This window comes from Oryza sativa, chromosome 8 (assembly GCF_034140825.1).
Source record: "Oryza sativa Japonica Group chromosome 8, ASM3414082v1".
NCBI lineage: Eukaryota > Viridiplantae > Streptophyta > Magnoliopsida > Poales > Poaceae > Oryza > Oryza sativa.
Window position 1 is genome coordinate 6,066,483 of NC_089042.1, and position 58,653 is coordinate 6,125,135.

At 40.6% G+C, this 58,653-nt stretch overlaps 5 protein-coding genes across 8 annotated transcripts; 4 read left to right on the top strand and 1 right to left on the bottom strand.

The window, feature by feature from the left end:
* The first annotated feature begins 301 nt into the window (after positions 1 to 301).
* LOC4344914 (probable LRR receptor-like serine/threonine-protein kinase At1g56140) lies at positions 302 to 7,729 on the top strand. Of its 2 annotated transcripts, XM_015794475.3 has the most exons (24): positions 302 to 429; positions 562 to 751; positions 2,259 to 2,330; positions 2,491 to 2,562; positions 2,653 to 2,724; positions 3,130 to 3,201; positions 3,326 to 3,397; positions 3,481 to 3,552; positions 3,811 to 3,882; positions 3,959 to 4,030; positions 4,122 to 4,196; positions 4,300 to 4,371; positions 4,466 to 4,531; positions 4,599 to 4,664; positions 4,739 to 4,783; positions 4,870 to 4,934; positions 5,026 to 5,405; positions 5,489 to 5,687; positions 5,757 to 5,915; positions 6,003 to 6,121; positions 6,250 to 6,460; positions 6,589 to 6,820; positions 6,900 to 7,050; positions 7,153 to 7,729. In XM_015794475.3, the coding sequence occupies exons 1-24, from the start codon at positions 321 to 323 to the stop codon at positions 7,510 to 7,512; spliced, it is 3,075 nt and encodes a 1,024-aa protein (XP_015649961.1). In that variant the 5' UTR covers positions 302 to 320; the 3' UTR covers positions 7,513 to 7,729. The 2 variants fall into 2 exon arrangements, with proteins under 2 accessions (XP_015649961.1, XP_015649962.1); XM_015794476.2 differs by lacking the exons at positions 6,003 to 6,121; positions 6,250 to 6,460.
* A 9,062-nt stretch (positions 7,730 to 16,791) lies between these two features.
* LOC9271323 (probable LRR receptor-like serine/threonine-protein kinase At1g56130) lies at positions 16,792 to 23,558 on the top strand. Of its 2 annotated transcripts, none has more exons than XM_015794477.2 (24): positions 16,792 to 16,921; positions 17,015 to 17,204; positions 17,810 to 17,881; positions 18,034 to 18,105; positions 18,201 to 18,272; positions 18,631 to 18,702; positions 18,827 to 18,898; positions 18,981 to 19,052; positions 19,330 to 19,401; positions 19,478 to 19,549; positions 19,638 to 19,712; positions 19,817 to 19,888; positions 19,981 to 20,046; positions 20,114 to 20,179; positions 20,256 to 20,300; positions 20,389 to 20,453; positions 20,544 to 20,923; positions 21,302 to 21,500; positions 21,572 to 21,730; positions 21,813 to 21,931; positions 22,058 to 22,283; positions 22,407 to 22,638; positions 22,718 to 22,868; positions 22,964 to 23,558. In XM_015794477.2, the coding sequence occupies exons 1-24, from the start codon at positions 16,822 to 16,824 to the stop codon at positions 23,303 to 23,305; spliced, it is 3,063 nt and encodes a 1,020-aa protein (XP_015649963.1). In that variant the 5' UTR covers positions 16,792 to 16,821; the 3' UTR covers positions 23,306 to 23,558. The 2 variants fall into 2 exon arrangements, with proteins under 2 accessions (XP_015649963.1, XP_015649964.1); XM_015794478.2 differs by having other exon boundaries at positions 22,073 to 22,283.
* A 1,459-nt stretch (positions 23,559 to 25,017) lies between these two features.
* Positions 25,018 to 33,102, top strand: LOC4344916 (probable LRR receptor-like serine/threonine-protein kinase At1g56130). The gene is made up of 24 exons (XM_015792655.3): positions 25,018 to 25,217; positions 26,700 to 26,886; positions 27,136 to 27,207; positions 27,913 to 27,984; positions 28,099 to 28,170; positions 28,534 to 28,605; positions 28,714 to 28,785; positions 28,866 to 28,937; positions 29,185 to 29,256; positions 29,339 to 29,410; positions 29,498 to 29,572; positions 29,662 to 29,733; positions 29,835 to 29,900; positions 30,010 to 30,075; positions 30,195 to 30,239; positions 30,316 to 30,380; positions 30,462 to 30,841; positions 30,917 to 31,115; positions 31,201 to 31,359; positions 31,446 to 31,564; positions 31,652 to 31,862; positions 32,002 to 32,233; positions 32,316 to 32,466; positions 32,572 to 33,102. The coding sequence occupies exons 1-24, from the start codon at positions 25,109 to 25,111 to the stop codon at positions 32,929 to 32,931; spliced, it is 3,072 nt and encodes a 1,023-aa protein (XP_015648141.1). The 5' UTR covers positions 25,018 to 25,108; the 3' UTR covers positions 32,932 to 33,102.
* Positions 33,103 to 40,209: 7,107 nt separating this feature from the next.
* Positions 40,210 to 43,750, top strand: LOC4344917 (uncharacterized). Of its 2 annotated transcripts, none has more exons than XM_015793062.3 (2): positions 40,210 to 41,737; positions 43,159 to 43,750. In XM_015793062.3, exons 1-2 carry the CDS (start codon positions 40,242 to 40,244, stop codon positions 43,172 to 43,174), a joined length of 1,512 nt encoding a protein of 503 aa, XP_015648548.1. In that variant the 5' UTR covers positions 40,210 to 40,241; the 3' UTR covers positions 43,175 to 43,750. The 2 variants fall into 2 exon arrangements, with proteins under 2 accessions (XP_015648548.1, XP_066159773.1); XM_066303676.1 differs by having other exon boundaries at positions 40,389 to 41,087.
* Positions 43,751 to 47,273: 3,523 nt separating this feature from the next.
* Positions 47,274 to 49,898, bottom strand: LOC4344918 (GDP-fucose transporter 1). The gene is made up of 2 exons (XM_015792807.3): positions 49,546 to 49,898; positions 47,274 to 48,922 (listed from the first exon to the last, which is right to left on the bottom strand). Exon 2 carries the CDS (start codon positions 48,896 to 48,898, stop codon positions 47,870 to 47,872), a length of 1,029 nt encoding a protein of 342 aa, XP_015648293.1. The 5' UTR covers positions 48,899 to 48,922; positions 49,546 to 49,898; the 3' UTR covers positions 47,274 to 47,869.
* Between the last annotated feature and the right edge of the window lie 8,755 nt (positions 49,899 to 58,653).

Here is a 58,653-nt window from a genome sequence, read left to right on the forward strand (position 1 = left end):
TCCGTCCAAAAAATCCAACTTATAATGAGATGATACATAATCTAATTCAACGAATTTGGACATATTTTTACTCACTACGTTCCAAAATAAGTGTTGAACTATAGGGCTGTAATTATTTTCAGACAGAGAGAGTATCCAAATTCGTTGTACTAAATTATGTCTCGTCCTATTTTAGATTGGTGTTTTATGAGACGTAGAGAGTACGTATGAGCGCCCTAAAATACAGAGCCTCCCTTTGCATATAGTTGCATCGTACAAACACACCATCTATATATTTAACAAGCTTCCGTGTTGTTTCGGCAGCAGAAAGAGAGAGAGAGATGGGTGGTGTTAGTGGTAAGCTGGTGTGGGTGTTGCTCGTGATGTGCTCCTCATGGCTGATCGCCGCTGTTCATGCCCAGCAAGCGGCAACAACTGATCCAATCGAAGGTATAATCAAAGCACGTAATCAAATCATGCTGCTATATATATATATATACACGTAATTAGTCTTGATATCAATGCAATGCGAAGCTTAATTATTGTACTTATTATTACTCTGGTACTATACATTCGGTGCAGTGGCGGCGCTGGAGGCGATCCTGGGGAGATGGGGCAAGACGACGTCGCCGCTGTGGAGGATGAGCGGCGAGCCATGCCGCGGCGTCCCCGTCGACGGCAGCACCGACCTCGACGGCAACCCCAAGAACAACCCCGGCATCAAGTGCGACTGTTCCTACAACAGCGGCACCGTCTGCCATATTACCCAGCTGTACGTATACGCTCCCATCCTGCTTCCTTGGCTCTGTTCATCTGCACGCACACCAGGTGCTCGACGCAGTGCCTACGGGAACAGGAGGCCATTGGCGTCTGGATATATAAGTTCTAATGGAAACTTAACTTGAAATTGCAACTTTTGATCCTCGCAAAAAAAAAGAAAAAGAAAAGAAATTGCAACTTTTGCAAGACCACACCATTGAGCATATGCATAGGACCACAGGTTTCAGTTTCACTACTTAGGAATAGAGGAGCCTCATTTATGTCCCCCGAAATTCTGTTGTGGGTCCGAATTTCATTTAGGAGTAAAGCATGATGACTTGTATTTTATTTTTACTCCTCCAATCGGGAAACCAGGTTATTTCAACACCCCACCCCGCCTCATGGCCAGAAAAATCTGATCTCTTTGGCAGGGTTTACCATTTTATTTTAAATTGAAAACCGATCATCACAAGCTGAAACCCGGCAAAAACGGATGACTTTTGGTCAACGCCATACGAAAACCAGCTAAAACCGTTTGGCTTCCACAAATGACTGACCACGGGCAGTTTAAAAAAACCGATCGGTTTTTGTTAATACTGCTCTTTGGTCACTGGTCCAAGTACTGGAATCTGAGGTTCAGCTTCCTGCAAGATCTTTAGTTCTTAACCTTCCACAGCTGCCATCTGCCTTCCATTATAGTTGGATCTGGCTGGGATCCGGTTGAGTAAGTCCAGGCAGCCCTGGAGAGATCAAACTAATCAATCGTCAATTTTGTAATTCTACGCATGGTGCGCAACCATAGTAGAAATTAGACCCAACTCCCAAGCAGATTTTCTGTGACCAAACAATATTGTTGGGATGTGTGTGTGTATTTTTCCCATTTTTCTGTGGGGGACCAGGGCTGTCTATGTGTGCCTGGTCAAGAGTTAGCTCATATATTGGACTAAATAGTAAAAAGTATATATGATCTAATGGTGTAGATTGATTTAATTTTTTATTTAATTAGATTGCAATATAAAGTTTGAAAGGGTAATTTTGTCTTTTCTTGGTTATTCTATAATCAAATCGTGCTATCGTCACGTGCTTTGTCATCAAATGGCGCTCAGGATGCTCCTCCCCTAGTGCACGATAAGATCCAGGACCGGGTACTCTCAATTAGATTCAATTTAAACCAAAAATTACTAAAGTGTTGTTTTATTTTCTATCAAATTCCTAATATGCCCTTTTATATACTGCCAGTATATACTGGTAGTATATTGTACCGTAAAAGTTCTCTAGAAATTAGCTCTTATCACAGCCATTAAGGAGACAGGTAAAAGGACTTGTTGATTTGCCTTGGGGAGATGAGGCATGGGCATGATGATAATTAAACCAAGGGTTATTATGGGTAGTTCAATGGTAAAATAAGTACTAAATTGCTACTATATTAGAATAAAATTTGAAATCTAGATGCTATATTTTGGGATGAATGGAGTATTTTTCTCATGTGAATAATTTTCTTTTTTTGTTTATTTATTCAGGAGGGTATACGCATTGAACGTTGTCGGTCAGATACCTGCAGAATTGCAGAACCTCACCTACCTAACTTACTTGTATGGTATCTAGCTTTTCTCGGCTCTGCCTTGATGATGAACTACTGTTGGATATATACTACATATTCTTAATATCTTGCAGCAAGACATCAATTCAAAGTGAACCTCATGTTTGAAATTCATCGCTGCTAATTGACTTGATGTTTCTTGTTCTTTTCAGGAACCTGGATCAAAATTACTTGTCAGGCCCCATACCATCATTCATTGGGCAATTGACTGCCTTGACAGAATTGTAAGAGTTGTACTTTAAGTTTTCCTGCATTGTCCTTATTAGTTAGTGTTTTGTTTGAATCATCCTTCTTCCTTTTGTAATAAAAAAAAGGCACGTGGGATTCAATCCACTCTCAGGATCACTTCCAAAGGAACTTGGAAATCTCACGAACCTCAATTTGCTGTAAGTGTTCCCTTCTTGCACAGATTAATAATGGTCTAAAGTATTTCATTATATGGAAAAATCTAGATGCATAAGTTCTTTCTACAAATTTCTAGAAAATCACAAATAAAATTTAAGCACCAGTGTAATTTTACTTTTCAAATGGTGTCTTATAAATTTGTGTGAAATCCAAAATGTGAATATTGTGGATCAAAAGGCTCGTCAGCACATACAATGCTACTTTTCTCAACTAGTAGCATTGCATGCACGGAAATTATATCACTCTTGAGCTTTTTTTTTTTTCAGAGGCATTAGTCTGACCAATTTTACGGGTGAACTCCCTGAAGAATTGGGCAACTTGAGCAAACTTAAATATTTGTAAGTTTCTAAATTATATCACTCCTGAAATATTTCATTTTGTTTCAGAGGCATTAGTTTGACCAATTTTTCTGGTCAACTTCCTGAAGAATTGGGCAACTTGACCAAACTTCGACAATTGTAAGTTTGTAATCCCCCTCTTTCTAACTTGAAAGATGCTACTTCTAGAAGAACAAAGTTTAATTTGGACCAGCAAGATACTTACAGTTAAACATCAATGATTTCTGCATTGTTTTAATAACAGGTATACTGATAGTGCTGGGTTGAGTGGCCCATTCCCTTCTACGCTCTCAAGGCTTAAGAACCTAAAACTCCTGTAAGTTCAAGAAACAGAACCACAGTGGTCATGTTCATTTTGTTTTTATATGCTCAACACTAAACATGTTTTTATGCTTGTAGGCGGGCATCAGATAACAATTTTACTGGAACAATACCTGATTTTATTGGGAGCTTGTCTAATTTGGAAGATCTGTAAGATTTATTATTAGCTTTTTAACACATCATTGATTTTATCCTTACCACAAGACAAGTGGAATTGCAACAGAAATTTTCTGCAAATGTTCTATCTATTTTAATTCAAACTGTAGCATTTTTTTTTCTGTTTGGTCATCACTTTTAAGAAATGCGCATACCTCAACAGTGTCTTGATATGTAGATGTTACTTTTTCCTATATTCTAATGGACCTTAAATCTCCCAACTTTTGTCTTTCTTAAATTATGAACTCACAGGGCTTTCCAAGGTAATTCTTTTGAAGGACCGATCCCAGCAAGTTTGTCTAATCTAACCAAATTGACAACCTTGTAAGTACTTCGTTCAGTGGCAACATTGTCATCCCCTCTTGTCACGATAACTGGTGTACTAAACACAAATGAGCAGGCGGATTGGTGATATTGTAAATGGGAGCTCTTCATTGGCCTTTATCAGCAGTCTGACATCTCTGGATACCCTGTATGTGACACTTTTAAATTCTAACTATACATCTTACAATTTTATATATTGACAAAGATATAAGTTGTTAATACCAAATATTTTTTTACAGCGTACTGAGGAACTGCAAGATATCTGGAGACCTTGGAGCAGTAGATTTTTCGAAGTTCGCAAACTTAACTTTCCTGTACGTTTTTCATTATGGGTCATAGCACAGTCCATGAAACTTTTGGTAATTTTTCTTAAATTTCATGTAAGTGTCTGTTCAAGTATGCTGTCTTCTGGCGCAGGGACTTGAGTTTTAACAATATCTCAGGGAATGTTCCTAAATCAATTCTGAATCTACAAAAGCTTATATTCCTGTAAGGAATTCTTTCTGGGGGTTATTACTATCTACTGAAACACATGTTATAATTGATGACCACGTTTCATCATCTTGTCTTCTTTCCAACTCAGGTTTCTTGGCAACAACAGCCTAACAGGAGAATTGCCAGATGGGATAAGCCCTTCGCTAACGAACTTGTGAGTAAACAATTCATCCCTGTAATACAGCTAAAATTAGAATGATGCATTTATTTCATGTTTGCAGAGATTTCTCATACAACCAGCTCACTGGTAGCTTTCCCTCCTGGGTTACCCAGAACAATCTGCAATTGTAAGAAGAAAGTTCTCAAATTTGTGTTTCCAAGGGAAAAAATATGTTATACTCAACCTTTTATTTTTTACAAGGAATTTGGTGGCAAACAACTTTATTCTTGGCAGCACCAACATTGGGTACTTATGGCATTTATTTGTACATTCATAAGTTTTTACTAATTTCTCTCTCACCACTTTTAATTTCGAGTCAACTATCTCCACAGCATGCTACCTCCAGGGCTAAACTGCCTCCAGGAAGATACTCCATGTTTTCGTGGTTCTCCAAAATGTATATGTCTCACTTTTCCTCAACCATAGCAGCTGATATATTGGGTCTTGAAATTCTAATACTATTATAATTTTGCACGTCATGACTGCAGATTATTCCTTTGCGGTAGACTGTGGTAGTAATAGATCTATCAGAGTTTCGGATAATACTATGTACGAATTGGATTCCACAAACCTTGGGGACTCATCATATTATGTTACAAGTCAAACAAGATGGGGCGTTAGTAATGTAGGAAAATTATTCCAGGCCCCAAATGACAGTAAGATAATACATAGTGGTGAGAAGATCCAGAATGCAGTGGATTCAGAACTATTCCAAACTGCAAGGATGTCGCCGTCGTCTCTGAGATACTATGGCCTTGGACTTGAGAATGGAAATTACACCGTTCTGCTTAAATTTGCAGAGTTAGGTTTTCCAGACACGCCAACTTGGCAAAGCTTAGGAAGGAGATTTTTTGACATATATATCCAGGTATAAATTGAGTCCATTATATAGTAATTTGTTTACTGAATCTTTTTCTTATTTATATCAATGTATTATTGACATTTCTACAGGGTGAACTAAAAGAAAAGGACTTCAATATAAGAAAGATGGCTGGTGGAAAATCTTTCACTGCTGTTTACAAGAGTTACACAACAACTGTGTCAAAAAACTTTCTTGAAATCCATCTATTCTGGGCTGGAAAGGGCACTTGTTGTATTCCTATTCAAGGTTACTACGGACCATTGATCTCAGCATTAAGCATCACTCCAAGTAAGCGTAATAATTAAGTTAACATAAAAATGATTGCATTGGATTCCAATAAATGAAATCCTCTTTCAGATTTTAGTCCTACTGTGCGAAACGGTGTACCCAAAAAGAAAAGTAAAGCAGGTGCAATTGTTGGGATTGTGATTGCTGCCTCGGTTTTAGGATCAGCTATCTTATTCGGAATATTTATGGTCATAAAGAAGAGAAGAAGAATGGCAAAACAGCAAGAAGGTAATAGTTTTTAATAATACAATAATTCAGACATCAAAATTTTAATACGATTTATTGTTTCTGGTGTGCCCTGAAAAATAAATGTAGAATTATACAACCTAGTTGGACAGCCTGATGTCTTCAGTAATGCTGAACTCAAGTTAGCTACAGACAATTTCAGTTCTCAAAACATTCTTGGGGAAGGTGGATATGGTCCAGTCTATAAGGTTGTCTATTTCCACTAATTTAGTACTATGCAATTTCAATTGATTTGTTTTTAAATTTAACTTTATTGCAAACTTGTTGGTCTATGCTTCGAAATATACATATAACTTTAGCAATGTTCTTCTGGTAGGGTGTGCTACCTGATGGAAGAGTTATAGCTGTAAAACAACTTTCCCAATCATCCCATCAGGGCAAAAGTCAGTTTGTGACAGAGGTTGCAACTATTTCTGCTGTGCAACATCGGAATCTTGTAAAATTGCATGGTTGCTGCATTGATAGTAACACACCTTTATTAGTTTATGAGTATCTTAAGAATGGAAGCTTGGATAAAGCATTATTTGGTGAGTTCACTTTTGCTCAAAACCAACACCTACAAAATTGTATTTTTCTTCACATGCTCTTTGGGAGAACTCATCTCTTCATTTTGCCATCATTTAGTTCACAGAGCCTTAAAGTTATTTTTTTACAGGAAACGGTAGCATAAAACTGGACTGGGCAACACGCTTCGAGATCATTTTAGGAATTGCAAGAGGCCTAACTTATCTTCATGAGGAGTCGAGCGTGCGCATTGTTCATAGGGACATCAAAGCTAGCAATGTCCTACTTGACACAGACCTCACCCCAAAGATCTCTGACTTTGGACTCGCCAAGCTTTATGATGAGAAGAAGACTCATGTTAGTACAGGAATTGCGGGCACATTGTAAGAACATTTCACCATTTCTCTTATATTTGTACCTTACAAACAAAGCTAACTTAAACTTATCTAACCTTTTGTCAAGTGGTTATCTGGCTCCTGAGTATGCGATGAGACGACATTTGACTGAAAAGGTTGATGTTTTCGCATTCGGGGTGGTAGCACTAGAGATTGTTGCTGGTCGGTCGAACACCGACAATTCTCTTGAGGAAAGTAAGATCTATCTCTTTGAGTGGGTAAGCTGATTTAACGATCTTTCAATATAATCCAAGATCATATTAGTTCATTCATTCATATTATCTTCTAGTTACTAAAGATTTGCCTATGTTAATTTACAGGCTTGGAGCTTGTATGAAAAGGAGCAAGCACTCGGGATTGTTGACCCAAGACTTGAGGAATTCAGCAGGGATGAAGTGTATAGAGTCATCCATGTCGCACTCATCTGCACACAGGGCTCACCCTATCAGCGACCACCAATGTCAAAGGTTGTGGCAATGCTAACTGGAGATGTTGAGGTGGCAGAGGTAGTGACGAAGCCGAACTACATCACCGAGTGGCAGTTCAGGGGTGGGAATACCAGCTATGTTACCAGCCACTCAGGATCAACTACCCCTAAGCTCAGCAGGCAGAAAGAGATTGATCCTCTCACTCAATCACCAACAATCACCGGAGTTAGCCATGAGCATGAGGGAAGGTGAATGCAAAGTTGAATAGATGCAGGTGATCTTGGTTTGAAGTGACAATACTATATGCTATTCGTGCTTATGTGACTATATGTAAATGTGAATCAGAGCAAATAGCGGAACTTATTTATTCTGAAGTCTGAACTATGTGTCATGATGATAAAAGTATTGCTCCTTGTAATTTGTAATGGTGAAATATAGTGCTATATACTAGGATGTTTGGAGTTGATCACTGCGTTTGCATGTTTGTGAACACGTTCATTTAATCCAGTGAAGTTTAATTATAGGGTGCCTTTTTTGCTATAGTCTAGAGAGAATGGATCTTAATAATTACAGAGAATCGTTGTCCTTAACTCTGCTATTCATAAGCGATTTTGGATGGCCAAAGAAGCATAGAATTTACATTTCGCTAGTTATAACTTACAACGAATTAGTAACAATAAAAAGTCTTCGAACTTATTAAATTCTCCTGTCCTCACTTCTCACTATGATCTTTGACTAGCTACTTTTTCAGATCACGTTTAGATCAGTTTGTGGAGCCGTGCAGGTTGCTGGTAAGTGTGGATGATTATTCTAACTTTCCAAGGGATAATTGGTTTAGTGACACCAAAAGATTATGTGTTTAGAAATTAAATATACCGTCGAAAAGTTGCCGTTACACCTAAAATGCGTAATGCTTCGGTGTTATCAAACAAAATTTCCCCCTTTTTTTTCTAGATAACAGGGTTTTTATATGTACAAGTCGCAGTTGACATGCTTGCATGGATCTCTTCCAGCTATGTCACCATCAGTTCTTGATGGGGATGAATTAGTCCATATGTCGTACAAATTGTAACCTTAATTCTCCACTCCTCTCGCTATCTAGTTGGATACGGAAATGATACCTTAGCAACTTAGATTACAATATCTATACATCGATCATATGTTTATGGTCTTACCTCGTCTTGCGACTTGCAGTCTATGGCGAAGCAAGGAGTGGCGGCCAAATTGGACCACGTGCGAGCATCTACGGTGTCTGATGTTGATGTTTTATGATGGTCAACACAGACTCACCTAATAACGATTCGCAGTAAAAACAATAGAGTTGCCAAAATTAAAAGATCAAAACTAGTTAGTGGAGTCAATTTTAAGGTTAATTCACTTTCGTGGAATCACAAAACTAATTTACGAGTAAATCAGAAGAGAACCATATTCGTATTTAAATGACCACTAGCTTTTGAGCAAACTAGTAAAGGATAACCTCCTTGTTTTTCAACATAAAACGACAAAGATCAACTTAACTCTAGGGTTGCTAGAGCTTAACCATGAGAAAGAATAGACTCTCACGAGCTACCATCAGAGTTCACAAAACCTATTGGTTTTAATGAAACCGATAGGGAGAATAGCTACTTTAGTCACTAAAGTTTCTCTGTAGGATCAGTTTAGTCCCTAACCTTTTAAATGGTCCAAAGAAATCCTTAACCTTTATCATAAGGTCTAGAATAGTCCTTGGGTCCATCAAAAATCATCATATGGATATGCCATGTCATCATTCATGCAAAATCTATGATGAATTGACCAATTTACCCTTACGTATATCATAGAAAAATAAATATAAGGGTGAATTAGACATAACCATAGGAAAAAAATACTTCTTTTTATCACCCTTTTGAGGTATATTTTTGCTCTTACATATACCATATATTTTTTTAACTTATTCCTTTTTTCTCCTTTTCCTATGTGTAAGGATGAATTGGACAAATCATATAGATTTTGCATAGAAAGGTGACATGGCATGTCCATGTGGCGATTTTGGTGGGACCAAGGACTATATTAGCCCACATGACAAATTTAAAGGACTTGTTTGGACAATATGAAAGATTAAGGACTAAAATGACTCAGGAGTGAAACTTTAGGGACCATATTAGCTATTCTCCTAAACCGATATGGTTGTTGGTTTGGGAAAGCAATATTTGTACAATATTTACCGAAAGTTGTCGGTTTACCTTTTTTTATTTTGTTCAGTTTTCAGTAAACCGGTGGGAAGCGGTTTTCACTTCAAAAGGTAAACCCTGGCTACCATACATGCACTCGCAACAAATCTACGCAATACTCACATGAGCTGCATCTCACCATATAAGTGATCAGCACCAACACAAACCAAAAAAAAAAAAAGACTCAACTGATCAACACATCACCATATATATCAAATTAAACACGGCAGCCTCATCCCAACTAATTTCCTTTCCTCGGTGGATCACAAATTCCTACACGCACAAACTTAATTTGGTCCCTCAAAATGACGATTGTTCCAGCTATCACAAATAATTTGGCATTTCCATATAAAACTAATTACTAGCCAAATTATGCCACAAACATCTAGGGGAATTGGAGGGCCTGATGAAGGACGAGCCATATCCACCGTGAACTCCTCGCCGGCCGGAGCGGAAAAGCTCCGGCCGGCACGGCTACTTCTTCTAATTGAGTAGGCAAAAACATCTACTGGTTGAGATGAAGCTCAAGGCGCGCAAGGGATCACCGAGAAGATGCGATTGCGATACAGCTTAATTAGAATGTGCGGCCGGCGCCGACCAAGTGCTCAACGATATGTCGGGGCTCTGGCGTGGCCGCTGCGCTTCTCCTCCTCGGTGGCATGGAGATCCTAGACTCCGTGAACAAGATCTTCGTTACCGCCTCTGGCATCTTCAATGGCGGCGCGGCAGAATCGCACCCGCAGGTGGTGATCGACACCCCACGCCACGCACAGCCAGCTGCTGGGCTGCTCGGTTTGGGCTAGTCCCGGGTCGAACACCTAGATGGCAATGAACAGTGTGCTTTGAATTTTTGTGAGTAATAAAGAGGGAATTTAGATAGAGAGAAAGAAAGGGGATAAACTGCAAATGCAACAGCCAAGATTTGATTTGAATTACGAGATTGCAACTGTGAGTGCAAAATGCGCCGCTAGAAATTGGGTTTTGATATTTTATTTTTAATATTGATTTAAACACTCCAATGACACCACTATCGAATTTAATAATGACTTATTTGCACGACAACTTATTTTCATAGTTGGGTTTTTTGAATTTCATTTGGATTATTGCTATTTTGGTTTTAGTATTACGATGGAAACAAAATTAACTTTCCAAAATAGATTTAAATACTTAAATTTAACTTGTATTTTGTATGTTACAAATTGATAATTAGCTTTCCTTTAATTGGGTTGCTCTTGCTGTAGATATGGTCCAATTTACTCCCGTAAACTATTTTATTGAATCAATCATCTAAACTATTTTTCGACTCATTTTACCCCCTAGCTAAGTTCACTTTACTGGTTAATTACATTTTCCTTATTTGTTTCTCTTTATACAAATTATATTTTAAGCTTAAAATTTTTAAAGCCATAGATGACACCATTATTAAAGTTATAAAATAGTTTTAAAATTTTTCATGACTATTTACTTGAAATTTAAAACCTCTACGTTTAAATTAGTCTTAGTAGTTACAACCTATGTAAACACCGATTAAAAAGTTTCAAAATAAAATATTGAGAGATAAGTTATAATGTATATATCAATACCACCTAATTTCCCTAAATATTGAGAGATAAGTTATAATTTATATATCAATCCACCAAAATTTCATTGCAAAATATGACCTATACATAGATCAGAGACGAAAAAGACAAATATTGTTAGGGAGTAAGGTGAACCATTTTCAATATTTTGGGGTGTAAAATGAGCCAAGAAATTATTTAGGAGGTTAAGTGTTCCAGTGCAAAAGTTCGAGGGAGTAAAATTGACTTTTTTTTTCTCGATGTAATGAGTTAACATTAATATATATATATATATATATATATATATATATATATATATATATATAGTAAATTTGTTTGGTGCTCCATGGTGCCCGGGCATCATTGTTGAAATTGAGTATATACCCAATTCAAATGAGTATGAAACTTTTTCAATTACTTAGGTATTAACATTAACTACTTTACTAACTAGTTTAAAGCAAGTTTGAACTGAATTTGAACTTGTTTTTGTTAGATTTTGATTCTAGGTATATAGCATCCATACATATAATTAGTTAGGTATGTAATCATGGATTGTGAAATAAAGTTAAATTTGAGTTGTTTTGTTGATAAGTATAGGTATGAATCAAATTATTATAACTAGGTATATACTCACAATTTGAAAATTTTGAAAAATTTGAGTGATTTTGTGCATTAGATACCATGGTGCCCGGGCACCATGGTGCCCCATATGAGTGTCATATATATATATATATATATATATATATATATATATATATATATATATATATATATATATATATATATATATATATATAAAATGTGAATCTCCCACTGTAATCTTGTAGCGGGAGATTCACATTATATATATTCCTCAACTTTGATTTTGGACTTTTTACTTTCCATTTGGCTTGGAGATTTCTATTATTTGAGTTTTTCATTATTTTGAAAATATCACGCAATTATGCAAACATACATACTCAAAATTAACAAAAATGATTGTATAGTACTTTGTACGATATTAACGAAGATGCCTGCACGCGGATTGACATTCTAGTTAAACAGGTGTGATAAAATATGTGTATGTCCTATAAGCAATACGCATATCTAAGTTTGATCACACTTACAGAAAAAAAAAAGGTATATTTATATCTTATAGGAACTGTTCACTACTGAATTTTATCTTTTGTTTCTCCGAATGTACAATAAATCTAGTCTTTCATGTATGTATATAAACTTACTGCATTATATATATTCTACGTTACCAATTTCTTAAGACTTTTTTACATTATGTGAGCCACATGTAAGCTATATATAGATATACATATTCACCTAGATGTAAAAAATCGTGGTCCGGTATTTTACTGCAACCCTTCATTAGTATGAACACAGAGAGAGATGTCGTTGTTGTTGTTGCAGTAGTGTGCCCTTGGCCAACTTGTGTGACCGGTAGTTGGTACATGTGCGTCAAGTAGGATGAAAGAGGACAAATAATGGAGCAAGATGAATTGAAACATTGATATGATAAGTCGTAGAAAATAAATGAAGCATCTAATAATAACTTACGAGTAAAAATTTTATATACATGTCATAGCTATTTAAAAGCTAAAGCTGGAAAATAGATCATGATGAAAACCCTCAAATCAACTCTAGGTTAAGTTTTAAATTTACATTTTATCAGCAGTTGATAAACCAATAGTCATATATATTTATATTAATTGGACACTCCGAGAAAGCTCTCACATCAATAAAAAGATATGGCCATTAGTTAGTTGGCTCAAATTATTAGAACCCTATATCGTATTAAGAATTTATATTAAACACAATGTTTAATAGATTTTTAATTTTTACTACTGTATGGACTCTTTGGATTTCGCTATCCTACAACTTGTATATATGAAATTCCACCCATTTGAGCTCTCAATTTAGTAGATTATTTTTTAATTCTGAAATCCAAAATTAATAATTAGTAGGTTAATTGCAAATGCGCTATGCCCTAGGGCTACAGTTAACAATAGGTGCCGACAGGCAGTCATCGAAATTCGAAAGTGGGTAATTTAAAATAATGATTTCCATTCCTTCAAAAATAAATATTTTCTTTCTATAAAGCTATGTCCACAAATATAAGGATTTTTTAACAGATAAAACATAAGGATTTTTGTTATGTATCTAAGAGCACATTCTATAAATATAAATCCAAGTGCATGTATCCAGGTGCGTAGTAAAACATCCTATCCATGGACATGGACAGAGGTACTGCTTCATATTTTCAGCATATCTAGAGCGATCTTATTTTCAGTTGATTCATTGGATCGATGTCATGTCAAAAAGGTCATGTTGCATCTTTTTTTGATTATTTTTTCCACGGAAAATGATGTAATCTTGGACCACTCTCTGTGACCTGTGTTATGACTTATGACTGTGCTGCAAAGGGGAGTATGAATTATTGTTCTCAAAACTAGAGATCACTCATGCTCCAGGAAGCCTTGAATTTGTCTTGATTTATACTGAAAGTAACCTGGATTCATAAAATTCTTGTGTTCGAAGCGAATGGTTGAGGAATTATCGTTTCATTGAGAGAGAGATTTCATCTCAGCTAGAAAAGTTAATACATAAAAAAATGTTGCTAGATACCTCATTGAAGACAGTTTAACACCAATGGAAAAAAAATGTTGCAACATATACCTCATTTTATTTCAACATTGCAGTATTAAAAGAAATCTTTTATATATGCTCCTTTTAAAAAAGCATCAAGATGTACAAGTTTTTAGGGGTTTAACTTGGTCAGGAAGAGGATGTGCATCATTGTCAGGAAGACAACGGTGTGAAACCTGTCATGAATGGTAGCCTCCCGAGACTTGAGCTAGAGGACCTAGTAACACCGAGGCATCAACTAGCCAGGGATGCAAGTAGGCAATCAATCGACCATCTCTATGAGAGCACGCGTGCTAATTTAGTTTAACGAGTTTCAGATACTACCTATGTCCTAAAATAAGTTAATTTTTCATCCATCACACATATACCAATACAAACATCAAAAGATTAGAATACCAGTCACTAGATGAATAGAAGTCGGGGTACTCAAAATCGTTCATATGCTTGACAAGAGAGTCGAGATGATCCAAAGTAAAACAAATACAAGATTATTCGATTCAGATTGAAAACATTGGTTAAAAGATAGTTCAAAGCAAAACATCGGTAATAAAAGATGATTTAAAGTGAAATTTGCTCATTATTATGATAATAGCTCGTTTGATTTACGAGGTTGGCGACTAATTAAGGCTTATTTAGTTCCCAAAATAAAAAATTTCACGCAGTCATATTGAATGTTTGGACACATGCATGGATTATTAAATGTAGGAAAAAAAACAATTACACAGATTGCGTATAAATTACGAGACGAATCTTTTAAGTCTAATTGCGCTATGATTTGACAATGTGGTGCTACAATAAATATTTACTAATGATAGATTAATTAGGCTTAATAAATTCGTCTCGTAGTTTCCTAGCGGAATCTGTAATTTGTTTTATTATTAGACTACATTTAATATTTCAAATGTATGTTCGTATATCCAATATGGCAACAAAACCCAAAAATTTTCCCCAACTTGTTTAGGCCTAAGTAATGCATGGATAGCAAAGACCCTATCTCGCATGTGGTATGTATGATTAATTTGTCCCGGCCAAAATTTTGTTTTAACGCTTACAAGGTTAATATCATAAGTTGTAGTACAGTTTTAGCAAATCTTTTGGACAAAAGCATCGGCCAATAGGAAAATTGACATGCTTGACAGCAGGGAAATAAACTCATACTTTAACTGTTTAGTTGCAAATGCACTATGTATTGCGGCAACAATTAACAATGGTTGCAGAGAGGCCGTCCTGCAAAGCAGGTAATTTAGCACTAAAGGTTCCATGCCTCCAAAAATAAATATTTTCTTTCCAGAAGGTTATGGTGTCGACACAGTGTAAGAGCAAGTGCTGATTCATATTTCCTGCACATGCTGTTTTCACAGTTGATTCTTTGGATGTCATGTCAAAAGATCAAGTTGCCACTTTTCTGATTATTTTTCCTACAAAATGATGTAATTCACTCACTATGACGTGTTATGACCCATGACTGCACTGCAAAGGTATGAATTATTGTTCTCAAAAGACTACTTCCTCCGTTTGATAAAAATAAACCTAGGGGATATACAGTTTAGATTCGTAGTATTAGAATACGTCAAATCTTATATTAGATTTTTTAATGGGACAAATAGAGTAAAGACATGCTCCAAGAATAGTACTAGTATTAGAATACGTCAAAATTATCTTTTAAATCAATAAGAACATGTAACAAAAGTTTTATGTTGCTTTAATTTGTTGTAAACCTTTTATTACATGTTCTGTCAGTCAATAAGTCGTAAAAAATGAACAAATTAAAGCAACGTAAAACTTTTATTACATGTTCTTAGTGATTTAAAAGATAATTCTAAAAATAAACTATAAAAAATTAAAATTAAGTTTTGGCTACGGCTGATAACCTATAAGTCAATTAAATGATGGTTATCACCAATGCTATTTTTTTTTTTGCAATAAAGGACCAACTAAGGATAATTTCATTTCATTTCAACATATCATTATTATAAAATTATCTGTTATACTCTTTAAAAATGTATCAAGATGTACCATATATATAAGTGGATGTATCAAATTTCAGTACTTGTATAGTATCTCTTTGTATATATATTTCTGCTTTTTTTACACACTGCACTATATAATGTCAAATTCATTCATTTGCCAATAAAATCTGACAGAATATAAACACATGCATGCACAATGATGTAGGCTACCAATATATGTACCTATATATAATGTTGTGGAGTATGTACTGCGACTGGAGAGCTACATGCATATATATATACTCCCAACACAACTGCAGCCTTTGCAAGGCGTTTCAAAAAGCCTCCAAAAGTCATGGATAAAAACCTTAAATTCCTTTTCATGCAGTGATAAAAGTCGTTGTCTTCGTCACAGCATGAGGCAGATACTTGGGTGCTACTCCTTTGGCTCCTAGTTATTTGTTGTACCTACTGATAAGATAAGAAGTTCATATACATCCGTTTGAAAAAGGATGACGTCCTAATAAAAAAACATGTGAGTAAAACCTCAAAATCTTAAATTATTAATAGGTAAACTATATATGCTTTATATTAACAGATTTTTGATTGAAACACTCTTTCACTTGGTTATACTTTTAGTAATATTTATAAATGCATAATTTGAAAATTCAATGGTACACTACCAGACTGTCGATGTCGTCCAAAGCGCTAAGTAAAAAAAAGGAACGTGGGAAGTAATTATACTGATACTTTTTGTCACAGACAAGATATAGTCATTTTCACGCTATATATAAATCGTAGTAAGATTTGTGCATACATTGGCGACCGATGTACCTCTCCGCGATAGAATAAATCAACTTTTGTACACAAATCTACACATAGGGTCTACATCCATATATATTTAAAAGTTTGATGATATACTCGCATATACAGTACGACAAATCGACGATATATATCAACATAAATCGAACTATACGATTTTTCCGTATATCAGTGGTCGATATATTCCTCTGTCCCAAAATAAATTAACATTTATATACTAATCTAGATATATATGTGCTATATATATCCATATATTCGTGTATAAAAGTTTGTTTGATATTGTGCTCGCATAGTACGATGAATCAACAACATCGATCGATGTGCTATTTAACCAGCTAAGCTAGATAGATAGCCTCCGTGTTTGTTTCCGGTGAGAGAAATCAAGAGATGGGTGGCCACGTCATCGTGTGGATATTGCTCTCGGTGTGCTCATGGCGGATTTCAGCTGCTCAGGCTCAGCAACCACCAAGAACCGATCCTGTAGAAGGTATAGTAATCAATGTCGCCGCGATTGATTAATTTTACTTCTCTCGTTGCCTCAATCAATGCGAGTTTGATCATTTTTAATCGATCGATGCAGTGGCGGCGCTGGAGGCGATCCTGGGGAGATGGAACAAGACCAATTCGCCGGTGTGGAGCATGAGCGGCGAGCCATGCCGCGGCGTCCCCGTCGACGGCGTCACCGGCCTCGACGGCAACCCCAAGAACAACCCCGGCATCAAGTGCGACTGCTCCTACATCAACGGCACCGTCTGCCATATCACCCAGCTGTAAGTGTTACTATGTTTTTTCTGGTTCTTGTTTGCATGCACGCCAGGTGCTCGACGCAGTGCCTACAAGAGAGGCCATGGCGTCTGGAATCTGGATATATGAGTTCTTGTGGAAACTAACTTGGAAGTGCAACTTTGCAAGACCACCACTGCAACTATGCATAGGTTTCACTTGGGAGTAACTTTTTTTATGTCGCCAAATAACTGCTCTGCTGTTCAAATTTCACCATGATCACTACTTGGAGTAATTAGAGTAAATTATTTTTTGTTTTTACCCCTCGAACTTGCGAAACCAGGTTAATCTGGGACCTTGGTCACTGGTCAGTAGTGAAATCTGAGGTTGACAACACATCTGTACACAACTAGCTAACGCCCACTGTTTTCTGCCCTCTTCTCTCTACAAGCTACAATCACGAGTGAAAATTGGACCTAAGCAGAGTTTCAGTAACCAACCAGACATGGACATGCTTGTTGGGCTGTGTATGTGTGTTAGTGGCGCATGAGTATGGTAACATACTAACATATGTGCATGTATATTTGGAGTAAACAGCAAGAATTTTCGTACTTATTTCCAATTTTTCTTACTCCTTGTTTATGTAATTCAGGAAGGTATACGCCTTGAACGTTGTCGGTCAGATACCTGCAGAATTACAGAACCTCACCTACCTAAATTACCTGTATGGTATCTAACTCTTATCAGCTCTGCCTAGATGCTGAAACAACTGTAGGATATGTATTAATATCTTGCAGCAAGCCAGCAAATTCAAATTCAAACCCATGTTTGAAATTCTTTGCTGCTAATGACTGGATGTTTCTGGTGCTGTTTCAGGGACCTGGATCAAAATTACTTGTCAGGCCCCATACCATCATTCATAGGGCAATTGACTGCCTTGACAGAATTGTAGGAGTTATAGTTCAAGTTTTATGTTCTTGCAGTATTAATCAGTTGATGTGTTGTCTGAACCATCCTTCGTTCTTTTGTGTAAAAAAAAATAGGCATGTGGGATTCAATGCACTCTCAGGACCAATTCCGAAGGAACTTGGGAATCTCACGAACCTCAACTTGCTGTAAGAGATCTCTTCTTGTATACCTGGTCAGTTTTCAACTATAGATTAATGTTGGTACAAAGTATTTAATTATATAGAAAAATCCAAATCCAGAACATTTTAGAAAATTCTAAAATTCATAACTTACATATATAGGCACCTCAGTGTAATTTCACTTTTCAACTGGTGTTTCATATGTTCGAATGAAATCCAAAATGCAAAAATTGTGGATCAAAAGGGTGTGTTTGGGGTTTCGAAAGTGGATGCCTGTTCGAGGAAAACTAAAAGGCTCATCAGGGCAAACAATGCCCGTTTTCTCAGCTAGTAGCATAGCATGCAAATAAATTATATCACTCCTGAAATATTTCTTTTGTTTCAGAGGCATCAGTTTGACCAATTTTACTGGTCAACTTCCTGAAGAATTGGGCAACCTGACCAAACTTCAACGATTGTAAGTTTGTAAGCCCCCTCTTTCTAACTTGACAGATGCTACTTCTAGAAGAACAAAGTTTAATTTGGACCAGCAAGATACCTATTGTTGAACATGCATGATTGTTGCATTTCATTAATAACAGGTACACTGATAGTGCTGGCTTGAGTGGTCCATTCCCTTCAACGTTCTCAAAGCTTAAGAACCTGAAGCTCCTGTACGTTCAAGAACAGAGCCACAGTTGTCATGTTCATTTTGTTTTCATATGCTCAACATCAAACATGTTTTTGTGCTTGTAGGCGGGCATCAGATAACGATTTTACAGGAAAAATACCTGATTATATTGGGAGCTTGACTAATTTGGAAGATCTGTAAGAGTAATTTTTAACTTTTTATCACATCAATGATTTTATCCTATTCACAAGACAAGTGGAACTGCAACAGAAATTTTCTGCATATGTTGTTTCCAATTGAATTCGAACTGTAGCGTGTTTTTTTTCTTTTAAGTCATCACTATGAACAGAAATGTGCATACCTGTATGCCATTACTCTGGTCCCAACAGTGTCTTAATATGTAGAGGTTACTTTTTCTAATATTCAAATAAACTTGGCATTTTCATACTTTTTTCTTAAATTATGAACTCACAGGGCTTTCCAAGGAAATTCTTTTGAAGGACCGATTCCGGAAAGTTTGTCTAATCTAACCAAATTGACAACCTTGTAAGTACTTTGTTCTATGGCAACATTGCCATCCCCTCTTGTCATGATGACTGATGTGCTAAATACAAATGAGCAGACGGATTGGAGATATTGTAAGTGGGAGCTCTTCATTTGCCTTTGTCAGTAGTCTGACGTCTTTGAATATCCTGTATGTGACACTTAAATTCTAACTATACATCTTGCAATTTTATATATTGACAAAGTAATAACTTGCTAATACCGAATACTTTTTACAGTGTATTGAGGAACTGCAGGATATCTGGAGACCTTGGAGCAGTAGACTTTTCAAAGTTCACAAAATTAGCCTTCCTGTACGTTTTTCATTATGGGTCATAGCACAATCCATGAAACTCTTGGTGTTTTTTCTGAAATTTCATGTGAAGTGTCTGTTCAAGTATGCTGTCTTGTGGCACAGGGACTTGAGTTTTAACAATATCTCGGGCAAAGTTCCTCAATCAATTCTGAATCTACAAATGCTTACAGACCTGTAAGGAATTCTTTCTGGAGGTTATTACATCTACAGAAACATATGTTATATTGATGACCATGTTTCATCATCTTGTATTCTACCCAATTCAGGTTTCTTGGGAACAATAGCCTAACCGGAGGACTGCCAGATGGGATAAGCCCTTCACTAAAAAACTTGTGTGTAAACAATTCAACATTGCAGTACAGCTAAAATTAGAATGATGCATTTATTTCATATTTGCAGAGATTTTTCATACAACCAGCTCACTGGAAGCTTTCCCTCCTGGGCTACCCAGAACAACTTGCAATTGTAAGTAGAAAGATCTCAAATTTGTGTTGGCAAGGGGAAAAAAATTTGTTATGTTCAACGCTTCAATTATTACCAGGAATTTGGTGGCAAACAACTTTGATCTTGGCAGCACCAACAACGGGTACTTATGACATTTGGCTATACTTCCATAAGTGTTTAATATTAACAATTTTTTCTCACAACTTTTTTCAAGTCAATTATGTCCACAGTATTCTACCTCCAGGGCTAAACTGCCTCCAGAAAGACACTCCATGTTTACGAGGTTCTCCAGAATGTATGTCTCGCTCTTCCTTAACCATAGTAGTTGGTATATAGGATTTTGAAATGTTTATACTATTCATAATTTTGCACATCTTAACTGCAGATTATTCCTTTGCGGTAGACTGTGGTAGTAACAGATCTATCAGAGGCTCAGATAATACTATGTATGAATTGGATTTCACAGACCTTGGCAGCTCATCATATTACGTTACCAGTGAAACAAGATGGGGTGTTAGCAATGTAGGAAAATATTTCCAGTCTCCAAATGACAGTAAGATCATATATAGCAATGAGAAGATTCAGAATGCAGTGGTTTCAGAACTACTCCAAACTGCAAGGATGTCACCATCGTCTCTGAGATACTTTGGCCTTGGACTTGAGAATGGAAATTACACTGTTCTGCTTCAATTTGCAGAGTTAGGTTATCCAGACTCACCAACTTGGAAAAGCTTAGGAAGGAGAGTTTTTGACATATATATCCAGGTACAAATTGAGTGCATTGTATGGTAATTTCTATTCTCCTTATAAAAGGGACTAGTGGTGGTGGTGGTTCTGCTACCACCCCACAACCAATTCCTAACTTTTCTTGAAGAGAAAAAAGAATAAAATACTCCTAACAACTCTCTAATTTTTGCGGGAATGAAAAAAGGACAACGTGGGGCCAAAGGGTCCACATGTCAGTAACAGATTTGTACAGCAATTAAGAGATGATAATAACGGGTTAATGATAATTTTCTTTAATTAAAAATACCGTTACAATGCACGGGCAATATGCTAGTGTTTACTAAAAGCAAAAACAGAAAAAAATATTTACTGGATCCTTTTCTTCTTTATCTGATTGTATTATTGACATTTTTATAGGGTGACCTAAAAGAAAAGGACTTCGATATAAGGAAGATGGCTGGTGGAAAATCTTTCACTGCTGTTTACAAGAGTTACACGGCAACTGTGTCGAAAAACTTCCTCGAAATCCATCTGTTCTGGGCTGGAAAGGGCACTTGTTGCATTCCTATTCAAGGTTACTACGGGCCATTGATCTCAGCATTAAGCATCACTCCAAGTAAGCCTAATCATTAAGGTAACCTCAAGAAGGATTATATTGCCTTCTAGTAAATGAAATCTCTGTTTCAGATTTTACTCCTACTGTGCGAAACGGTGTACCCAAAAGGAAAAGTAAAGTAGGTGCAATTGCTGGAATATCGATTGGTGCCTCAGTTGTAGGATTAGCAGCCCTATTTGGAATATTTATGTTCATAAAGAAGAGAAGAAGACTTGCACAACAGCAAGGAGGTAAATATTTTTATTATACAGGAATTCAGACAACAAAATTTTCAAATGATTTATTCTTTCTGGTGTGCGCTGGTGTCTACAGAACTGTACAACCTAGTTGGACGGCCTGATGTCTTCAGTAATGCTGAACTCAAGTTAGCTACAAATAATTACAGTTCCCAAAACATTCTTGGGGAAGGTGGATATGGACCAGTCTATAAGGTTGTCTATTTTCCCTAATTTAATACTGTGAAATTGCAATTGAATAATTATCTGATCTGTATTAAATATAGATTTCTTGCAAACTTGTTGGTCTACCCTCAAAATATAAATGTAACGTAAGTAAAGTTCTTCCTTTGGCAGGGTATGCTACCTGATGGAAGAGTTATAGCTGTAAAACAACTTTCTCAATCATCCCATCAGGGGAAAAACCAGTTTGTGACAGAGGTTGCAACAATTTCTTCTGTGCAACACCGGAATCTTGTCAAATTGCATGGTTGTTGCATTGACAGTAATACACCTTTGTTAGTTTATGAGTACCTTGAAAATGGAAGCCTAGATCAAGCACTCTTCAGTGAGTTCAAGTCTGCTCATAACCAACAGTGCAAAATTGTATTTTATATTTTGGGAAATTTCTTCTCTTCATTTTTTCATCATTTGAATTCTCAAGACCTTAAAGTCATTTCTGCTTGTACAGGGAAGAATAGCTTAAAACTGGACTGGGCAACTCGCTTCGAGATCATTTTAGGAATCGCAAGAGGACTAACTTATCTTCATGAGGAGTCAAGTGTGCGCATTGTGCATAGGGACATCAAGGCCAGCAATGTCCTACTTGACACCGACCTCACCCCAAAGATATCAGACTTTGGACTCGCTAGGCTCTATGATGAGAAGAAGACTCATGTCAGCACGGGGATTGCGGGCACATTGTAAGCACATTTCACCATTTCTCTTGTGGTTGTCCTCTAAAATGAAAGCTAACTAAAACTTGTCTAACCTTTTGTCAAGTGGTTATCTGGCTCCTGAGTATGCAATGAGACGTCATTTGACTGAAAAGGTTGATGTTTATGCATTCGGGGTGGTCGCATTAGAGACTGTCGCTGGTCGATCGAACACTAATAACTCCATCGAGGAAAGCAAGATCTATCTTTTAGAGTGGGTAAGTTGATCAATGCTCCATCCTCAAACAACACACTAATCTATTCATGTATATGATGTTTTGATTATTGAAGCTATACCTATGTTAATTTACAGGCCTGGGACCTGTACGAAAAGGAGCAAGCACAAAGAATCGTTGATCCAAGACTTGAGGATTTCAATAAAGATGAAGTTCTCAGAGTCATTCATGTTGCGCTCCTCTGCACACAGGGCTCACCAAATCAGCGACCGCCAATGTCGAGGGTCATGGCAGTGCTCACTGGAGATGCTGAGGTAGTTGAGATGGTGACGAAACCGAGCTACATCACTGAGTGGCAATATAGAGATGGAAACAGCACCAACTCAGAATCTACCACCTCAGAGTTCAGCAGGCAGAAGGAGATCGACCCTCTCACCATGTCGCCAACAATCACCGGATCTAGTCATGATGGAAGGTGAATGCTGCAACCTGCAGGTGATCTTGGTTTGAAATGATTGTATGTAAATGTAAGACGGAGCTAATAGTGGAACTTAATTATTCTGAAGTATGTATGATGATAAAAGTATTTACTCCTTGTAATTTGTAACAGGTCAAATAGAGTAGTATCCTAGTATATATCTTAGAAATTAATCAACGTATTCGCATGTTTATGAGCACATTCTGCAGCAAAATAGTAAAAACTGTCCATGAAATTTGTTGGCTGGAGGACAACTTCATGGGTTCATAGGCACATATGCTTGCCACAAGAAGGGATGAGGTGAAATAATTAAAGGCTGTATGGAGATTTGATCCTTAAACTCTTTTAAGCCTCCGAAAGGAAACTCAATAATAGTTCAGTGAACTTGATAGGGTCCTTTTTTTTCCCATAGGTTATGTACATATAGGGGTGAAAACGTCCACGAAAATTCTTGACTAATCGACCCTCGTCTCTACTTTTACCAACTGAGCAATATGGATTAATGGTTACCAACAAAAACAAAAATGAAAATGGTAAAAATTATTAAAATACCAACTATTTCTGAATTTTGCCGAATTCTTACGAATTACTATTTTTTATATTATGGTAATTACTATATTTCTAAATGCATCAATGTTCTTAAAAGTAGCTACTTTTTATACATCAATATTTATGATTCATTTCTTTATTTGACCCATAGTTTATAAGCTCATTGACTGATTCATTTCTTTATTTGACCCGTAGTTTAGAAGCTCATCGACTACTCAACCAAATTTTTAACTCAAGTATAAGCTTAAATGGACGACCATTTGTAATTTATTACAAACTTAAAATTTATTTCATTATATTTAGAAAGTTATGCAAAGTTAAGTGTGTGTGATTCTACAGTTCAATTTTTTCGAACGATACCAATATGTTTCCATCTATATAGTTATGTTTCCGGTTTTCTGATATTTCTAACATCGTTTTCATTTACGGCTTTACCATTTTCCATTTTTTTTCTTAGAAGAGCAATTTTACTATATCCAACATTTGGTACCTCAAAGTACTAAATTTTGCACTAGAAAGTACTTAGAGGTACAAAAAAATTTGTAGTACCTTGAGATACCAAATGTTGGACGGTGAAATTGCTCTTCTTAGAAAAATATGGTTACGGAAATGGTTGGGACTTTTTTCCAAGCCGTTTCCGACCGTTTTCAACCGTATGTATTAAGTAATGTTGTATTTAAATCTGCTATTCGTAGGCGATTTTGGATGTCCAGACAAGCCCACAAAAGATTGCATTTCGCTAATTTCAACTTACGAATAGTAAGCATAAAAAAAAGTCCTCCAACTTTAATTCTCATGTCCTCACTATGATCTTTTGACTATAGTTAGTTTTTGAGACATTGAGATCAGCGTGGAGGTAGCAGGTAATAGTGGATGATTATTCCAAAAAAAGGGGGCTTTCATACGTACAAGTCGCAGTTGACATGTCCGATCTCTTCCAGTTGTGTACCATCAATAGTACGTTGATGCCATGAATTAGTCAATGTCGTAAACATTATTGAAACCTTAATGCTCCACTCCTCTCGCTATCTTGGAAACAGAAATAATATCTTACTAATTAGCAACTGAGGTTTCTCTTGGCCTTTTCATATTGTCATAATTAGGATTAATTAACTTTTCGCCTTGAAGCTCCCGTTGCTGCTGGTACATATATACACAACACCTCGGACAATTCATCACTATATTTCAAAACAAACCAAACCAAACCTGCTGCTTTTGCTTTGGTTAATTAGCTGAGAGAGAAATTAAGAGAGAGATGAGTTGCAGCAGCAGCAGCGTCCATGGCTTCTTGTGGCTGATGCTCGTTTATGCGTCCTGTGCAGCTGTTCAAGCTCAGCAAGCAGCGAGAACTGATCCAGCAGAAGGTATGTGAATTCAGTTTTGCAAATTACATATCTCTATTGATCTTGTTCTACCTGCAACTCTGCAAGTGGTAGCTAGAGGGTGTTAATTCAGAAACTGGCAGGATTACTAGTAATTAGCAGAGCTTAGTTAATTGCGTGCAAACTGTGTCTTGTCGCTTAATTTGTTCTCCGGTTTCATTCACTAATTTTGAAGAGCTAGCTTCAAATTCAATCTATAATACTCAAATCCGAAATAAAACAGCATCCGGTTAGTACCCAGGTTGTTTAGTTCACTGAACAACAGGTTAATGACAGAAGCAAATCCTAAAATTCAGATAATAACTTAGCTCCTATGCTTTCAAAATAAAAAGTTAGGCCTGTAGACAACGTAAGTGAAATACAAGTCAGAAATTTAACTGGCAACATTTTCAGTAAACAGGGATCAATTATGACGCATCAGAAGGTTAAAGTCTATCTAGACGCTGAATATTAAAGGACGGACTTTGATATTAAAGGAAGGCTATTGGAAGAATTAATGGTGAGCAGCTTGAAGTCAAACCCAATTGGCAGCTTAGAGATGGGTTGCTGGCATGCACCCCATCCGCCTGAGTTCGATTTTGCTCGAGCATGCTCACCTGAAATATTTGCTTCTTTCTTCTTAAAACCATGGACACCAATTCCTTCCTTGATTTCCGACTTATTTTTTTTTCAATTGGCAACCTAGGGCCCATAGGGTAGGAAAAGGTGAGATGTATTTGTCCCACTTAATTAAATAAATGTTTTATTTAGACAATTGAAATGGACTTGAGTGGGACTATTTTAATATAAAATAAGTATTAGATAATTTTCTCATATCTTCTACCATATATGTGCCTTTTGAGTCTAACTAATTAGACACCTAATTCAATCCACAATTCTCTCCTCCTTCAAATGACACATGAAGTACCACAATGAGTTGTGTTTGTCCCACTTAATTAAGGAAATGGACTCGACTCATATATTTCAATATAAAAATAAGTAGAAATTTAACTAGAACGGTAAGATAGCGAGCCGGTAATGTTAAGTACTCCCTCCGTTTTAGATTATATGTCGTTTTGACTTTGATCAAAGTTAAACTGCTCAAGTTTGATCAAGTTTGTAGAAAAACGTAGTAACATTTTCAACATAAGATAAGTATATTATGAAAATATATTTAATTGTAGATTTAATGAAACTATTTTAGTGTTGTAAGTAAACTTGATTAAACTTAAAGTAGTTTGGTTTTGACCAAAATCAAACTTGATTAAACTTAAAATAGTTTGATTTTGACCAAAGTCAAAACGAATTATAATCTAAAACGGAAAACGGAGGGAGTAGGTGTTTACAGAAGTAGAGCGTGTGGTTATATGGCTTGAGCGTGCATATGTATACGAGCATCTGCCTTGGTATCTTGTTTAGCGGAAAACAAAGAAAAGGTTTTCGAGCTACATTTGCTTAAACTGAATTGCGTATGTGTCTCTCCAGTGGCTGCACTGAACACGATCCTGGGGAGATGGGGCCTGCGGGCGTCGCCGGCGTGGAACATCAGCGGCGAGCCCTGCAGCGGCGTCGCCATCGACGAGACCGGCGTCGACAACAACCCCAACATCAACCCGGCCATCAAGTGCGACTGCTCCTTCAACGCCGGCACCGTCTGCCACATCATCAGACTGTACGTATCCTCTCAACCTGCGCTGATCCAGCTGCACACCAGGTGTTCGATATAATGCCTACAAGAGGCCATGAGTGACCATGGTGTTGCTGAGGATTAGGCTTGCACACATGAAAATGAAATTGTTTGATATTAGTTCCTTCCAATCCGTCTCTGCAAACTCCTATGTTTGGTTTGTTTTTTTCCCTGAAATCACGATCTTTAGGATCCAAGGAGCTCTAGCTAACAGGTTTTTGTGTGTCTATTCAGGAGAGTGTTCTCGTTGAACGTTGTTGGTCAAATACCTGAGGAGCTGCAGAATCTCTCTTATCTGAATAACTTGTATGGCCTCTAAACTTTCTCTTCTCTGTTTTGAAGATAAAGCAGTAAAGCACTACTTTTTCTGAGAGCTAGCTAGTAGGATGTAGAGAACATCGACTGAGGAATGGCAATTGAGATGCTCTTCAGCTCTTGAGGGTCCTTTTATCCAATTTATGAATAATCTTTTGAGTCCAACTTCTCATGGTAAAATTATGCTAAAAGGATATATCACTTCAAAGTGCTAAATCTGGAAGAAAGAATCAGTTGTATGCGCCGACAAGATGGGTGCACATGTCATTCACACATTCTTGGAAAAATTCTTAAGGTGTGATCTTTGTGGGGGTAGATTATATATAATTGTTCTGTCTGTTGACTGTGATTTGGCTTCAATATAGCAGATATTGGGAAATACATTATATAGCAGAAGCTATAATCCTATACCACAATCTTGATAGTATTAAATAAGTATGGAACAAATACCATATATATGTTTTACGAGGACAATACACATAAATATTTTGAGAAGTTTGAAAATAAAGCTTGCAGAATACCTATCACCATACCCTGTTCTCCATTGTGTTACTCAAGCGTTCAGTAAAAAAATCCTAATAACTAGCGAAGAACTATCATCTTCCTCATCTAGAAAAACTAGCAAGAATAATCAGGGTACAGGAGCCTGATTATGAAGTGTTTATGTTTAGCTTGATGGTTTTGATATTACTGAAGGGATCTTCGGCGAAATTACTTGACGGGTCCCCTGCCATCCTTTATTGGAAACTTTTCTGCCATGCAGTACTTGTAAGAATCTGATTTCGATCACTGCTTTAGTTTTATTTTCTCTTAGCATTCATCAGTTGTTACTTTCTGTTTCTCTAATCAGTAATCGCATAATGTTGAAAAAAAAATTACTAGGGCGGTGTCCCTCAATCCGTTATCTGGACCTCTTCCGAAGGAGATCGGGAATCTTAGAAATCTTCTATCATTGTAAGAGATATCTTAGTTAAATTTCTTCAGAGTTGAAGTTTACATTACAGACTATTTTTTCTACTCGGAGTTGAAGTTTATACTACGGACTATCTGAAGTAAATTAGTTACACAGGAGACACAAATGTGTAACTGTAACTTATTAAGAATTTTATAAAAATTTATCATTTCTACATGAGTTTCTTATGCTTGCATCAGATCCAAACAGTAATAAATAGTTCTTATCTGCTATCCAAAATAACAAAATTGTAGATTCTTAAGCAGTGTTTTGTAACATGCTTAATTCTTACAGAGGCGAATTTATGCTATTTTCTGTCTGTACATAAACAAAATCGTAGTCAACATGTTTCTTTGGGATTTCAGGGGCATTAGTTCAAACAATTTTACTGGTGAACTCCCTGCAGAACTGGGCAATTTGGAAAAACTCGAGCAAATGTAATCCCATTGTCCATTTTGAGCTTCCAAATTTAGACTCCTGTTAACTAAAATTTTGATGAGGCCCATCTAAAGTTGTTTTTAATTACTGCAGTCTTCCTTTTATAGGTATATTATTAGTTCTGGCTTCAGTGGTCCCTTCCCTTCAACATTCTCAAAGCTTAAGAATTTGAAGATTCTGTAAGCTATTGGAGTGTCACAAATGTTATTTTCATTTTGGTTCCATATGCTCGAAGTAACAGATTCTATTTTGCCTGCAGGTGGGCATCAGATAATGATTTAACAGGAAAAATACCTGATTATTTTGGGAGCTTTCCAAATTTACAAGATTTGTAAGATTAATTATCAACCTCTTGCTCCATTTAAATATTTATCCTGATTTATTATAACAGAAAATCAATGGAACTGTAGCACAAAATGCTTCTCCTTCATTTCTTGCCCTTACATTAGGACAAGAACATATCATATTCTCAGCCCTAGTCCTAACAGGAGTGCAACACATTGCCTGAGTGATAAATTTGTATAATTTTACCTTTTGACATCATATATTTATGATCTAATCAAAACATTAACCTGTAGAAGGTTCCAAGGAAATTCTTTTCAAGGTCCAATTCCAGCAAGTCTATCAAATCTAACCAGATTAACAAGTTTGTAAGTATTTTTACATTACACTGCCTGTTTCCTCCATGGAGATCAATATAAGTACTTTATTCTCTAAGTGTCCGTGCTTCAGGCGGATCGGTGATATTCTAAATGGGAGCTCCTCGCTGTCGTTTATCTCTAATCTGACATCTTTGAATGTCTTGTACGGTGAAAAGCTTTTGCTATAGAGTTCATAATTGCTTAGTCTTCACAAAGTGGCAAGTTACTAAGTTAGATACTTTTATTACAGAATACTGAGGAACTGCAAGATATCTGATAATCTTGGAACAGTTAACTTTTCTAAGCTTGCAGGGTTAACCTTACTGTAAGTATTTCTTTTCCTGCTCTTTACTTTTGGTCAGTTTGATATAAGGCATCTGTATCGACGATGTTGCTGCTTCCCTATTGGCACAGGGACTTGAGCTTTAACAATATCACAGGTCATGTTCCTCAATCCATACTGAATCTGGACAAGCTTAGCTTCTTGTAAGAAATTAAAAAATTCTTTCTGAATATTCCTGTTCCTGTCATACAATGGCTTCGGAAGGTAATCTTTTGGGGGCCATACTGACCTGTACATAAACCAGGTTTCTTGGGAACAACAGCCTTTCTGGAAGCTTGCCATATGACAAAAGCCCTTCACTGAACAATTTGTATGTGTAGCAAATTAACATTTAAGTGTAGCACATGGCCACATGTTACTCCTATATTTTTGAATATTTTGTACTTGGTTTTTTTGAACTTCTGATGGAACCTTTGCAGAGATTTTTCATATAACCATCTCTCTGGAAGCTTTCCTCCATGGGTTACTGGGAACAATTTGCAACTGTAAGTTTTATGTTCTGAAATTTCTTATAAACTTTTGAATGCAGGCAGAGGGGAAAATATACATACTCTAGGTTGTGCTTACATGTTTCCTAGCAAGTTAACCATTTTGCGTTCTATAGGAATTTGGTGGCTAATGACTTCATTCTTGATAGCACCAACAATAGGTATGTGTCACATTAAATTGTACAGATGAAAACATTTGTGCGCGATCTGAGATTGGTGATTCAATTATTTGTGCAGCATTTTACCTTCAGGGCTAAACTGTCTCCAGCAAGATACTCCTTGTTTCCGTGGTTCTCCAGAATGTATAATTCCAAGTTTCCAACTCTTCACTCACATTGGTAGTTGATATGACCTCAGTACTATTATAACCATCTCAATTGCAGATTATTCCTTTGCGGTCGACTGTGGCAGTAATAAATCTACAAGGGGATCAGATAATACTTTGTATGAAACTGATGCTCAAAACATTGGAGCCGCATCTTATTATGTTAGTGACAATGCGAGATGGGGTGTAAGCAGTGTAGGTAAATTCAATGAGGCTTCCAATGGAAGTTATGCAATATATAGCCCCCAGCAGTTTCAGAGTGCACTTAACTCAGAATTATTCCAAACTGCAAGAATGTCACCATCATCACTTAGATACTATGGTATTGGACTTGAGAATGGGAATTACACTGTCTCACTTGAGTTCGCAGAGTTTGTTTATCCAAACTCACTAACTTCAAATAGCATCGGGCGGAGAGTTTTTGACATATATGTTCAGGTTCATACTGAGTGTGTCACATAATATTTTGTGCATGTCTGCATGGAATGTTTTCTAACTAGACGTTTTGCATAGGGTGAGCTGAAGGAAAAGAACTTCAATATAAGGAAGATGGCTGGTGGAAAGTCTCTTATTGCTGTCAATAAGAGATATACTGCAACTGTGTCCAAAAACTTCCTTGAGATCCATCTGTTCTGGGCTGGGAAGGGTACTTGTTGCATTCCTACTCAAGGACATTATGGACCTACGATCTCAGCATTAAGCGTGACCCCAAGTACTGACCAATTAGTCAATATATATGTACAACCAAGAAAAGGGAATTCCATTGATTTTTAATTAATGTAAAACTCATGTTTCAGATTTTATTCCTACTGTGCAAAATGGTGTTCCAAAAAAGAAAAGTAAAGCAGGGACAATTTCTGGAGTAGTGATCGGCGCTTCATTCTTTGGATTAGCAGTCCTAGTTGGATTATTTATGTTGCTAAAGAAGAGAAGGAGAACGTCACAACGGAAAGAAGGTAGATATTCTTCTAGCAATTCACTTTTTAAATAGATGATTTTAATTCCTAATTATTTCCAATATGTGATGGTTTTTTTTTGGCAGAACTCTACAACATGGTTGGAAGGCGTAATGTCTTCAGCAATGCGGAGCTTAAGTTAGCTACGGAGAATTTTGGTTCTCAAAACATTCTTGGAGAAGGAGGATATGGACCAGTCTATAAGGTTGGTTATTTCCCCTAATTTACTCAATGTTAATTGTAAGTGAATATTTATCTGATCTAGCAATAAGGAAAGTTCATCTTTTGATAGGGTATATTAACTGATGGAAGGGTGGTAGCTGTGAAACAACTTTCTCAATCATCCCAGCAGGGGAAAAGCCAGTTTGTGACAGAGGTTGCAACAATCTCTTCTGTGCAACATCGGAACCTTGTGAAATTATATGGCTGCTGCATTGACAGTAATACACCATTGTTGGTTTATGAGTACCTCGAAAATGGAAGTCTGGATCAAGCACTCTTCGGTGAGTTCACATCGTATCACCATCACCTATCAAATTGCTTATGCTGCACTCCGTTATCGAGATACCTGGTTCTTAACTCTTTATATTTTTCTTCTCTTTATCATCATGTCATTTATCTTGGTCGTTTTTGGAAATGCAGGGGATGGTAGGTTCAACCTTGGCTGGTCAACACGTTTTGAAATCATTTTAGGCATTGCAAGAGGGCTAAGTTATCTTCATGAGGAGGCCAATGTGCGCATCGTGCATCGGGACATCAAGGCTAGTAACATCCTACTCGACCCTGATTTAACACCCAAGATATCTGATTTTGGGCTTGCCAAGCTCTATGATGAGAAGAAGACTCATGTTAACACAAAAGTTGCCGGCACGTTGTAAGCGCATTCATCATGGCTATCATGTTCGTGTATATGTTAAATAACCTGTACTGATTGCACTTGCTTGAACTTTGTCTAGTGGCTACCTGGCACCTGAGTATGCAATGAGAGGCCATTTAACTGAAAAGGTTGATGTTTTCTCATTTGGTGTGGTCGCTCTAGAGACTGTCGCTGGTCGATCAAACACCGACTACTCCCTTGTGGAAGACAAGAAATATCTCTTTGAATGGGTTAGCTGATAAGAAATCTTTGAATCCTAGAGAATACATCAGTTTATCAGTTTATCCTTTTATAGGTTACTGAAACATGTTCCCTTCGTATGTTAAACCTTATAGGCTTGGGGGCTCTATGAACGAGAGCAAGCGCTCGGAATCGTGGACCCAAGGCTCGAGGAAATCAATGAAGAGGAGGTCTTGAGAGTCATTCGTATGTCGTTCCTTTGCACCCAAGGCTCACCACACCAAAGACCACCTATGTCAAGGGTGGTGGCAATGCTCACCGGAGACATTCCGGTGAGTGATGTGGTGGCGAAGCCGAACTACATCATTGAGTTGCAGCTCAGGGGAAGGAATAGCAGCCATGTCACCACCGGCTACTCCGGGTCTACTGCCGATGAGCTCAGTGGGCAGAGGGAGACATCCCCTCTCACACCTTCCCTAGAGATTAACAGAGAAATTATCGATGATGGAAGATGAATGCGAAGTTGCAAAGTGATGGTAGTGATCTTCGTTTCAAGAGCTAATTTTGGACATTATTCGTGTTCAAATAAATTGCATTTTTATGTGAGTTAGAGCTAATAAAATTGAATGTGACATGTGCTACTATTGTGCAGTTGACTGTTTGATTATAACTAATTCATGAGCTCAGGATGAATTCGCACGATTGAATAATGGCATTACATGTTTGGGGGTTCTATTGCGCGCAGCTGCACCGAGAAGCGAAGTAAAGCACGTGCTTCCACGCCGCTCATCATAGCACTTAGCGCTAATATCTTAGGAGTTCAGTGGCAAATGTATTTTCTTGAATAAAATAATAATTAAATAGTGAATTGGAAGTTTTAAAATGCAACTTGATAGTTAAATTGAAAGTTATAAATTTGAGCTGAAATTTTTCACAATTTGAGTTGAAAGTTTTAAAGTTTTATAATAGAATATAAAAATGTGAGTTGAAAGTTTTGAAATAAGAATTGAAATTATATAAATTCCAGAAGTGAGTTGAAAGTTTCAAAACTTGAATTAAGACTTCTAAATTTGACGTGAAACTTTTAAAATTTTGTGTCAAAAGCTTCAAAATTTGTGTTGAAACTTTCAAATTTTGACTTGATATTTTTAAAGTTTCATTTGAAGGTTTACTTTGAATTTAAAATTTAAATTCATTTGAACACATACTTAAAAAAATAAAAAACAAATTTGGCCTATAAAATTCCTTGTCCAGCCTTGAGGCCACTAGCGATGATAGTAGATTAGAGAAATAAGTATTGTCCATCAACTTTACATTGAGTTTGATTGACATCCCTATATATACTAATACTAAATATTATAAATCTTCACCCCCTAAACGGATGGCAGATGTCCAAACCCACCTATCAGCATGCTGAGTCATCAATGCCATTGTTAAACGGAGTTAATGACGTGCACGTGTAAACTCTCTCTCCCCGTTATTGCTTAGAAAAGACTGGCTCGTCATCTTCGGGTAGTTTGCCACGCCGCTGTTGCCCTCCTTCCACCCACACCACTGTTGCTTATGGGAGAGTTGGCACCGGAGAAGTGCATGTGGATAGGGCGGTCACCCGAGTTGTTGTTTCGATGGCTGTTGGGACCAATTGTTGTTGCTGCAAATCGACAATGTTAATAGCCGTTGGGAGCTGCGCGCCGGTGAAATTGACGAGCTGGTACTACTATATAATCGATTTTTCCGGATAAGACCCCTTCTAAGTTGCAGGTAACTACCCTCACCTGCAAAAATTGCACCCGATAGGACAGTTTAAGGAGTCGCATATGAAAATGCATTATGGCTTGTGGCCCCTTATGAGGCCTGTCTGCGATAATAGACGTATTGTATACCGCAGGCGGGCCTCTTAAGGGACCGCATGCGATAATGCATTTTCACATGTGATCCCTTAAGAGGCTCGCATACAAAAATAATATTCTCTTTGAAAGTCAAATCCATCATCCTCTAATCCACTCCCATCTCTTCTCCTCAACACATCCACTCCCTCTCCCCCCCCCCCCCATCTCCTCCCCTCTCCTCTCCCCTCATCCTCCTCCTCTCTCCCGCTTCCCCCTCCTCACTCTTCCTACCAATCTCATCAATGATGGTGGCAGATCTGGCATCCCTGTTCTCGGGTGAGGCACATCCGCCACCCTCCATCCTGGGAGTGCCAATGGTGGGCTTGGCGGCGAATCAGGCGTTGTCGTCCTCGTCATCGGGAAGGGTGACGATGGAGTCGGTCCATCGCCCACGGAACAAGAACGTGGTGAGAAATTGTACACGCATGTCTTTTAACTCCGTTTAACGGTGGCACGGTAACTCAACAAGCTAACAAATGCGTCCGGACATATACCATGTAAGCGACAACATGGAAAAATAAGATCTATACTACGGTCTTAAGTACTCCCTCCGGGCTGGTTTTACTAGTCGTTTGAGCTCAGTTAGCTGTGGATGAGAAAATCTGTCGTTGGAGCATTTTTCTCACGTACGGGACGAGATTGCCCTTGTGCATTGATGATGACTACTCGTTACTCCTTGAATGCTTCGTTCCCATCTCATGTACTTAATGGCGGCATACGTGCATGCAAGCAAACGAGAGAACTTGAACAGGATTACTTATGTGGGCTTTGAGCACAAAAAAAAAAACAAGAAGCCATAGTTCCTGACATCATGTACGAGGCTCACGATGAGGAGTCGATGGCCAGAGACACCATGAACGAGGCGAGCAAGAAATAGCTCGTAGTCTCGGACTCCATGCACGATGAGGCCGGTGAGGAAGTGGTCGTGGTTGCCGACTCCATAGACAACGCTGCCGATGAGAAAGTGCACGTGGTCGCCGACTTAATCACCAAGACAGAAAAAAAGGTGTGCACCTATATGTCACGCCCTGAAGTTTCCCCCTTTTTTCCTTGCTTTAAAAAAATGGTTAAATAAATTGCGCGAAGAAATTGTTTCATTAACCTAGAGCTAATTCCATAATTAATAAATGCAATTAATAATCGGAAATAGCTTGTAGAATTTTTCTTGAGTTCCCCATGCTCCAATATATTAACAGGATTTTTAGTGGAATTTTCAGAACCTTGGAAATAATTTTAACCCATTTAAAAATGAGCATGTGCAATTTTAAATCCCAGGAAAAATCCTTTTTCTTTTTCTTTTTCCTCCTTTTTTTCTCCCTTTGCGCCGCCGGCCCATTTCTTCCCTCCCCCACCCGCCGAAGTCCATCCGGCCTCCCCCTCTCCACCCGGGCGCCGACAGGTGGGGCCCACCTGTCGGGTTCGCCCCTAACCTCCAGCCGGAGAGGCGGCCTCCCTCAACCGCCGCCGCCGAAACCGCCACCCATCGCCGCCGCTTCCCCCGCTTCTCTCGCGCCCACTCCGCGCTCCACGCCCCCACGTCGCCACCCCCACGCCCCGCCTTTCCCCGCTCACGCGCGCGCGCCCGCAAGAGCGGGATTCAATTCGAATCCCCCCACTCTCTCTCTCCATCCTCCACGTCGGCGAGAAATCCGGCCGCCTCCCGGTCTTGTCCACCCTCCCCATGCTTTCAAAAAGCAACCTCGCGTCCTCCTCTCACATTTCCCCTTTTCGCCTCCCTTCCCCGTGCACTCTATCGCGCCGCCGCCGTCACACCCGTCGCCGCTGCCCTTTAGCCACCTCCAGCCACCGCTCGCCGCCGCTAGCACCGCCGCCGCGCCAAGCCACCGCCGTCGCTAGCTCTGCCGCTGCGAGGGCTACATCGGCCATCACTCGCTTGCCGTGCGCCGTCGCCGTACCGCTCTCCCGACGCGTCGCCGCCTACCGCCGCCTTCGGCAGCCGCTAGTCGCCGCTAGGGCCGTCGTATAGCCTCCCCACCGCCGCCATCGCGATCCCCGGTGCCGGCCGCTGCTTGTTCGTCGCTCGATTGCCGCGAATCGCCAAAGGAGCTCCGATTCCCTCGCGTCGCCGGTGAGCTCTCCATTTTTATCCATCTCCGGCTGGCCACTTTGATCGTCGCGATCGTCCTCTCCATCCCTAACTCCTCTCCTCACCTTCTTTAGGTGTTGCCGCCGCCCGTCCGCCGTCCGTGTCGCCGGTCGTCGCCGCCGCCTTTGTTTCCCCGCGCCGGCCGCCACCGCCTCCTCGGTGAGGACCGGTCTCCCTCCCTTCCTCTCTCTCTCTTTGTCGCGCCGCCCACCGCTTAGCGCCGCCGCTGTCCGCCGCTCACCGTCGTGCGCCGCCGCTCGCCGCCGGTGGCCGCGCCGAGCCGCCGCGCGCCATGGCCGGGCCGGCCATGCTGTGCCCGAGCGCCATGCCCGGGCTAGCCTCGGTGCCGCCCGTCCCCAGCCGCCCGATCGGCCCTCGACCGATCGTGGCCGTCCATCCCGTGGCCCACGTGGCCAGCCACGTGGTGCCACGTCGGCGCCACGTGGTACACCCCCACCCCGGCCCCATGGACTCGGTCCACGGCGGACCACCCCCTTTGAGCCACTGACCCGTGGGCCCCACTTGTCGGCGCCTCCCCCTCCCCTCGCTGACGTCAGCCCTGGGCATTTATTGCACAATAAATAATTAAGGACTTTTCTTTATTAGTAAAAACACAGTTTATCTTCTAAAATTCATAAGTAATTCATCCGAGCTCCGTTTAAGTCCATTCAAGTCTCAGTAAATCAAGAAAAATGCAAAGAATCCATTAAAAATGGTTTGGTTTCCTGTTTCAGTAGTCTTATAGCATGTTTTGCTTGCGTGCTTTGTTTGTCGCGTAGATTTCGGCCGTTTCGTCGATCCGCGGTTTCTCGAAGACGTTGCTGTGGTCTCATCAGTTCGAGAGCAAGGCAAGTCATGCAATACGTTTGATCATATTGTACCCAATTTACCAATATCTCGCATTTCTGTTAAATGTTGCATTCTTTTGCAATGTCATGTGGGATGGGTCCTATTACTCAGCCGTTTATTGTTTACCATATGCCATTGATAACTTGGGTATCAAAATGACTAGATGTTGGTTTAGGAAATGCTTAGCCATGCTTAGTTCAACTAGTACACAAATGGGGATCACATTATTACATTGACTATGACCATGAGCATAGCTTTGGATTGGTGCCACCGCAATGGTGTTAGGTAAATAAAATACACTGAATGGTGGGCTGTGGGTGCATAGTTTTGCTGGTCGCACCCATGGCAGTTAAGGACCGGTTCACGGGAAACCCTGAGAGACTTACCGTGCTTACCACAAGCGGGAGTGGGTAACTGCTTGATCTGAAGTATAGCTCGACCCTTTTCTAGGCACCGGTGGCGAGGGTGGGCGTGATGGAGTTGGGTCGGCTGGGGTGTCCGGTTGTCCAGCTGCTGGATTCACCGCGGCACAAGAGGGGACCGCCCACTGCCTTTTGAGGGGTGGGGGTGAAACCTTAGCGTGGTGTGGATGGTTAGGGGAGGGTTATGCGGAGGGTCTTGTCACGATTTCCCCCTTTGCAGTATCATGGTGATACTTCGGGGCATGGTGACATGTGTGGAATCGTGTCTTGTGGATACAGTTGTACACCTCTGGCCAGAGTAAAACTATTCGAATAGCCGTGCCCGCGGTTATGGGCGATCACCAGATTCACCGTGATTAGTCTCACCCCTAGTTTAGTTTATTGAACTGGTGTAGTTCAGGTGGTTGGTTGGGCCTGTTGCAGCGTGGTGTAACATTGGACAGTGATTTGGTTAATACTGCTTAATTACTACAATCGTTTCACTGTTTTCAACTACTGCTTTGAAATGCCTGCTTTATGCAAAAGAATCTCTAGCCTCCTTTGGTTATATCCTGTATCATACCTACTCTTCCGGTATGACTTGCTGAGTACAGTGGGTAGTACTCAGTCTTGCTCTCTTTTCCCCCACACCAGAGTTGAAGTTCTTCTCAGTTGGAGTCATCTCAGAGAGGTTGGTTTCGTCGCTGCCGTCAAGGTTTGCCTATGGAGTGGAGTTGCCCCGCTGCTGAAGTCAACTTTCCAAGTCTAGCTCGTTTTATCTTTTCCGCTGCATTTATAATCTTTTATATTTTTGTAAGACGTGGATCTGTATGTCAACAATTGTCGTTTGTGTACCCTGGCTGGTCCTGGACAGGGATTTAATGCACATTCAGCTTAGAAATTCTGGTTCGTGAATTTCTAGGTGTGACACAATCTAACCAACTAAGATGGATGCACTAAACCAACTGAGAGAGTAGTAGTTGCTTGTTTGAATGCTACACCCAACCGTATTTAATATGGACAAAATAGGAAACAAGAACCCTGCTTAATGACTTCTTGGTTTTCGAAATTGTGTCCGAAATGACTAATAAAACCAACCCGGAGGGAGTAGCATGGTTTTGTATTAGCTTAGAAGTGAAGATTTCTAGTATTTAGTATTTAGGATTAGGCATATCTATCAGACTCACGTAAAGTTGATGGACGGTAAGCGGACTTATTCCTAGGAGAGATCCTAGGAGAGATGTTCACGATTCCATAAAAGCGAAGTGCGGATCCCGCACGATGTGCCTGGTCTACGGGCCAAAAACCGTGTGGTAACCATGAAGCTGCGTAGATTAGCAATCTCGCAATGTTTGTAAGCATGTTTAGCTGTAGATTGTAGATTTTAGAGAACCACTGTAACATTGTTTATACCTTAGGGTATCTGCATATACATTGATTTGTGGTCTGAATTCAAAGAAAAAAAATAATATGTCGATTTAGATAAAAACATGGTTAAATTCATTTCTGGAACAGTGGCATGGCACTATGCTAGAGGAGAAAATTGACATTTAGCCATCCTCGGGTTGGGGTTTCGCCAGAATGCCATCTTCGAATGTGGTTTCGTTATAATGCCATCTTCAAACGTCCCCATCTTGCCACACTGGCATTTTAGCCAATTTCAGTTATTTGCAAATATTTTCCATTGTTTTGCTTATTTGGTTTGACCCAAATGCCCTTGCTTCAGCCACTCCACGCACCGACCAAGATCCTTCCACCGTGGGGCCCGCTCGCCAGGAGCGTCTTCCACCTCCGCCCGCCACCATCCTTCTCTCTTCCGGTGAACTCATGCAACAATGCCCTCTCTTGATCTCCCTCCTCGGTTGCTCTCGCCCCAAATTGAATGTAAAAATCGGTTCCTCTCATCCTCCTCATCAATTCCCCCCACAAATCCCACTCAAATCGGCTTAATTCCGTTGTGGATTTTGAAGTCCCTCTTCAATGGCGAGCTCCGCCATGGCTGGCGAGATCGATAGCCATACTAGTGCTGCTGCTGCCGCCCAAACCGCAAGATGCGCGGCGGCCGTCCGTCGATCATGATGAGGAGCTCCATCAAGTTCTCGTTGGGCGGTAGGCAGGTGGCCTGTACCAGGAACATGTCACAACCACGCACGCTTCCTCGTCCGTGGACCGCTTGATCTTTACCCGACCCAACTCCATGCCAAGATAGCACGCCACCTCCTGCGCCAGCGTCGGGTTCGCTGTGCCGGAGAAGATGCGCAGCCGACTGCTAGAGCTCGGTTGCGATAGCGCTGGGACTGGGAGCACGTCCGAGCTATGCTTGCCGTCCGGCTGCGATTGCTAGAGGAAGAAGACGACTGGATGGAGATCGATCTGTCCCTCTCATGCAAGTCAACGAAATAGCCATAGGGGCAAAAAAGTCCGATCATAGTGGATAACATTTGCAAATAACCGAAATTGGATGAAATGGCAATGTGGCAAGATGGTGACGTTTGAAGATGGCATTATAACGAAGCCACGTTCGGGGATGGCATTCTAGCGAAACCCCAATCCGAGAATGGCTAAATGTCAATTTTCTCATGCTAGAGAGCCGAGAGGACCAATCATCAACAGAACTTGGCCCGGCCCGGACCAACTATAAACTAGGCCCGGCCCGGCCCGGCCCAACTATGTCTGGGCCTCTACCTCTCCGCATCACCTCGGGCCGCCGCCGCCGCCGCTTCGTCGCCGGCCTCGCCCACTCGGAAATGGCGGAAATGGGCGCCGCCGCCGCCGCCGCGGTGCCGGTTATTCCGGAGGACGTCGTCATCGAGATCCTCGCGCGGGTGCCGGACCCGACGTCCCTCTTCCGCTGCGCCGCAGCGTGCAAGCGGTGGCTCCGCCTCATCGCCGACCAGGCCTTACTCCGCCGCCGCTGGCCGCCGGGCACCCGGGTGCCCTCCCTCCTCGGCTTCTTCGCGCAGCGCCACCAGATCCAGGCCAACGCGAGGCGGAAGCTCACCAAGCTCTTCCCGACCCGCGCGCCGCCGCTCGTCGCAGCGCCGAGCAGGGGCACAGGTGACCCACCCGTTAGCACCGGGCGGCGGCGGCGGCTGTTCCTCACCGACTTCGTCCGCAACGCCGCCGGCGCCGGCCTCTTCGACCAGGCCAAGCCGTTGGCGGCGCGCGGCGGGCTCCTCCTCGTGCGCGTCCTCCCCTCGCCCTCGCCGGCGCCGCAGAACGCGCTCCACCTCTGCGTCTGCAACCTGCTCACCGGCAGCCACGACGTCCTGCCCCCTCTACCCATGGATTGCTTCGAGAAAGACGGCGCCAGAGGCTACGCCATCCTCACAGCCGCCGACCACCGCGTCAGCCGCAACCCATCAGGTGGCTACAACACCTTCTTCCAGGTGCTCCTCCTCAGCATCCACCATGGCAACCATCAGGTATACCTCCACAGATTCTCCTCAGCCGCTGCCAGTGCCGCCGCGGCGGCGGTCATTTTTGAGATATCCTGGAGCACGCCCAGAAATTGCTCTGAACAAATCCGGGGCTATGTCTGGGGTCCCTCTGGAAACAGAGTTGCAGCTGTCAGCCATGGCGGCGCACACTGGCTCTTCAGTTGGGGAGAAGAAAGCCTCTACACCCTTGATGTGAGCATTGACACAGACAACATCGGCGCAACCAATATCCCAATTGATCCTCCCCCCACTGTCTTCCACCAATCTTGGTTGTACGTAAGCGTCGACGAGAGGCTTTCGCTTCTTTATCTTTGTGACAACAAACTTCATATTTGGACCAAGCTAGAAACACAGGAGAGTGGTCGTTTGCTCTGGAATTGCACCCAATCGATTTGTGTTGGCGTGAAGATGGGGTTGTTTGGAACGGAGTCGCTTTCCACTGTGTGCATAGGGGAGGAGAGTGGCACCATGCTCACCCTCTACCTTTCGGACCCTAACAGCGCATATGTGCTCGACCTCCCATCTGGGTCGATTACCAGTGTGGACGATTGGAAACGCTGGTTCAACTACATGACGGCTGTGTCCTTTGAGATCAACTGGCATTCATTCTTCTTGACTCGGCTAGGGGACTTCTGGTACGCATAGATGACCAGACTTTTGTAATTTGCACTTTTAATGTGTTTAAACGCATGTTTTGCTGTGAGATTATGACTGAATCTTGTAGAAGTTGACATATTCAGCTGGCAAATGAATCCCATCTGATCTCACTTACTAATAGAGTAGAATAGTAGATCTTATGCATCTTCAGGTAAGCCGTGCATTTAAGGGAGTCCTTTATTCTGCAAATACTGAACCATGTTCTTTTGGCGTTTATTATCTAAATGCCATGATTGGAATAAAGAAGTGTCCATGTGGTTTCTAGTTTTGTTGCCCAATCTGTGTCAATTGTAGCTGTAGTTGGTGGGTTTGAAAGATTGTTTTCAGAATTGTTCCACGGTCATCTTCACAAATGATATGGCAATTACATGGTTTCTTCAGATATATTCATCCTGTAAATTAGTTCTTCGTATATTAAAAGAGCCTCATTTCTATTGCCTGCATGTATTTCACTAAAGTCGTAACTTGAATCATGATTCATGAATATGGGACAGTTTATATGTTCAATTACACTTTGCTATAACTACCTGGGCTGCTGGGCAACTGCCATGAGCTACGTCCTACAGTTCCTGCATATTTAATACAATCAAATTTTTCTTGTTACTGATTCTGTGGTCTAGTCAAATTATCTATCAGAAGCTACTCCCTCTGGGCTGATAATACTTGTCGTTTTGGACAAGGGTGAGGTCAAACTTTAAAATCTTTGATTATCAATTATTTTTAAAATATTTGTCTTTCAAATATGGTGACAACATGTATAGATCAGTCTTAAAATGTACTTTAATAAGATCATATATTTGTTAACAGTTTTATACCTATTATAATAGAAAATAAGAGTCAAAGTTGTTTTTTGGAGACCGTGCCCTTGTCCAAAACGACAAGTATTATCAGCCCGGAGGGAGTATCATTTAGTGATATTAGTACACACCAATACATCACTCACTAGTACTAAAACAGATGCTAATACTTCCTATTATATTGAACTTTCAATGATGTATTCTTCAAGGACTAAAATTGCAATGCAACATATCTGTTTGAGATATGTACCTGGGTAATGGGTGTTGGCAAACATATCTCTGTCTGGAAAGACACTTGGTTTGGGAACTGCCCTCTAAAAATTTCTTTCCCTAATCTGTTTGAGATATGCATCCAACAAGATTATTTTGCTAGATTCGTTTGAGGTCAGATGCCCCTTGGGTGGAGCAGGATCCCCCATGATTTTGATGATTTTTTCTTGATGTTAGGAAAAACAAGTTCAAAAACCTCTAAAGTGGGTTTCATGCTTTTGGCTGCTTTAGTTTGGTCCCTTTGGTCAATTCGAAACGACATGATCCTTAGGAATAAAATGGTTTCATCATCACTAATGGCTCCTTTTCGTTTGATTGGCTTGCTACTGCAGTGGAAGATTCTGCTGAAGCTGGAAGAAGTACCTACCCTGGAACAAACAACTAAGGCGATTCAGGAAGCAATTGATGCCCTGCGACCTTCGTGAGCTGGAATTGGTTAGCCTTCTCTTTAGGATCTGTTTTTTTTTTCTCCTTCCTGTTAGTGTGTTTTGCTGCTGCTCAGTCAGTTTGTTCTGAAAGGTTGTGATGTTGTGAGGGTTGATCCCTTTCACCCTTCTGCTTTTGTTTTCTGTGCCTATATGTCAAGCTGGCGACCCCAGCGCTATATAAGGATCAGTTTGCAAATACTTCATGCTTTCTATAAAATGCAGGGCCTCGCGTGGCCTTTCCTCTAAAAAAAATTACAAAACAACTGAGAAGTTATGTTGGTGTACATTCCTTAGGAATATAATACTGTGAGTTTTGTTTCATTGGAGCAGTTATGTTCTGTGCAATCTTGCATGCTATGTATTTCCTCATGGGATATAAGATATTTGTGAGTTGTGCTCTGTATTGGTCTGACTTTTTTTCCCATTTCGGGAAAAAAATTTGAAACCTATTTGGTAACTCTATATGTCACATGAAACTTTGTGCAGATTGTATCCAATTGGTAATGCCATAATTCAATAATCTTGTGAAGGTGTATCTTGTTAGTGTGAGTTAAATGTTTTGTGTGACTACTAGAGCTGCCTTGTTCCTAATGAAACATGGTTGATTTGTACCTGATTTGGTTGATTGCAACATCTTTGTTTCCAAAATCCGGGGCATACATCCTCGTCAGATTGTGTAAAAAAACAGAAGGGCCAATCCCTTCCGTCCATCTCATCAGCTTTTGTGAAAAGCCCTTTGACGCTGTCCAAGCAGAAGGGCGATCCAGGCGGCAAGTTCAATTGTTTTGAACAAAATCATTTTGGAATGTGATAGCCAGATTCTCAAACAAGCTATTATGAGCAATGACTCCCAACTTTGAGGTGTCATTTTTTTAGGATACCGAAAGCTTCTTTTTGTTAATGTTTAATGATGTACGGGTAACACATTCCCTTGTGTAACAATGTGACTCACTTCATATGCCTATGTGGGCTGTGTACGAAACAATATGCTGTGTCTTTTATGGATTGACCGGTCCCCGTCTTATGTAAGAGAAAATCCAAAATATATCATTGACAAATGTTCAATTAAAAAAATTGTTATCGACAAGTACAAGTTCTTGAAATGTTATTATACAAGCGACTTTATCCTAAAAATAACACACCTAACAGCTCTCCGTTAAGTGCTATAGGATAAACAATGCATTTAACGACGCGGGATGGACGAAACTCTAACGGCGATGATATTTTTTGGACAAAATCGCTTATATGATAGTACTTTATAGAACTCACACTCGTCGATAGCATTTCTTTGATTTGTGTGTTTGTCGATAGCATTTTTTAGATTCTCTTTATGTAATGTGTGTTGGTGACCAATGACCTAGGCTGTGTTCTTTTCTGCATATTGGGTGAGCCAGTTCCTCAATTACCATAGCACGTTTATCAAAGTGTTAATTGTTAAACCATGCAATCTTTAAAAACTTTTCATACGATTTTTTTAAAAAATAACTAAAAATATCATTTTTCAAATTTACAATTGTCACCCTATTTTGCCTCCCATATGTTGCCAATGATCAAATCATACCCCCAATCACAAAGCTAGGTATAACGACTCCATCTTTAAAACCGGTGCAAATCAACTCCTACAGTGGTTTTGGAAACGGTTTTTGCTGACTTGACAATTTAACTATGAATGACTCGCTTCAGTCAGCGTGTGGGACCATCTTATCATCTTCCAATAGCAGTAAAGGCAGGGAGGGCACATCGGCCTAGGATAAGGACCATGTCCTCTATCCAATGGTCCTGATTGTATTGGTGGAGTGACATGGTGAAATCCCCAAGGGGGTTGATAGGGTGGGTAGGGAGGGTAGTAGTATGGTGAAATAAAAGGTCGATGCATGGAATTTAGATGATTGTAAGGTGGGGTGCCTTGCCAATTTGGTGGGAATGGATTGTGTGGTGGAATTGGAGGTGGTGGTGGTGGCATGGCAGGAGGTGTGTCAAAGAATACTGATGTATTCCATTCAACATTATGACTCTGTGTTGGAGTGGCATGAACCGTTGGAGTGAAAATTTTACTACCCAAACTAGCTGAAGCGGATGCATCCCAAAATCAGTCACAGGCATCAAACAAGAAATGTTCCTAAAATCAAAAGCAGACGCCTTTGGAGGAAACAAAGCATTGCCTTTAGCTGCCTTTGCCTTCTGTGTCATCGAGAAACCGACCCCTGGTATTCTTGAAGTCTCTCCTACTTCGATTCCCTGACAACTCTTGGACAGCCCCAACATCTCCTGTATCACTTTCAAGTTTTGCATTACCTCATCCTTATGTGCCTGAGCTTGCATCCCTTGATTCTGGATCAGCTCGTGAAAGAACTTGATGTCTTCTTCAGATTTCCTCTGAAACTCCTCCAAATTGATTCACCACAGCTACCCACTCCGGCTCCTCCTCAACTACTTGATCCACCACCTTTGCTCCCCTCACCATGGTGAATAAGAACAAATCCGGAGATTTTACAAAGAGAACGAATCTCCCCAACCCTCTTTGTTCCTACTCCAATTTCGCCTCTAACTAAGTTCCTTGACCTGGTTACGGAATTTCACAGGAGATACTTATTCTCTCAACCCTCATCAGTCAAGAACACTCGATCCACAGGCTTGGTCAAGAACCAGACTGGCTCTGATACCAAATTGTCAGGACCCGAGCCTGAATTCACACCCAAGTCTGAACGTTTCTTCAGATTTGGCTAGTAGCTACCTATCTGGGTTCGGATTGGAAGGGAAAATAGGGAATTTAACAGTAAATTGCAAGGAATCGAAAGTGGTAGCCGCAAGACAAGTGAAAGATAGAGTTAGGGTTTATATTCTTGATACCCAAATACGTGGATTTGATCGGCTTATATGGAGTGCGCCACTGCTAGGATACAAAATAGCTGAGCTCGCTTCAGTCTCAAGCCATTCCCTTTTCGGCCACGATTACAGAAACAATAATTACTACTAGCGGCTCTTCAGCGTTGGATTCACATCAGTGAACCGGTATGGAGCAATCTCAGCCGTCCATCTATCGCATCCCCTGTTCCCCCATCCAATACTTCAGAGATTAGCAGGTTCAGAATTACAGAGTTCTAAGTTCAAAAAAAAAAAGAATTACAGAGTTCTCTGAAGTAGGAGAGATGGGGTTCAATATGAACCCACTGTATGAATAGTACTACAACGGGAGGATAGAATTTTAGGGAATTTTATTGCAAACTTGATGTAAGAAATGGAGGATGTTAGTGGAGTGCCATGTGAAACTCTTGCAAAATAACCTTAAGCGGGTATGTAATTTCCTTCAAATTTTGTGTTTGAAACGATGCCAAAATCTACTGATTATTTGTGCTAGCTAACTCAACCCCTTATGTCAGAATAGTTACTTCAGCTGCTACATTGCTTATATGAATATCATATAAATATAAATGGAGAACGAATTGTTTTTTTTTCCTTTTTGTTGTTCTGGGTGGTCATCTTGTTTATGTTGCTATCGAATGTCATACATGCCTTTGTGTCAAAGTGCCAGTTTAGAAAACAGAGCTAGTTTGTTCTTTCCATGGTATATATCCTTTGTATTGTATTGTTAAATGCAGAACATAATGTATATCAATTTAATGAAAACCTAGGCGATAAACCTGCCGATTGTGAATAGGATTCAACAAACAATTTAAGGTGAATGAAACACAGCTGCATGGTCAAACTATTTTTCACCTGTTTCAGTGATATCCACTATAGCTCCCAAAAAATCTTGATACAAAATTTGTACTTGAATATTAAAATCAGTTAAAGCAGACAAAAATAACAGGCGAAAAATATTGGAATCGTCATACTTGAGAAGTTCTGGAGATGGGCACCAACATTTCAAGAAATTGGTGGTACCAGCTATTACATTGGTTTCCTGAATTCTGCTTCTGAATTTGTAAGATAAGGTCATAAGGGAATTTCACGATCAACTGAACGTTGGAACCAAAACATCACTTAGTTCGCATTAAGATTGAACATGGAAGTGCACATATGCGAAGCACTAGATCATTGGCATTTGAACTTTGAAACAGTATATAACCATACAAAGTAGTGCTGAACAATTAAAATTGTCCGAAAAGCATCATCACTCCAATAGGTATACAATGTCAGAAAGGAGATGGTGTCTTCTTGCATTATCATTGACAAGCTAATGTTGTATTCATGTTTGCGTTTTCAAAGTAATACCATAAACCTAAGTACCTAACTCACTCTTCTATTAGCTTGAGATTTTTCTAAGATGGAAATGATTAACCATTACAGCTGTATGTTGATGAGGGAGCACTAAGCTATCCCATAAGCAATAGAACACCTAGAAAAACAGAAATAGGTATGACACTTTCATGAAGAAAACATGTTATCCTATAAAAACCACATGAGTAATTTAGAGAACAACAGGGAACATGAACACATCTAAGTTTTGAAGTAAAAGTGTAACTGTAATGTGAGTGCAGGTACCATGCTACAACAACAATACTACCTCTTGAATTTCCTATGGGATATGATTATGATAATCTTGAAGCATCCGATGCATATCCAAACAAAAGAACAAAACTGCATATATGCTGGAAATATTGTAGTTCAGCCTTCAGACATTAGAGTCCTTTGGAGATGATACCAAGCTTTGCTTCTCCTCATCTAACTCAGCTGTATCATTATCAGCCTTCCCTTGCTTAGCTACAGCCTCACGCTGCACTGAAGAATTCCCTTTTAATGTAACTGATTGCTGATAGAGTACCCCGCCAGCCAGAGTGAAGAGCAAGCAAACCAGACCAAATGAACTCGCATGCTTATCCCAGATCATAACATTGATTGCAACTGTGAGAAACTTGTTGACAACACCTGTTACTGTAAAAGCCGTGGCGGAGATTGCTTTCCTTGCTGCGAAACCAAAGAAGCTAATGAGCAGCCCAAACACACAGGACAAGGAAACTGCCACAAAGGCATCAAGTTCAAACCAACTCTGGCCCCTTGATTCAATGGCTCTGAAGACTGACAAGTGCTCTCCAGTCAAAAACCAAAATACAGGAGCAATTATCAGCGAGAGAAGATTGTTGTAGAGCACGAAACCCCATGTATTCAGGCCCAACTTTGTAACCATGTGCTTGATGTACACCATCTCAGTTGTTATAGTCACCAGATAAGCGACTGCCCATGAGTAGGCTGTGAGGCTGAACCCCGAATCTGTCATCACGTAACCAACAGCGCCTCCCAAAATAGTGACAAGGGACACAAATGTGAGCTTGGAAGGACATGGCTGCTTCCTGAAGGCAGTATCAGCGATGGCGACCAAAAGCGGGGTCAACGATCTGAACACTATGAAGGTATCCACATTGGCATGCTTCAGGAGATGGGTGTTGGTGAAGATGGCAAGGTAGAACACAAGTGCAGCCGGCGCAAACTTCTTTGCGGTCTGGAGGTTGAAGGGATCATGGTAGAGGAGTCCGAGCTTTCCGAGGGTCCAGACACCAGCCACTGATGTCAAGTACTGCAGGGCAGTGAGGAGGCCAGGGTAGCTGAACTTGGTGATGGCATACTTGTTGATGATCGCGAGCAAGCTCGAGCAGAGTGCATATCCTATCACGAGGCTGCTCGTCGCGTAGGCCTGCTTCGCCATGACTAGAAACAAGATTGTATTCACCTGACCAGATGGAATTGCCACGTTAGTAAAAAAAAAGAAGGACATTAGCTTATACAAAGATGCAATACTCAATATATATATACATCAAAAGGAAAAAAATTATAACCCAAAAAGAAAAGAAAGGGATCATGCATGATATCCAGCACATTGCTAAACGCTAACGCTGATTTTCAAGAACAGCCGTCAGACGAAACAAAACGTGCTCCTGCACTGCAAGAACGGATACAAGCTGACGATTCGCGCAAAAAGGATTGAACGGTCTACATTGAACTATCCTTATGTGTTGCTACTTGCTTCAGCAAATTAAGCAGCGGGCGAAACAATCAACAGCCACATTAACCATCAGCGAGGAGCGAGCACCGAGACCGAAAATGACAAAAGAAAAAGAAACGAAGCATCTGGACAGCGCCCGAACGAGGGTTTTGGACAAAGAACCCCCCACATGTCGCCACCGACAGAGGCGGGCGGCCGAACCACGGAGCCCTAGCAGCTACAAACGCCTCACCAATCGGCCGAGATAGATCCCGCGGGAGAGATTATTCGGATCCCAATCGCATCCCGGGGAAAAAAAAGAAGACGGGGGAAATGCAGAGGAATCACCGCTCCGACGAAGGGGGGCTTACCAAGAAAGCTCGAAAGAGTATCCGGAGGGGGGAGAGCTCCGCCGCTGGCGGCCGACGAGGCTGGCGGCGAGTGGGGGTTTGTTGGAATTGGGCTAAGAAGAGGGCCGGGCCGCTGCTGATCCAAATCGGCCCAACTGGGTCGCGAATCGAGCCAGGGAAGAAGCGTCAGCCGGGCCGGAGATGAATGCGTGCGCCGATCTAGCCGCCGAGGACGGATGCGACGAGGGTCTAGGGTTTCGGCGGTGGTACGGGGTAGAGGAAGGCGCGGCGACGGGCGACGGGCGAGGGAGCGCGATTGGGATTTGGGGGAGGAGCGATCCGCGGATCGGTGCGAGGCGGCCTCAAAGTCAACCGCCGCTAGCCCTTCGAGCTCCTCTTCTTTTGCTGTTGCCTTGCTTGCTAGCGCCATCAAGTGAGCTTAGCTTAGCTAATTACTCTATCGATCAGATACATTAGGAAAGGACAGACTAAACGAAATACGTAGAAAGTAATCCCGGGATGTGATGTATAGAAAATACATTTACTACTTTTTGAGTAAAGTGCACTGGTGGTTCTCTAATCTTATAGGGTTGTGTCATATAGTTCCCTAAACTCTCAAAATGCATATTCAGGTCCTAGAACTTATCAAAGTGTATCATCTAGGTCCCGAATCGACACATCCCCTCTAGGATCCTATGTGGCGCTGATATAGCATGCCACGTGGACATGACGTGTCATTTTCTTCTTTTATTTTTATTTTTCTTTTCTGTTTTCTTCTCATTCTTCTTTCCTTTCTTCTGCTCAGGTCATAGAGAAAGGAGAATAAAGGGGGGAAAAGAAAAAAGAAAAAATTTAAATGGGTCCTATTTGTCAGTCAAAATAATACCACGTCATGTTCGCGTGGCAAGCCACATCAATGCCACGTAGGATCCTGATGGGGTTGTGGCGATTTGGGACCTAAATGACACACTATGACAAGTTCTGGGACTTGGATATACATTTTAAGAGTTTAGGGACCTAGATGACACACCCCTACAAGTTTAAGGACCGCCCGTATACTTTACTCCTAATTTTTATATGGGGCAATTGCGTTTTTATCTTTTTTTTAAGACTAACTACTAATTTGGCCATACTTTTTCGAGTTTTCTCATTTGACCCTCTTTTTTATAAACGAATATGAGACTTGACCCTATTCCGTGAAGGCAATATGACGGTATTAACTCAAGACGGAAGTTCCATCTATACCCTTTTGAATTTAACCCGGTATCTCAAAGTTTTTTATTCAATGCAGTTGTGTGCACTTATTAGCATATATTAAATTGCCACAAACACAAATATATGGCACAAATTTATGGCTACCAAAAACAAAAAGAAAAAAGAAAAAAACATGTCAAGCAGCAGAACACCCGTGCCGCCGACGGCGAACTCCCAAACCCATCTGTGCAAAGCAGCCGCCGCCACCACTCCTCCCTCTACTCACCGGCTCCGTTGCTCCGACCCTTCGCGAGCAATCGTCGTCTCACCGTGCACCGCCGTCGCTGGTGCTCCTCCCTCCCCGCAGAACCTCACCACCGCCGCACCGCCTTCGCCGACCCGCCGGAGCCAAATCCATCGCACACACTTTTCGACGCCGCCAGATGCGCCGCGTGCGTGCCTCGGCAACACCAGATCCATCGCCTCGTCGCCGAGCCTTCGCCAGATCCACCCTGCCGTCGTCGCCCCCCTCCTCCTCGTCGTCGAGCCGCCACCGCCGCTCCTCTTCCTCGTCGAGCCACCGCCATTCCTCCCACTCCCCCGCATCATCGAGCCGCCACTACTCCTCCTCCTCGTTGAGCCACCGCCGCCGCTCCTCCGCCTTGTCGAGCTGCTGCCGCTCCTCCGCCTCGTCGAGCCACCGCCATCACTAACAGTGTGATGAAACCAGGGTCAGATGGCAACTCTAATTTTGAAAAATGAGCAAACTTTAAAAAGTAGAGTCAAATTAGTAGTTATGCTTTAGAACAGGATCAAATGAGCAATTATCCCTTTTTATCTCTACTATTATAAAAATTAATGATGTTTTTAAACAAACTATCGTACGTCATCTTTAATACCGATTGCAGGGTTAGAACCCTTGCTATTGATTGGCCCACGTGGCATCACGCATAGCTCACCGACCAGATTCTCGGCTGGAGAACATGCCACGCATTCGAACCGTCCCATAGCCGTCCGATTACATACGAACGGTGAGAAAAGGCCTAGCGGACCTAAATATAAATTGCAAGTTTAAGAAGGGTTTTTAACAAAATGCACAATCTTATCTAGAACAGTCCGGAGTATATGAAAAAAAAAAAACGTAATCAGAAAAAAAAATCCGGCAAGAACAATATATTCCCCTTTCCTAGTCACCATGCCGTCGCGTTGATGGCAAAAACGGGGACGATGAGCTCGAGCTCGATTGACCTGGAGCTCCTTGGCCCCGCCCTGCCTTGATCCGACGACGGAGTTGTAGACGACACTGGAGGGAGCCGGCTGAGATAGAGAGCGCCATAGGGGATACCTCCGCGCTGGTCCTGGAGCTCGACGGCCCGCCCGCGCGGGGCCTTGATATAGACGAGTAGGGACGGCGGCGGAGGTCCACGCCGTCGCTACATCCGCGGGGATCAGCTCGGTCGGCTCAACGCCGCTCTGCTTGTCGCCGGCCTCCTTTACGTACCGCCTCTGCGATCAACCGCTCGCGTCGTCTCCTCGATAGCCTCCTTTGCCGCTTCCGCCACCACGGCCGGTCGCACCGCCCCCTCGACCCTTCCGCCACCACCGCGACCTCTCCGCTCGTCGCCGGAGATCGGAGGCGGAGACAACGGAGCTGGTGGTGGCAGGACGGCCGGCGGTCAGCCCGATGGCTCCTCTTAACCCGCTGCCGTTCGACCACGTACGCCACCTCCGCTGCCTCCGTGATGCATGCAGAGCTGGCCAGCTTGAAGAAGCCTTGAACCCAGTGACCAAAGAAGCCAGTTACCTCTTGCATTTGCAAGCGGCCTCATCCATCAGTTCTTTCTCAGCCCAAATCCATGCTGGAAAGCACAAGCCACAACAATAGTAGCGCAGTAGGTGCAGTACGAGAGAATAAGAGTGAACTGGGATTGAAAGCAGAGGTGGGCTCTCAAAAAAAAAAGCATAGGTGGAACGACGGGGCATTTGCATGCATGGAGGATGGAGCACGTCACTGCTCCCAATTCCCAATGGCCACCTGCTAACTTACCCGTGCCATCAACTCCTAAAAAAATTTCCATTTCACCCCTAATAGTATTTTTTATCCTATACTTTACTAAATACTCCCTCCATCATCTACTTTTGATAGTCATATTTCATCTTGGCACACAGACCAAGGATAAATAATTATACTTATCATCCATTTAAACATACTACTAGTTATTCCTCGTAAACAAACGATTCATTAATATTTACATTTCTCGATGCCTATGTAGCCAATCTTATGTAGAAGAATGGAGAGTCACACATTAAATTTGAGAAAGTCATTAAGATGATAGGTTGTGGATTGAAATATGCCTATCAAAAATAGATTTTAAGATTTGGAAATATGTCTATCAAAAGTAGATGGAGGGAGTACAAAATATTTAAAAAAAATACCCCTAGGTTAGTACTCATGTACTTAAAAAAAGATAAACCTTGGATTTCTGTGTCCAATGTTGGACCGTCCGTCTTATTTAAAAAATAATGAAAAAATTGAAAAGATAAGTCACGCATAAAGTATTAATCATGTTTTATCATCTAACAATAATAAAAATACTAATTATAAAAAAATTTCATATAAGATGGATAGTCAAACGTTGGATACGGAAACCTAAGGTTTTTTTAAGGACGGAGGGAGTATTTATGTTTAGGACCTTAGAAGTTTTGACTTTTCAAGACTTGTTTGGTCTGATGTACAAAGAGTAACATATTATTATGACTCTATATTGAGTGGATGATAGGAGTTATTTATTTAAAAAATATGCAATCTAAATTTTGTAATTTTCACGTAATTTGATAAATTTTGTAAATCCTACTAATTTAAAAGAAATATCTTCCAAAGTAGTATTTGTTAAAGGCATACAGATACACTTAAAGTAGTTAACTATCCGTTACAAATCTTTTTTAAAAAGTTGAAATATAATTATTCACCAGACAAATACAGTTAACTAAATACGACACATAAGAATTAGCCATGCATAAACTAACCATATTTACTCTAATTGTTGACAATGGCCCTGTTTGGATCCGAAGGGCTATTAAATAGTCCTCCGGAATCTTGCTATTTAGAAGTATTAAACGTACATTACTGACAAAACCCATTCCATAACCTGTAGACTATTTTGCGAGACGAATCTAACGAGGTATATTAATCTATGATGATTTGTTATAGTGATGCTACAGTAATCATCCGTTAACCATAGATTAACATACCTATGATCCAGACAGGGCCAATATTGCTCTAATTGTATTCTATTTTACCTATGATTAGCTAATCAGCCTGACAATCTCTATATTGTGAGATAAATATAGATGGAGGGAATATCATATACTGACCATAGAGGTAAGTATGTGGCACTAATAGATTAATTAGCACAAGAAAAGGTTTGAAAGTAAATAGACAAGTATTACAAATAAAAGAAAATAAAGTTTTTTTAATTTTGTTTTCCGTAGTAATGCTTTAACAAAGCTTAAAATCTTTACATGAATATGGTTACTACAGGTTAATTGTTCCTCAACCTTTTCAAAAGTCATTAAATAGTTTCTTCTAAATGAACAAGTGTATATATTTTTTCAAAAAAAAATATTGCATTCGAAACTCTTAACAGCAACAACAATAACTATTTTAAATAAGTAAATATGTACTAGCTATAAGTTGGTTTTCCAACAGGCACGCTGATTTTCTTGAATAGGAAAGTAGGGAATTGGAAAAGACTATGGAAGGATGATTTGGGGAATGTTTAAGTTTGTTGCCACTTTCAATCTTACCGAATTTTAGCATTGCCAAATTTTGGTAGTAAACACACTTCAACTATTACAATGTTACTCAATTTTGGCAGTTCCAGAAGTTCTCTCTTAAAGGCATCAAAATGTAGTAAAGGCATCAAACCAAACAAAGCCAATGTTACCAAAATTCGATAATACCAAAATATGTCAAAATTCGACATTACTAAAATTTGATATGGTCAATTTTTCAAAGTGTACAAACCATTTATATCTATTTCTGATTCTAATTTTTAGGGTGTTCAATGAAAAATGTTGGACTACTTATAATCGAAACCATTCCTAAGCCACTATGCATTATTGGGTAAGTTGAATGTAAAATTTTGTGATTATGTAGCCCTTTGTTTTGGATATACAGATTTAGTTATGATCAATTCGTATTTACCTAGCTTCATAATTAACAGTGTACTGGGTTCATCCAATTGAGCTGGCCTATATATACTAACGCGCGGCAAAGCAGCGGTTATTTTCTAGTATTATCCTATTCCGCTTTAGCGTAGCGCCCCGCTTCGCGTTCGCTTGCACGCGCTAATTTTTAGCCGAAACCATTGTTTCGCTCGGTTTGGCTCTAAAACGTGTGCGTCCACGTGGGAGGAAGAGAGGAATCGGAAAGGAAGACGATGGGATTTCCGACGCGCGCACGTCTGCGTGGTCGGGGCCTGCCTCCTGAGTCCTGACCCCCTAATGAGTTTTGATCGAGGAAATTTATCGTGCTGCCACATCACAAATTCGTGATTAGTTCGATCAAGCACGTATATGTCCGTGTAAATACAGGACTCAACAAATGAACCATACTGTTTACACCCAAATTTAGTATCTAGGATTAAAATAAAAAAGATTGCCAAAATTTAGAAATCTACCGGTTTCCTCCGAGTGGGCCGGTCTGACCGCCATGTGTTGGGCGGTCAGACCGCCGGTTGAGGGCCGGTCAGACCGGCGGTATGTGGCCGGTCTGACCAGCAGGTCCGAGTCCGACCCTGTTTCGTCGGGTTTCGAGGTTTCCTTGTTCCGGAAGGCATGTTTCGGGTTTCCTTTGGTTTCTACCCCGAGTTGGACGTGGAGGAGGGCCTGTAGAGGGCAAGACCAACCCCTATATAAGGGACAAGGCCGGTTCATTGTAAAAACCAATCTACAATCAATCAATCGAATCGTTCTTTTCATATTGCTTTTAGTTTTCTCTTAGTTTGTCCATCTTTGTCGGTTTGCGCTGTAAACCGTCCGCCGCCGCTGCGAGAGTGCGACATCTCTTTGTAGGTTTGTCCTGAAAACCTTCCATTTGCCCACGAGACGGGTAGCTATCTAGAAATCGGCTCCGCTAGCCGGTTTAGTTATCAAAACCCATCTAGGTTTAGCTCTTTGCTAGATCGAGGTGGTTGGCGACTCTAGGATCACCGCAAAGCTTAAGGTGCTACGATCGTGCTTGTCAACTTGTTAAAAAAGTTGCCAACACGATTTTTGGCGACTCCGCTGGGGAAGAGATCCGTTTATCGTCAACTCGACTTCGACTTCGCCATGACGAAGCCATCATCCAAGACGGAGGTAGAGCCATCTAATGTGATGCCGGTCATATTGGATGACTTCGAAGGAGAGGATCGTAAAGCTGTGGAGGAGTACATCAACGAGCTCACACGGGAGGCGTTGATGAGATTAACTACTAGGACTCGTCAAGGCGTGATCATCAAGCCCGGGCCACGTCCCAAGCTCGCTCGCGACGTGGTAAGTAATGACGAGGTATCGCAATCTATCAACCAACAAATTGCATCTACAATAGATTTATCTATGGCTAATTTTAAAGATACATTAGATGTAATGTTTAAGGAAAAGGTTGATTGGTTTTTAAGGAGTAGGCTAGGTGCTTTTATGGATGATTATACATTAAAAGATAAAGCCTATACCACTGTTGATCAATCTCCTATAGATCCAATGGGGTCTAAAACCAGCGGAATGGTGTTCACGACCGGTCCGACCGGGCCTGATGGCCGGTCAGACCGTGATACAGCCGTCGGTCCGACTGGCCAGATGGCCGGTCAGACCGGGTATTATCCCACCGGTCAGACCGGCTCTCAGGCCGGTCCGACCGCGCAACATGACGCCCGTCAGACCGGGCCTTGGGCCGGTCAGACCGGCGCAATTGTCCCAATACAGGGTATACATCCAATGACTAATGCTAGTTATTTGTACCACTTTAGAACATTTGATCCTCCTGTATCTACTGCTACCACTAATCCTCAAGTTCCCCCACATATTCCTAACATTTATAATGATGTTTCTAGGGGATATCTTCCCGATACTAGGCAAGGCCAATATAATCATATTGCGCCACAAACCCAACCTATTAGACCACCAAACCTACCACCAAATCCACAAGGGCCTAATAACATGGAAGATATGATTAGCGATATTATGAGGAATGGATTCGGGATCGAAACTAGAAATCGTGCTAGAGCTTACAAAAAGCCATATCTCGATTATTATGATAATGTGCCGTTTCCTAGAAATTATAGAGTTCCCGAATTTGCCAAATTTAGTGGTGAGGATGGTAAGACCACATGGGAGCATGTAGGTCAATTTTTAGCGCAATGTGGTGAGGCTAATAGTGATACTTTTAAATTGCGCTTGTTTTCTTTATCTTTATCTGGTAATGCTTTTACATGGTTTACTTCTTTACCGGCAAATTCTATTCATACTTGGGCTCAATTAGAAGAACAATTTCATGATTATTTCTATACTGGGGAAACTGAGCTTAGGTTATGTGATTTAACATCGGTTAAGCAAAAGTATAATGAATCTGTTGTTGATTATATTAAGAGATTTAGAGATGTTAGAAACCGATGTTATACTTTGAATATAACTGATAGAGATTTAGCCGGTCTTGCTTTTAATGGTTTAGTTGCTCCTCTTAGAGAAAAACTAGATGGCCAACAATTTCTTGATGTTAGTTAACTCATGCAAAGGGCTCTGGCTCAAGAAAGCCGGGTTAAGGATAATAAAAAATTTGCTAGACCATTCGATAAAAGCCTAATGTTAATGTAATTGATTACCCTGAGGCTAGTGATAGTGAGAAGGAGGGTGATCATGATATTTATGTTGCCGAATGGTCATGGACTAACAAAAATAAGCCTTTTGTTTGTTCTAACCTGATGCCGACTCCTCGCAAAGATCGGCAAAGTGAAGTTAAATATAGTTTTGAGGTGGCCAAGTATAAGATTTTTGATTATCTTTTGCAAGAGAAACAAATTAGATTACCTAAAGGCCATGTCATACCATCACAAGAAGAGTTGAAACGTCGAGCATATTGTAAGTGGCATGATTCTCATTCTCACTCTACTAATGATTGCAATTTGTTTCGACGACAGGTTCAATCGGCCATAGATGAAGGACGATTGAAATTCACCGATGGCTCCAAGATGAAGCTTGATCATGATCCTTTTCCGGTGAATACAATTAATTTCAATGATAAAAAGGTGTTGATTCGGCCGGAGCAAGCCGAATCTACTAAGGGAAAGGAAGTGGTCATTGGTGAGCCAAGGCCTAAGATGATGGTGCCAAAGAAGCCGGAGGTTGGCGTTTGGAAGGAGAATAAGGGTGGAGCTTCAACGTCTAAGGCTCTTAGGAAGACCAAAGTAACCTTTGATATGGTTTTGGAGAAGTGTGAGAAGCAAGGTGGTGAGAGGGATCACAACAAAGGGAAAAGACCAAGATCACCTCCTAGGGAGCGATTTGGTCATTCACCAAGACGATCGCGTTCACCTCCATATTTTCATCCACAAGATATGTCATGGGGTTCTTATCCAATGCCGCCGCCGGGTTATCCTTATCCTTACTTCATGCCGTGGGGGGCAACGCCGCCAATGTACAATCATATGCCTCCAATGCAATTCAACCAAGGATGGGGAGGACCACGGAGGCCAATTCATGAGCGTTTGTCTTCGCCAAACAAAAGCCGATTTTATGGTAAAAATCGGGTTAATGAAGAGAAGAGGGAAGGAAAGCGCACCAAGGTGGAAGAAAGGACTTCGGAGGTGATTACTATCAAAATAGGGTCCCATGATGTGCCTATACCTTCTGGAGATGGAGTTGGAAAGTCCCCAAGCAAAAAATCCGAAGCCGGTA

Bases quoted from the DNA above. Each gene is read 5' to 3' on its own strand.
- LOC4344914 (XM_015794475.3), top strand. From the start codon at position 321: ATGGGTGGTGTTAGTGGTAAGCTGGTGTGGGTGTTGCTCGTGATGTGC. The intron at 4,532-4,598 runs GTGAGTAAACAA...TCATGTTTGCAG, and splicing joins AGCCCTTCGCTAACGAACTT to AGATTTCTCATACAACCAGC. The intron at 5,688-5,756 runs GTAAGCGTAATA...ATCCTCTTTCAG, and splicing joins AGCATTAAGCATCACTCCAA to ATTTTAGTCCTACTGTGCGA.
- LOC4344918 (XM_015792807.3), bottom strand. From the start codon at position 48,898: ATGGCGAAGCAGGCCTACGCGACGAGCAGCCTCGTGATAGGATATGCA.
- LOC4344917 (XM_015793062.3), top strand. From the start codon at position 40,242: ATGCTAGAGAGCCGAGAGGACCAATCATCAACAGAACTTGGCCCGGCC.
- LOC9271323 (XM_015794477.2), top strand. From the start codon at position 16,822: ATGGGTGGCCACGTCATCGTGTGGATATTGCTCTCGGTGTGCTCATGG. The intron at 20,301-20,388 runs GTACTTATGACA...TTATGTCCACAG, and splicing joins CTTGGCAGCACCAACAACGG to TATTCTACCTCCAGGGCTAA. The intron at 20,924-21,301 runs GTACAAATTGAG...ACATTTTTATAG, and splicing joins TTTTTGACATATATATCCAG to GGTGACCTAAAAGAAAAGGA.
- LOC4344916 (XM_015792655.3), top strand. From the start codon at position 25,109: ATGAGTTGCAGCAGCAGCAGCGTCCATGGCTTCTTGTGGCTGATGCTC. The intron at 27,985-28,098 runs GTAAGAATCTGA...AAAAATTACTAG, and splicing joins TTTTCTGCCATGCAGTACTT to GGCGGTGTCCCTCAATCCGT. The intron at 29,901-30,009 runs GTATGTGTAGCA...GAACCTTTGCAG, and splicing joins AGCCCTTCACTGAACAATTT to AGATTTTTCATATAACCATC.